The 70,921-nt window shown below is 41.3% G+C and overlaps 3 protein-coding genes across 7 annotated transcripts; 2 read left to right on the forward strand and 1 right to left on the reverse strand.

Moving 5' to 3' along the window:
* Positions 1–1,213: 1,213 nt before the first annotated feature.
* On the reverse strand, positions 1,214–28,884 carry LARP7 (La ribonucleoprotein 7, transcriptional regulator). Of its 5 annotated transcripts, none has more exons than XM_080630208.1 (13): positions 28,751–28,884; positions 22,790–23,023; positions 21,232–21,332; positions 21,052–21,135; positions 18,842–19,006; positions 18,054–18,162; positions 16,260–16,634; positions 15,358–15,487; positions 12,769–12,926; positions 11,830–11,948; positions 9,221–9,380; positions 6,838–6,929; positions 1,214–2,151 (listed from the first exon to the last, which is right to left on the reverse strand). In XM_080630208.1, exons 2-13 carry the CDS (start codon positions 22,995–22,997, stop codon positions 2,071–2,073), a joined length of 1,782 nt encoding a protein of 593 aa, XP_080486334.1. In that variant the 5' UTR covers positions 22,998–23,023; positions 28,751–28,884; the 3' UTR covers positions 1,214–2,070. The 5 variants fall into 5 exon arrangements, 4 of the variants coding, with proteins under 4 accessions (XP_080486334.1, XP_080486332.1, XP_080486333.1 ...); XM_080630206.1 differs by having other exon boundaries at positions 16,260–16,661; XM_080630207.1 differs by having other exon boundaries at positions 16,260–16,661; positions 22,790–23,005; positions 28,751–28,876.
* A 1,671-nt stretch (positions 28,885–30,555) lies between these two features.
* On the forward strand, positions 30,556–51,473 carry ZGRF1 (zinc finger GRF-type containing 1; the record flags this gene model as incomplete). Its single annotated transcript, XM_080619887.1, has 27 exons — positions 30,556–30,576; positions 30,702–30,782; positions 30,906–30,962; positions 31,413–31,598; positions 31,953–34,143; positions 34,434–34,510; positions 35,171–35,266; positions 36,589–36,691; positions 36,771–36,877; positions 37,089–37,239; positions 38,287–38,957; positions 39,840–39,978; positions 40,263–40,447; positions 40,909–41,096; positions 41,785–41,924; positions 42,603–42,749; positions 43,397–43,511; positions 44,307–44,566; positions 45,776–45,935; positions 46,575–46,652; positions 47,487–47,634; positions 48,354–48,481; positions 48,808–48,931; positions 49,352–49,528; positions 49,648–49,782; positions 50,075–50,336; positions 51,361–51,473. The coding sequence occupies 27 exons, from the start codon at positions 30,556–30,558 to the stop codon at positions 51,471–51,473; spliced, it is 6,240 nt and encodes a 2,079-aa protein (XP_080476013.1).
* A 5,044-nt stretch (positions 51,474–56,517) lies between these two features.
* Positions 56,518–57,183, forward strand: NEUROG2 (neurogenin 2; the record flags this gene model as incomplete). Its single annotated transcript, XM_080623770.1, has 1 exon — positions 56,518–57,183. One exon carries the CDS (start codon positions 56,518–56,520, stop codon positions 57,181–57,183), a length of 666 nt encoding a protein of 221 aa, XP_080479896.1.
* Between the last annotated feature and the right edge of the window lie 13,738 nt (positions 57,184–70,921).

Raw genomic sequence — 70,921 nt, forward strand, 5'->3', positions numbered from 1 at the left:
TTCAGGACACAGGAGCGCCTGGCAGAGGGGTCAGTACCCGGCCTTCCTTCCACAGCCCCCTGGGGGAAATTGTCCATATGCAATTTCCAAGAACCATTAGCAAGCTCTTCCCCTCCACCCTGAAACTTTGTCTCTTATCTTGCACTTTTCCCCTCCATATTTCTGCTATCTTTATCCTGATCACCACTATACCCTCCCCATTGACTTCTGCTAATCCTTTCCATTCCTCCATCAGCACCCCAGGAGAGGGATGCAGTCTGCTGTCTGCTGGTGGCTCGGATCCTGATCCCAGTCTTGTAGGAGACTTGATGCTACCTGAGCTAATGGACCATCCAAGTAAACAGTCCCCAGCACTTGCTAAATCACAAGTACCAGCACATAAATGGTGCTCCGTGAACACTCCTCCATTCTGCTCCGGGAACACTCCTCCATTCTCACTGTGCTGCTTCTCCACATTATTTATAGCTTGGATAGTTTCATTACAATTCATATGCTTTGGTATAATCTCTTGAAATATAGTTTTCCCCTTTTTTTTTCCTGCTTTGCCTCCTTTTCTCCCCAGCTTCAAAACCACCGTACCTATTATATCCACACTGCTTTCAAGAATTCAGGAGAAATAGTGCAGATTCTTAGCAAAAATACACCAGGGTCACCAAACTTTATTATAACACACATCATTAAAATACCTCCACTGCTGCAGTAATTTGATAGCAAAGAATTAAAAAAAACGTCAGCCTACCTTACCAGCAAAAGCTACAGCTGCAAAAACACCTACAGTGTCATGCGAGTTTCCTTCAAGAGCCTCTGATACTATTTTAGGAATGTACTTCTACATTTCCAAATAACTTGCTCATCTTTCTACTCATAAGGAAGTTTCACACTTTCATAAACCAATGTGTTAGCGTCTCATTTGCTCTGCAATAAAACACACTAAGACAATCTCACAAATAAACATGTGAATTTATCTTTACATTAATGCAGAGATCTCTAACAGCACACTTATACATGAAGTTTTAACCTTTGCTATTATTCTATCTTTAGGGTTTTTTTATTTGGCTGTTTTTTAAATACTTCCAGTCTACAATTAAATACTTCACGGCATGGGTGGTGAGGCACTGGAATGGGTTGCCCAGGGAGGTTGTGAATGCTCCATCCTTGGCAGTGTTCAAGGCCAGGTTGGATGAGGCCTTGGGTGATATGGTTTAGTGTGGGGTGTCCCTGCCCATGGCAGGGGAGTTGGAACTAGATGATCTCAAGGTCCTTTCCAACCCTAACTATTCTATGATTCTACATTGAGGTCACCAGCTTAACTTGTACACTACACAACTTCAACACTTATCTGTAAGTCAGAATTACTTCTGGAGCTACAGTTACCAGATGTAACAAACAAAAGGTTTCTTATTTCCTCCTCCAAACAGTCTTCTAAAAAGAAAAGTCTACAGTTTAGTGTGCACTTCACACAAGTAGACTTTCTTCCAGACCTCTCAATGACAGATTTTCTGATAGTCCTAGCCACTGAAAAATACATGGAAGGTTATATAATCATTCTACTGTAATTCTCAACAGTGTGATGGACTAAACAGAGACCCTAGGGGGAGGTTTATATTTGGCATTAACCAGGTTTATTACTTATAGTGTCATAAAGCAGAGTGCAGAATTAGAGATACACAACTGAAAATTTCTCAAGCATTTTATTTCATAACCTAGTGCATAAAACTTCAACATACAACAAAAAAAGCAAACAACAACAAAAAAAAGAGAACAAACTCTAAAAAACAAAAACCAAAACACCCCAAAAACAAAGCCAGAAGTGAACGAAAGCAACATCTCATAATACATTTTTTTTTCCCCAGAAAGCTCTACCTACAGGCTCAGAAGCAGTAAGCATTCAGCCTACTTCCAAATGGGATTCAGAATAATCTTCATACTTGCAGCCTGCAGAATTATGAATCAAACAGATCAGGTTTTTATGCCCCCTTAGAAAAGGTTTAGTTGCTGTAAGCAGTAGGGCTTGTGGAGTTTGGGGTTTTTAAATAAGTATGTCACTTTGAACAGCACAATCAGTCTTGGTCAGTTATTTTCAGTGAAGCGAATATGTTTACTTGTTTGTTGAGTCTTTTCAAGTCTCATTCTTTCAGCTTTAGCAATTAACTGCAAACAGAAAAAAACATTGTAGAAAAGGTTAGAGGAAAATTACATTGTTATAATTTTATCTTATAACCATGAATGCTATTCCTGAATTTACCCAACTTCATAAGAAAAAGCTATTCTGTGAAGAGCTGAGCTAACCCGTACATCTGACAAAAAAAAAAAAAGAAAAAAAAAGGTTAAAGCAGCCCTTTCAGTATTGCCTTCAGAACTACCACAAATAGTAAGGCATCTCTTCAGTCTCTGGACAGTGCATCATCTTTCATGCAATCCCTTCTTCCTCCTAATATCGTTGAAGATAAAAAAATTGATTTCAAGAGAATAAATGAATTTCAACTTCAAAAGTCCCAAAACACAGTTTCATGCAGTAAGTTAAAACTCTCCCCTTTTACTGCATTTATGTTGTTACTGATTTAAGAAAAACAAGGTCACACCATTAATAAGGAGCCTTAGGAATACTGTGTCATTTTCTACACTAAGCAAAGAAACAAATCCATGGAAATCCAGATGAAGACCATCCTTCAGGCCGTGATAACAGCACAGCACGTGTCACTACCCTGCTGAGAATTCATCTTGAGATAATGGTGCACTTCGGAAGAACACTGATGCTGGAATCCCTCACTCAAAACTGTCTGACCAGGGATGTATGTGGGTTTAGCTGTATTTAGGGAGACTGCCTGAATTACCAGGATACCTGGGCTAGCTGCTTTCAGTGCTGAGGTAAAAAAAGTGCTCTTGTGGGATGTAACATGCTGATTTCCAACCTCTGTGTACTGTGTTCTCAGGCACAAAACAGAAACTCTGAGAACGTTAAAAGCATTCTTGTTTTTAAAGCATCCATACTAGAACACTTACAGATTTAACCACAGTATTGCAACAAAGTCATCCTAATAATGCAAAGGTACAAGCTTTGTTACTGTGATGCCCCATCAAGATTCCTCAACCATAAGCAAGAGCTCATGAAGTAACTGTTACATGAATAAGATGAGAAAAAAACCCCAAAACACAACACAGGCTGCCTCACCTGAATAAACGTGAGAAAGCAGGAAACTCCTGTGAATCTAGGCACATGCATAAGGCACCAGCATAAATCCACGTTAACTTATCTGAGGGAGCCTACTAAAACATATTAGCCGGTGCTGAGGTAAAGGGGCACCTGCTCACCAGGCAGTCCAGTAAAGTTGGCTAGATCTGAAAAGTTTTCACCTATAAATCAGATTATTTACTATTTTTCCATGATAAATGCTAAGTCTTGCAAACACTGCATCTTGCACACAGCACAGGAGTGCAAGGTGGGTTGCTGCATTGAACCTGGTAGTCAGGAATGACACTACACACATGCTGCATGGATGTGGTTTGCTGTGCTGTAATAAATACAGTTACATTCCCACAATTTTACTGGTATGTCTCCCTGGGCCCCCAGCATTTAACTTGATTTGCAATCCTTAACACGCTCTCAGCAACATCAGACAGTAAGTTCTGGTAGAGGACCTTCTCAATCATTCTCCAGAGGCAAAGCTGATGTAAATATGTAACTAGGAGCTACTTTTACTCTCTGGTATCTGAGAAATGGATTAAGAGTTAAACTCTAAATAGAAGTGAGGAGTAAACTGGCTCACTCATTCAACATATGCGATGCAGAATCAGAAACACTGGAAGGCAGGCTCTGGGATGTAAACTGGCCAGTTTGTATCAGTGAGTGTTTCTATACCTACACCTCAAAATTTGAAGAGGCCTTAAGGATTCCCATTTTGAGATCATCAATTCAGTAACAGCACCTATTTCTAAGCACACCACTGTTCAGGTATCCAGACAGGTACCCAGCCCTTCCATAGATGCCAACTTCAGAGAACCAGTGAAAGGGGCTTATCTGTGCCTCTCTCCTCCCTCCCCCTAAACCGCCTTAGCACAGACTGAGAACTGGTCCATCTTGCAAGGACACAGTCCCAGAGCCCCAGGCATAATCAAAACAGAATAGGGTGGGCTGTGCCCAGGCATTCCCACTATTCTCCTTTCCCATATATTCTGCAAATTATTCCGCCCTTCACAAACACCCAATTCTCACTTGCCCACCAAAATGCCTTTCACTTCTACCACCACTCCCATCCTCTTAAACTTCCTCATTTCCTTCTGGTAAGAGGGTATCCAAGGTGTAAACTGGCTTTAGCAGCACCTCCCCCAGCGGACAAGCACCCAAGTAGAACGCTTACAGCCACTCAGGCCTTTGCTTTGTGCACAGGAGACTTCAGTCTGGAGAGTTTAAGGCTACAAACCGATAAACTGCCTGAGCTCTGCATAAAACTGGCACTGCCCTGAAGGAATCGTTCTGGCAAGAAGGTTTTTTATCTGTATCACTGAATCACTACAATTGTTTTATCCCACGGTTGAATAACTGACTAGAGAGAACATGCATTCCGAAGGGACAAGAGAAAGGAGCATAGAGACGATGATGGGCGAGGAAGGCCTGGGAGAAAAGCCCAACACTGAACACCTTTTTAACTGCAGAGAATAGCTAGGCACTAGTCACAAGTTCTGGCGAACCCTGGGATGTCTGATCTCTTTTGGACATTTAGTTTATCACAAGAACTATGCCAGAGAAAGTAAAATCTATACCACTTTTTATTATGGGGGTGGAATGTAACACCAGAAACCCTCTGTTGAAAAGACCAGTAACCCTTACTCTGTCATGATAGCTTATGATGTATCTTTTAGGCCCAAATTAAACCACACTAACTGAATTAAAGTATAAAGTGAAGCCTTTATTGTTAAGTATAAATCAGACAATAGGCATTCATCTTCAAAGAGAGATCTTGTAAGTGATTTTAAAACAGAATCTTCGCAAGAAAGATCCACTAACGGCATATAGAGACGTACATAATTATGAATCATTACTTTTTTCCTTCGTTTTATTGTGACCTTCAAAATATGTCAACTTCTGAGTACTTTGAGGAGAATTTTCAAATAAAAGATTAAAATCAAATAAACGATTAAAAGATAATAAAATTAGTGAACAGAAAGAAACACTTTTTCTTATTTTCAGTCTGTATTTCTGGCATACAGATTGCCAAAAAGTAAGTAAATAGTTAAGAGTCATTGACTATAGCAAGCCATTCTTTTCTGGATGTTTTACTTAACAGTGTTAGCATTTAAATAGTATTCAGTAAGCTTTGAAGTTAACACCTCCCAGCCTTGCAAGGTGATGGGTAAGGAGGAGGAGCAGGAGTTTGCACCCTCACTACTCTGGTTAAGCAGAGCTGAAACAGTTGATATTTACAAGCCTCGATGAGGTATGTTACTGGCAAATTTACACCAGTTTGGTCAACAAACACCAAATCTTCAGAAGATGAAGAACAGAAACTTGACAGCAGGGCACCTACAGTCCAAATTGCACTTTTGTTCAAAAAAGTAAAAGTACATTAAAAAAGAAAGTAATTATAAAAATAATTATAAAATAATTATATAAAAAAAGTCACCAAAAATCTGGCACAATCAGTAAAAGGCTCTGAAGCTGCACATTTCGCATCACTTCCTACTTATATTATAAGAATGGCTAGAGTAAATGCCATTTTTATGTCTTTAAGAAAATTAGATCAGTCACATGGGGAAAATCTTTATTCACACCTTGAGAAGAACGAGACTCATTTATCTATGAGATCTCTGAAAGAATATTTAAACCAAAAAGGTAATACACGCAAAATATGCCTTGTACAAGACAAGATTTTGACCTGTACAATTGCTGCTCTTTTATGTCAATGTAGTATTTCTTTTCAATTATACATAGAGCAACAAGGGATTTTTAATTGTTTGCATCAATGGAGTACTTAGAAAACAAAAAGCCTACAAAGTCACCAGCCAATAATAAGGTCAGATGATTCTGAAGTTTTGCAAGCTCCAGCATAAAGACTATGCTCAAATCCAACTTAGAAGCCTTATCTGCAAGTTGTGTGAAGTAAACCTAGCAATAAAGTGTCTGCAAAATACTCTTTGGCTCCTCTCTGTCAGCTAAGGGATCTGTCTGGCTTAATCAAGAGCCCTTCGTGCCTGAAAGGATTTTCACGGGCAGGAGTGGAGATAGCAGCCTGCAAGTTCATTGCAACACTCCCTCCACACTGCGGCCTTACAGGCACATCAAGGTCAAGGCTGGATGGAAATGTCACTAGTTATGGTCTGGAAGCTGCTCAGCTATGGATGCTCACAGCATTTGGATTTGCTGGACCAGAACAGATACAGACTCCTCAACTGCAGTAGGAAAACACTACTGTTCAGAATGGCACAGAACAGTACACTAAAATATTTGTGTAAATTGTAAGAGATTAATTCTTAAGAAAACAATTTTCTGCATCACACCTGAAAGTTAAGACTATACCACTAGACCTTATTACACTACAGCAAATCAGGACTAATTAACTTTGTTATAAGCACATCAGACACGATTTTAGAGGAGATGCATCTTACAAATTAACTTCATGCCTTTAGTCACAGACTGAACTTGCTCTGGTTGTCTTGCATTTGGCAACTGGACCAGGACAGCCACATATTCTCTACTCTATGCGTGTTAAAATCCTGCAGCAAAATCAGTAGGAAGTCATTTAACTGGATTAAAGACAGCACCAGAGCTTTAAGTACTACACAGAAACAGAGTCACATTTTCAACCATGTACAAGAAAAATAAACTGTCTTGCAGATTACCTTCTCAGTACCTCGCTTCTTTTCTCGAGGCTGGTTAAGTTTAGCTTGTCTGTCCACTAGAATCTTCTGCCAGTAACGTTGTTCGTGATCACCTTGAAAAACAAATTAACATTACATGACATGAACAAAAGTATTCAATATCAATGGATACAGTATTTTCAGCTGTGATGAGAATGAATGTTTCCTAAAGTAAATAAATACAAAAAGAAAATACCTGTTAGGGAAACTCAACAAATTTTTCTCCATCAGTTTTAAATTTCAGAATCAGAAGTCACACAGCATTGCAACATCTGACCACCACACACCAACGTGAACAGAATCAAAATTTTGTCCAAAAGAGCCAGGTTTTCCTAAACAAGCAGTTTTACAAACTGAAGAAAACCAACTCGGGGAATATGCTACCACCACTCTCTACATGTATTTAGCAGAAGGAGCTCAGTTTTGTTTGAAGTTTCACCACAGCACTAAGAGGCCCTTTGATTTACTGATGTACTCAATCTCTGATGAATTCTGAACATCTATCAAACAGAAAAAAAAAAATTACTGCAAGAATGCCTGAGATAATTTTGTTTCATCAAAACCACTGTTAGAAGCAAGCTCTGAGGACTTCATGGGCAATTAGAATTATTTGAACATGGGGGGGCAATAATTATGCAGCTTTTCTCAGCAGCTGTGTTGCAGTAAGAAGTGGTCTGCCACTGTTTCCTATGGTTTTCTGCTGTAGGAGAATTTTGTGATGTTGTATGATTTTGTGGGAAATCTTCAGTTGCAGGGAATTTCCCAAGTGATCTTGGAAAAGATTCACACAAAAGTGATAAAATTAACAATTCCAAGAACAAATTTAGCACACATTTTAACAGCATTATGTATATATTCAATCACAGTAACATCTACACATCACCATAGCTGCTTTACTACCTTGTCAAGTGAAAAACTGAAGATACTCAAGTCCTAAAAAGTGAAATATTACTAGGAAAGCTTTAGTCCCTGCAGCAGGGAGCACTAAAGATTCTTTCCTTACTCTCACCTCATGCCACCAAGAAAAGCTGAAATGCTTACTGTGAGTCCTTTCTGCATTCCTCAGAAGCCTTTCCATTCTCATTTCAATGAACCATTTAAAAAAAAAAAAAAAAGAAACAAAAAACCCTAAAACTATGAATGGAAGGTTCCTAAAACGTAGTACTTACTCCTAATCTACTGCAACACTCTTTCACATACGGTTACAAAACCGGAGGCAAATACACAGAGCACACAACTGTAAAATAATATATTTCAAGTTGTTCCTGGATCTCTGGAGCACAGAACAATGGACACAAAAGCTTCTCAAAATGACATTAGCAACATTCAGTGAGTCTCCAACTTTAAGTAACTTTGATATTCTCATGAAGGTTAATGCTTCCATTACAGCTCTTCCTTCTGCAGTCCTTAACTGACAATTACAGGGGTTTATATTACTGAATGGGTGGAATTTGAGCCCTATGTGAGGATCTGCTAGAGAGTGGGGTAAAATATTTAAATACACAGATGAGAAAATTTCATCAGGACTACTTTACCTGTTGGGGTTTTCTTGTGATTTTGTGGGGGTTTTTTTGGGGAATTTTTTTTTTTTTTTAAAGCATTTAGGCTTTTTAGTGCATATCTAAAATGCAAAAGTTATATGAATACAGTAACAAAGTTTGAAACGCCTCCCCCTCCTTCCCTCTTATTCTACTCCTCACTTCCAGAAAGAGATTTATCTACACTAGGAAGACTAGTCCTACAGCACTTTCAGGAAAAAATCCCAACATGCACTCAGTTGAAGTTCCAAAGTAAGTCGGTAACCTTTTTTTTTTCATAAATACAATTTAAAAAAGGCATTCCTCTGACCAAGGTTATTCAACTTCCTGAGGGGGGAAAAAAAAGAAAAAAAGAAGACAGATTAACTAAAAGGCAAGTGCTAAACCCACTCTAAGTGTATCCATACTCTTAAATCCTTGTCCTGTTATTTCACCTAGAAGTTCAGTATGTTCAAGAAAATCTTCATTTAAAGTTCTTCAGCAATGTCAGAATGTTATATTCATAAAGCTGAAATAGGAATTAAGTTTGATAGTATACTGCCACTAAAAGTGATGTAAATAAATCAATATCAAAAGAACAGAACTAAGCGCTAAAGGCAAGAAAAACATTCTTATTTTGCTCTGGATCGTGGCATAAAACCCCCATACCCTTTAACCAATTTCACTATAACTGCAAAATCGGAAGACTCTCAGAAAAAAAATGTCCTTTGCCCTGACCGTGTCATCTCAGTATATCCACAGAACTACCACAGAATACTTTTTACCATACTTAAGTTGTCTCCTATAGTACCACTGGGGAAAAAAAAAAAAAAAAGAAAAAGTCTTACCAGTGAGAACTTCAAATTTCCAGTTGTTTTTGATCTGTATTTCTTTGTATGACTTCATGATAACCTGGGCATCTGCAGGAGTTTTAAAACGGACGTGACATTCTGTGTCTCCCTCCAGCATGTCAACATAAGCAACATCAGCCAGTGCTGCCAAAGCATCCTATCCAAGCACAGGACAGAACAGGCTTCATAAAACTAATCTAAAAAGAGTGACTTTTTGGGTATTCAATTTGTAGGTCATTGACATTTTCAGAAAGATGATGAAGTAAAACGCAGTAACTGAACTTTTCCATTTAGTCAATGAACCACTTGTCAAATAGTTTTGATTTCATGTATTTTCCTAAGAAGGTTATTACTTGTGATTTATGAGCTTACAACATCCATTTATCTCTTATCCTACCCTCCAACAGCAACTTAAAGCAGGAATTTCTGAAGATGTTTTTTGGTAGTTTCTTTTCTTTTTTTGGCTTTTTTGTTTTGACCTTTTTTTTTTTTTTTTTTTTGCATGTGTAATCTTACTGAAGGAGCATCAGTAATTATCCATTTATTTCAATACTTTATCTGTATGGAGTTTTGTTTTTTTTTTAAGAGAAAAATTGTGTACCATAACATTGATATATGTTGGTCCAAGAGAAAAATATCTACCTTCATCGTATGCATGAACTATATGAAAGCAAGCTCATTCGTTACAGATGATTTGAGAACTGAATAGTAGTAAACCAGCCCTTGCTATCTTTATGAAGTGACCTCCGGCTGAAAGCTGAAGGAAGAAGAATCACACATGATTTTTCAGATGAAGTACTTCACTTGTAATACCTGCTGTTAGGGAAATTAAGCATCACTACACATACCAGGTCAATTTTGTTCACAGCAGGCAGCTCAGGTAAGATGCTTCAATTCATGAATTACACACTACTTTTAACCCTCCACTACCAAGGGCAGCCTTGAAACAAAACAAAATTCAGTGCCATTTGGAGAGGCAACCAAAGACACTTCCCACTTTAAATTCTGGTATCCCGAAGTCATGCTTTAATGGAAAACTACAAAGACCCAAACAGCTTGCTGGAGTTGGCAAATGCATGAGGTAGAGACAAACCTTAATTGCAAGATATGGCAATAGTTAAGTAAAAAATTAAAACTTCAGAATAACACTAGAACTATCCTGTGAAGACCATTCATGTGCATGGAAGCAATTAAACCTGTCTATCACAGTAAGAAACAGATCAATTTTGCAAGTTTAGTAAGGAAACCCCCCTGGATTCACTGCTTTGTGGCAGTGCTTGCTGGAGCTCAAAGAGTCCACAAAGACAGGCAAAGCAAGTTTTTGTCAAAGTTATGTCTTGCATAAAAGCAACAAGTATGGAAAGAGAAATGCAGTAAGCATCAAATACAGTCTGCAGCTTCCACTGCTGACCCCAAAAAACAGCTGGTGTACCCTAAATATTACTTCTTCCCCCTACAGTTGTATCCTGCAATTATGTCTCTCCAAAAACCCAGACTTATTTAGGTTGTGAAAATTGTGCGGAATATTCTGCCTATCTACTTAATATGAAAACCAAAGAAATGATTAATAACAGCAAGGGCCATCCCAATCTGATTTCCCCACCCCTCGCCTTTGCTTTCATACAGCATTACTTTTCCTTGAAACACTTGCCTAATACTAAACCAAAGGAGTAACTGGAAATACCAAACCAGGTTTATTTTCAGCTACTGTGGAGGAGTAAGCTTACCTCCTGACCACAATATGTTAAGTTGTGACACCAACTTCACCCAGTGAAGTCTATACCTTATGTCAAAGGGGCCCTCAAACCTTACAGTAACAACTTTTTCAGTGTCTCCAGCACTCAGACAATTGCCTACAAATATACTTGGGCGGACAAGACTGATGACATTGAACCCTTGTCATCAGTTTGCTTTCACTATAATTTCTCTCACGTTGCTTAGGTTTATGCACACACTAAACTTCACTTGCAAGCAGCCAGTGACTTCAGGTTGACTACTCAGTCATAAATACAGGTAGTTTGATAAGACACATCAGAGAGCACTTGCCATAGGGGGAAAAAAAAAAAAAATAGAAATGGGTGAATGAATTACAGCCTAGATCTACTGCTGTCACTCTCACTCAATTTGTTACTACGAAAGACAAAAGTTTTCTCACACAGAGACTGTCTTCTTGCCCCCAAATTCCTGTTAATAGTAAAACCGCTGATATATTGTTACAAATTTATTGACCTGAATTGTGCCAGAACGACTGGCACAAGGACCAATACAGAACACTGGGCCCACTTTGTCTTCAGCTCCAATTTTTAAACGTTAAAGAATTACTCATCCTCTAGAGCATTATGTCTTCCCAGTATTTTAATTTTAAACTTGACATTGCTTGAAGCAGGCTAACTTGCTTTGAAACATCCTCTCTACCCCATTTTACCTTCCTAAAATCTGCCATTAACAGGTACTAGAGAAGAATCTGTACACAGCTTCTGGCCAAACAAATAGGAAACAAAAACCAAAACAGTCAGACTTTTTTAAATGGCATTCCATATTCAAGCATTTGAGGGGCACTGTAAAAGGAAAGGCTAACAGCTACCCTGAGGTTACAAAGGCATTACCTTGATCTGCTTCCTGCCCGGCAGGGGCTCAGTGCTAATGATCTTCACAATTACTCCACTCAGGAACTGAGGTCCCATTGTGCTGGCCTTGGCAGAAGGGACAGAGTCTTCACTGGCAGCTGCTCCATTTAAAAATGGGGGAGAGGGGAAAAAAAAAAAAAAGGAAATTTTTTCATGTATTAGTTTGACAAGATGATATGAAAGCACACAAGCAATGTGATGGACACAAGTTTCATAACTGCAGATTAACTGCTGGTTGCTTTTTCTTCGTGTAGGCTCAAGACTGTTCACAAATTAAAGTCAATGCAAAAAGGGGGGATAGAGAGAGAAGAAAAAAATAGCTCCAAAAAAAGAGTTTTAGAGAAGTTTTTACAGCCTACAGGGTGGTCTTATAAGAATATTTTATATTCTATTGATTACAGTTACTAGTTGAACGCTCAGTTCTGGTTCTGGAATGATTAAAAATAAGTGCACTGGCATTGGAATGTTAAAGCACAGACGATCCAGAGCAAAAAAGAACAAGTCTCACTTGCTGAAAAATGCAGAAATCTAACTATAAGGACATAATTACAAAGCTACTTTAAAACATAATGTTGATAAAACCCGACTGCAAGCCATTTTTGAATACCTTACTTAAATTGTTTTCTAAATTGCTGTATAGTCAAGCCTAAGTTACATCACCATACATAAAAAGATCCATACACTTAAGAAGTGCTACTGGAATATGCTGAAATTACTTGTTTAGTCTTTCTTTACACTATTCCTTAGTTCCAAATCTATGTACATGAGGGGAGTTTGCTGTTAATTATATCTGACATTCAGAAAAAGCACCAGTATAATAGAAAATATTGCAGTGTTTCTATGGGACCTGTGTCTTAAATCCGTTCTGTTTGTGTACTAGAATGATAAGAAGACAAAAAACATCGCAAACAGGATTACATTTGCCATTTTCAGACTGGGGCTTTTTCCGGGCACAAGATTCTGTTTCCATCTCTCTCACAGGTTCAGGTTTGATTTGAGACATCGTCTTCTTTAATGAGGCCATGCTGGCTTTTTGAAGGGCCAAATATTCTTGCTTCAAATCCATCCATTCTGTCCTGTAAGTGGCAACAGAGGCATAGGATGTCAGTTGTAAAGAAGAAAATGTTTAAAGCTCGATGACAGCCTAAGACAACAGAGTTTGCATACAGCTTAAACTAAACTTGGTGAGCAGTGCAGGTCCTTCTTACCATCAGAGGCTTCCCTGTGCTTAGGTCAAATTAAACTTCATCACTATCTGCCTTATTATTTTGCTTTAGCTTTTACTATTCCAGGCAAGTTCTAACAAGATCAACCTGTCATTCAGACAGACTCCCAAATTTGGTTTACATATTCAGAAAGCATACACAACAGTTTGGTAAAGTGTTTTTTATTGGTGCTAGGCATTAAATTCAGAGTTAATTCAGAGACAGTGAACTCTGAATTCACTGAATTAGTTCAGTGAATCCATTACTGTGTTACTATATTAAGAATAAGTCCTTTATTTTCTAGAAAAATAATTGATGGAAAACCAACAACTGTTTAAACTAAAAAAAAAAAACCACCCAAAACCCCAAAAAGCCTACTGAGATAAGAACATTCCTTACCATTCAAATGCATTTTGGTTAAAAAATACCACCACATGGAAGCAATTTATACATTTACATACATTTAGCATGGAGATGTTTCTGCAAACAGCTAGAGCTTTGCTCCCTAGAAACACAATGCCTGCAGTGCCACTGTGAGAACGACTCATTGTTACCTTAATCTGTGCTATCAAACAAGCTGATAGAGGATTTTTAAAGAGGAGAATATCTTGTGGTAATGGTTTTAGCTGTTAACATTGACAACTGTATACTTCAAAAAAAGCATCCAGACTCACCCAGGATCATACATTCTCAATAGAGCAAAGACATTAAAATAACAAAAGACCCACGTAAGGATTCTTGGAGATAAAAAGGCAACACCATTCCATAGCAAGGTATGGTATAAATACAAGCTCAAGGAGGTACTTGCTGTAGACTTGAAGATAGAGAAGACCACGGGAATGGCAAGTATCAGCTATGCCTGTGCTCTTTTAAAACTTTTTTTTTCTTTTTAACCTCCTCTGCTATACAGTTAACTAACCTTAAAACTTTCTTTGACAGTAGCCTCAGGATCTCTGTGGAAGAGGACCAGCGTCGTTGATAGTTACACGTTTTTTTGGTTTTGGTGTGTTTTTTGTGGACCCCTTTTACTTTAACATGGAGGTGCTTTCTGTGACTTGAAAAAAGTAAGTGCTTCCATGTTTTAGTAGAGGTGAATCCTGATCGCAATCCTGAACCACCATCGAGGATATTGTCTTCACTTAAACCGCAAGATTTTAACCAAGAAAAAAGGAAGAATTTTGGCCCAATAACTAAAAGAAGTGTTCCAGGGGTCTGTTTGATTTTTTATTGTTTAATTTTAAAGGACTCCCTTCGCTTTAACATGGAGGTACCTGCTGCCTAAAAAAGTAAGTGCTTCCATGTTTCAGTGGCGGTGGATCCCAATGTTCTTGAAATTAGATACAGCTTAAAGTGTACTTGCCATAATAAACGTGTATGTTCTATTATTGCATCGTAACTTTCATTTCTAAGTTGCTATTTAGTCTTTCTCCTGAAGGACCCCCACTACTTAAATGTGGATGTACTTGCTTTGCTCCTGAGTAGTAAGTGCTTCCATGTTTTAGTGATGGTGAATCCTTTGTTTTCTCATCTGAAAACACTTCCCTCTTCCTAGAAAATGTATCTAAACAGATATTGAAACAGAAGCTGTATTTGCACTGCACATGTGGTTGCTCTGTTAAGCACTAAGGCATAAAAAGCATAAAGCATGATTTTGCATCGATATATAGCACAAGATTGCAAGGACCCCCTCGACTTTAACATGGAGGTACTTGCTGGATGCCTAAAAAGTAAGTGCTTCCATGTTTTAGTTGTGGTGACTCCAAAGAGCTCAAGAGTTACAAGCATGAGGAATGGCATGTAAACTACTGAGGAATTGGACATTGGACTTCTGGTATTTTTTTTTTCCATCTACAGTCTTAATACTGTTGCTAATATGCAACTCTGTTGTGTAAAAACTGGAATTGCACTTTAGCAATGGTGATGGGACTGTCAGACATGCAAAGGATTTAAGTGGTCAGAAATGTTGTGAAATCACTGTATATTTGCCTGTTAAATTAACAAATTCAATAAAGCATTCAACAGTTTTCTGTAGTTGACAGTTCATACATACAACAAACCTGCATGTTTCAGGTAAACACTTGCAATGAAAGCTCACTATTCCAAATGCCTGAGAAAGAGGGCAGTACAAAGTGACTTTCATTACATCATTTGTGAACAAACAAGATGTCCTCACAAAAGGTGGGTGGTGGTGTACTTTTGCCCAGTACCAGTTAAGTTCAGTAAAACCATGAAAACAGAACAATAAAGGTCTCCCGTCCACCAGGTATAGTAAGCTAGTCACTTTCTACTGTTTGGAACCTACTTGGAGAGCACTCTGAGTGGAATGACTTCTTCACCCATTTTGTGTCTTTCTTTGTGCTTTTTCTTGTGTTTCCTTTTAGATTTTGAAAGGGATGTGTCTTTTTTATCTTTGTCATCTTCTGCAGAAACATCTACATTTAAAAGCCCAAAAGAAAAATGTTTAGTACTAATATTGACTGACACTTGGATATATGCATTATATAATCCAGCCTAAATGAATATTTCATTAAATGGCACAGCATTTGCTTTTATCAAGAATAGTCCTGAGTTTAGCCTCTAATGGATTGCAGTTTTAAATCCCATTTACTGCCTTTTTTCTCTTGTTTAATCTTGATTCTTATACTGTCACAATTTGCCTATGATGACTTTAACTTAATTTCAGTGGACTTCTATTAACTTTGGAACTATTTTTACTTCTGATGAGATTTAGCTGCTTCAGTGTGTTCTTCCCTATTCTGTAAGCAGCTTATCTCCTTGGAATGACTCATTATCTGGTTTCAATTTAACTGCAGTGACCACCTAACCTGGCTTTGACTATGCCTCCACCACATCTGAGCCATCATTTTACCAGAACCACTTTTTGCCAGCTACACTTTTCCTCAGTCTTTGAAGACTCCAAAAGTCTAATGCATTTATATTATACAGGTAACACTTACGTTCCTTGTTGCTTTCCAGCTTTGTCCTTTCCATTCCCCCTCCCCTTTCCTCACTTGCTGGCTACCCTCTAGCATAGCAATAATCATGTTAACTTAAGGTCACTACAAATACAATTACAACTGCAAAGAATGTGGTTTAACTGGAGCTTTTCTCCTTATCTAGACTTCTCCCCTCATGCAACCTACCATTTTTAAAAGGATACATACAAATTATGAACATACTAAAAAGAGATGCTACAAACTTTACCATTGGAGTTTTTTGGAGCTTCTGTTGTTTCTTCCTTTACAGGAACAACTTCATCCTTTTGGACAGTTTTCTTCCCTTTTGGAGTTGAGGTCTCACAACCTCCAGAACTGGTTCTTTTTCTCTTCCCTGGCCTGCTTTCCCAAGGTGCCTCGGAGCTTTCTGTTCTGTCCCATTTTCTTTTCTCTCTCTTTGAGGGCTGCCTGTGAGTCTCAGTCACCTCCCCTTCTGAACACTCAGATGAAGTTCTGTGTCTTTTTGACTTTGGTACTTGCTCTGTTGCAGCATTTGTGTTCGATTCCTTTGTCTCTACAGCAGCCTGCACATTGCTCTCTTTCTTGATTTTGGATTTCTTTTTCTTCTTCTTTTTCTTCTCTTCTGTATTAAAAAATACAATATTTAAAACTGCCAATGATTAAAAACTAGATTAACTGACCTAAGCAAACAATCACAATATCACATGTCATTCTAATCTGGGATGTTAAATGAAATACCTGTCTCAATAACGCTGTCCCAAAGTTCTTCCTAGGCATTTTAAGCAGAAGAGAAAAAAACATACAGATAAGCGTCTCAGTCTCACAAAGCAAGAAAGGCCTTTGGGTCACAAGGATAACCTGACTGCAGGATTCCTGAAGTACTTACTCTCAAATTAAAAAGAAAGGAGCCAGGCTTCTTTGCTTCTCCTTAACAAATGCACATTTTGTTATGTCATTCATATGTCTTTAGGAAGAGATACCTTCCTCCTTCCAGGCCAAAAAAAAAGACTGCTGATTTGTACAACCAATCTAAAAAATAAATTTATTTTCAATACTGTATACTTGGTTCAAAGGGCAGGATACATGTGAAGCAGTAGAGGGCATCCTAACTGGGTTTAAAACATGTTTTAAACATTTCTTGACACCCCCCACCCCACCCCCAATAGTTACAGATGTAACAAAGGATGAGTGATGCTAGTGAGGAATGTAATGAATGATTCATCATTACGTGTATGAAAAAGATGGGAACATGCCTAAGGCTGGGAAATTGCATTACATTAGAAACAAGGAAAACCATTTTTTTCCAATCAAAACATTTTTCCCAATCAAAGTTGCAACATAAGCCTGCGATGCTGCTTTGTAAGTTTTAGTAGACAGTATCTGGAAACATGAGCAACTCTGCATTCAGGATTCTCAACAATATCCTCTTTTTTTTTCCCCAAGCAATTATGAATCCTGTAAAGTGGAACTGTAAATACGCTGTAACAAGTTCATTCTGCTATAGACTGCTGTGCTCAAAGAGCAAGAGTTCCAAAGAAAAGCAAGATTCTGGTTTTGTAGTTCTCTCAACAGAGAGAATACCACAAGCGCTGCACTGCAATATCAGATGATCACAAACTCATCTGAACAGCACTAATGTTTAATTTTACTCTTATGCCTGAATCTGTCCCTTCAACACTAAATATTTTTAGAACAATCTGAGACAAATTTATCTTTTGCTCAATGTGTACATAACGATTTGTTGTACAGCCTGAAAGCTGCTCTGCCAGACTGACAATGACTAACGATAGCTGGCACAGAGGAATAAAGAAATTTAAGTTTTTAATCAAGCAGGAAAATAAATGGCAGAAATTTACTTAATTTTAGTTTGACACTTTCACTCTTAAGTCTACATTGGCCAGCAAATGAACAGCAATATGCATTTTAAACTTGTAAAGTTTTAAGAAACATGAGACTAGACTGCAGTTAACACAGCAGTTCAAACCCTTCAGAAGATGAGGCACAAAACAGTTCTTGATCCCAGTAACTTAGTAACACTTACCTACTACGCTGCTGTTACTTGTATTCAATGCAGGAACAGGCTTATTCTTTACTGTTTTGGGGAAAATCCCAGGTTTCCGAGGTGCTTCTTCTGGTGGGTTATTCAAAAACTGTGTTAAAAAAAAATATATATATAAAAAAATACAAGCAATTTTTTTTTTTTTTTTTTTTTTTGGTGAGATTCTATCTTAGTCACAACCAGCAGCCCTATATTCACTCAAGATAGATGCAGTCCCTCGTGACGACAGCGGGAGTGATGTTCTCATGTTCTTTCAGTGGTGTGGTGCCTTTCGTGGGTTGTTTTTCTTGTTGCTGTGGTTTGCTTTTTAAGTGCACAGCTTCCTTATGTTCAATAGTGTGATACCTTTATATATGTTACTGTTGTGATATTAAAGCATAAATGTTTTTAAACTTTAAAGTCACGTAAGTACAGAAGATGAGGTATGACCATGCTTGCCTGATGAAATTTAATAGCCATTATACTGTTACACTGAGATCTTTATTTCCCTAAAAGTTGCCAAGAGTGGTCAAGCAAATTATTCCAAAAAACACTCACTATGCTTCACTGAGTCTTCAGGTTATGAAGATAGTTATGCTTTTAAGAAAGAGTGGAACTGATCTGAGGTCTGGGATTAGGAAACAGGAACTGAACTCTTGGTAAGTTTTTAAATTATGTCATTTTAGGAATTTCTCTAAAATCCAGTAGGTAGACTTGCAAAAACTACTCCATCCATAGCACAAAGTGACAACTGGGAAGAATGTGAGCAGACCAGAGGCACCACTACTCACCTCAATAGCTTTCTCCGCTTGCTCTTTAGTTTCAAATTCAACAAAAGCAAATCCCTTTGGATCGCCACTAGTTTTATACCGGGGTATACTGACATAAACTACATTACCACATTTCCCAAACACCCGCTCAATCCAACTGTGATTGACATTTTTGGGAAGCAGCTCCTAAAAAAACATAGGGAAAGAAACATCGTTTTCTCACTACCATATTACCATTGCATCAGATTGTTTACATCTTCTAATTAAGAAGTTGTCACAACAAAATATATTTAAATACGAGGTGACAATGTTGACAAACTTTTATTTCAGTAATTTTTTTTTTGAGAGGTCACAGTATTGAGGTAGTAAAACCAGTGATCTGAAAACGCATCTCTAATCATTCATATACCTGTAACAATTAAGATTATACGCTTAATTCAGCTGTTTCTCTTTCCTGTGACAGATACTAAGACTTCACCTGCAACTGTATCTCTGCACCATGCAAATATGTGACCTTTGAGCAAACATAATTCCATAATAGATAATTTTAGTAGGTCAGCAAAGAGCCACCTCTCAAGCTGATAAATTCCTGGTAGTAGCTGAAATTTTAAAGCTTAGTAGTTAGTACTAACATGATCAGATGCAGCCAGCTTCTTGGATGATAGAACTGTCTGATTTTATTTCTATCAACTCAATATAGCAACAATTTTAGCAGCTTGCAGACATCATGTCTCAATTCCTAAACTTTCCCTTCACCAATCAAAGAGAAATGCTGTCATACAAATTTCTAAGTAGATTCAACTGAAAGCTCTGTACCTCTAATCTCAACTCTATGCCTAAACAACGGAGACCCAGCAATTCTTCATTGCAATACTATTTTTTTCATGGCAAGTTACTGCCCTAAAAGGTTTTCCTTGTAGGAAAACATTATTTATCACACTCAGGTAGAAAACTATTTTTGCATGAAATTTGCCTGCCTGAGAAAAAATTTCATTATAATATAAAGTTGAAATCCCAGTTGCTTGAAGCTTTAACCATAAGATTATTTCAGAGAAATTTAATGGAAACTTCCCCCAATTAAATGGGACTGTAAAACGTGAAGTAAATGAAGCTACTATTCCTTAAACAAACACATGTTTAAGTCTCAGTTCTTAATTTAGAAATGAAGCTTTGGCTTCTGGCATAAATTCAGAAAACTAACTACTGTTGAAGACAGTCCTTCACAATGAAGGCTTTAACTGTAACTATTACAACACTCTCTGTGCTTCTGCTCCCCCCCCCACTACATACCAGCCATTTAACATAGCTTAACATTTCTGTTACTCCACTAGAATGAGCAGATTCCTCATCCGCTAGTCTTTAAAGAGGGGGGAGAAAAAAAAAAAAAAAAGAAAAAACTAAACAAAACTTACCCGTTTTGGTAGCAGTGAGAGAGATAATTAGTTGCTACATATTCTCTAAATAAGATCTCTAGAAATTCAGTAAGTTACAAAACACACCAGTTACCTATTTTGGTTTTACAGAAAAGCTTAAAATTAAAAAACTATTCAGCTATGTACTTATGCTATGCATAGACTACGTATCTCATTAAATTTAGAGCATCTTCTCCAACCATGACACAGACAAAGGATTTCAGAAGTAGCAATCATATTAATCATACTGCACTGTAATTGTATTAGTGCAATACTGTGAGTGGCACATAATGTTTACAGAACTAATAACCTTTTCTGGGCTTTTGTTAATGAACATAATGATCAGAGCAATCCAGTTTCTCGTTATCTGGACGGACTGGCATTTTGGCCATGATTATGTGTTTCCATCATGGAAAGCATGATGCCTGCTTCAAATTACTAGTTCAGCTGCTAACAGCTACAGGTACACCCATAAATTAACTTTAGTCATCAAAAAGTTTCTTTAGAGGCACAGGATTTAGAGGCACAGGGATGCTTTCTTTTTTCTAAAGTATGCTAGCTTCAACTCTATTAAAAAAAATATATTTTCTATTATATTTTCTATTATATTTATTTTCGGTAAAGGTTTCTTGTACTATATCCAACATGTTCCCAAAAAAACCCTACCTTCTAATTCTGGTAAAACTATGGCTGCTTTATGTTGGTTTTTTGGCTTTTGATACAGTAGACGCTACTATGCAATTAGATCGTCACAGACAACACACAGTGGGGTCTGCACTCTTCATGAATTAACAGCAAGACAGTTTAGCGCAGCCTTACCACATAGACTGTACGACTATCCACATCCTTCGGTTGCTCACCCAGTGGTTGGCGTCTTCTGATCCTTGTTCCTTCTAAATCCAACTAAAAGTAACAAGAAATGAACAATTTCCATCAGACTATTGCCTACTTTACATTACAGCAACATCAGCAAATGTTGAAGAGTGAAATATGAAATACCTCTACAACAGATGAACTTTTAACTGCTCGGGCTATCAATTTTCCATCAGTCGTCAACTTTTTCATTTTGTTGAAAGAAACAAGAAGTGATATGTCGACATCTAGGCATAAAATAAGGTACAATGATGAACTAGGGGTAATCTGACATTAAGATTCCACTACTAAAAACAATCTGCAAATCATTAGTGCAGTCTATAACCTTGCTGCTGAGAACTTGGAGAAAATTTTCACCATCAAAATTAAAGTTTCAAGTAAACCCATCATTTGATTTTCTTTTGTGCCAATCTTTATCAAAGGGATTTTGTTCTTTTACCTCCCTACTGATAACTATTGTCTTCAAAAAGAAAGGAAGAAAACCCTCTTCCTGATGTAGCTTTGCAATACTAAACCAATTTGCATTGAAAACATGCCTCTCCTTCAAGTACTCAATTAAGAGTTTAACCGGGGCTTCTAAAAGAAGCCCCAGCTTGCACTTCAATTGCAATGAGTCATGCTGCTAAAACCTTGACAAGAAAATTATGTAGTACTAGTCTTATTAATAATAAAAGAAAAAAAAAAAAAAAAAAAAAAAAAGGTAAAGACATCCAAGATCTAATATCTCTAGAAAATGTATGCTAAATTTTATTGCTCTGAGGGCCCCTTTTTTAAAGTTGGCTTGAAGTTCAATACAATGAATGCAGACTACAGCAAGCAGTTTGAAGGCTACACTTCACACACAATGCAACTGAACTCATGATTCAAGCTTCAAATAAACATGAAATCCTTAAGAAAACAAAACAAGTAAACACATTTGGAATTTTTTTTTTGTTTGTTTGTTTGTTCTGATGGAGAAGGACTATCTCTTTTTAGAGAGGTATCGTGCTCTAGTCCATCTGGCAGAACTCAGTTAATAGAACAATTAGACTTGATAGACTGTATTTACCACATGTACTGTTTTTAAAGCAAAAACATACTAGTCACTGCAGCAAAAGTGTAAATTACTTTCTTCAGAAACTGCCAGTTTCAGAACTGAGCTCATTTTCCTACTTTGAAGTCAAACTAGCCACATCAAAAATTGTCTAAAGGAAAGAAACCCACAGTAGCCCTACATGTAAACACACAATTGCTCATATCAAAAACTTGTGCAGAAAACATGACAAGAAGTATCTATATCTAACCAAAAATCCAAATTGCATTTTAGTTTCTAAATATATCTGCCCTACAAGTCAAGTACTGCACCTCCAAGGGTGTTTGCTTGTTTACTCTTAAAATTGCACAAACTCACACTGGAAAAAAAAAGAAAAAAGAAAAGATTGTGTATCCCCAACAGTCATTTTTACCTTCGCATATGCCTGTAACTTAGGGCTTGTAGTAAAGGAACAGGAAAGACAAATACTAAACACAATTTCTAAAAACTGGTACCAAGCTTTGCCTTCCAAGCCACTAATCCTGCTGCTGGTTTCCAGCATGGAACTCCTTCTTTCCCCGGGAGCAGATGTGAACCTCAAAATAACTTGTAACTGTCACCAGGAATACAGCCGAGAATCTGTTCACTGAAATATACTGAATATAAACTTACAGCCATCTCTGGACTTCTCTATTTGCTCTCGGAGAAACCTGTCTTTGTGGAGATTGACATCCCCAAACCAGAAATCCACTTGTTTCGCTATATCTGTGAGCACCTGTTTAACCCTTGATCTCTTCCTTTTCTCTCTCTCTTTCTTCTGTTCAGTGTTTTCTTCCTCCACGGCTTTGTCTCTTGCAGTTTCAGTCTCCATTCCTGTCATTCTGCCAACTGGAAGTTAAATGTAACCTTTAAGAAAAATCAAAATAGTCTTATTTCAAGCAGGAAACATTACTGGTTTAGCTGACATGAAAAACTTCATGCATTCCCTGTGAGACTATCTGCCATTCATTATTTGCACCATACAAAAATACAAACCATACAAGAAGATGAGGAAAATTAGGTTGCACAATAACTATGAGGTGAAGACTAAGCTAGAACTCATGTCTCATGGCAGCTAGTAGTGCCCTTTAGCACAGAGATCCACTGGAGGCAAGTTGGTACCAAACTTTTTTTTTTATTTTAATTTATTATTTTAATTTATAATTTGTTTCTGAACACCTTGGGAACAGCCTGCCCTCACCATCAAATTGCCAACAGCAGCTTTTGAATGCCAGCACCAGTCATGGGATCCACAGTTCCAAATGATGTTGCAAGTTACAGACAAGCAGCACTCTTAAATACTTTTTTTATATATATATATATAAGCATAGAATGATTAGGAAAGGGCTAATCATCTAATTCTAACCCCTTGCCATGGCCAGGGATGCCTCACACTAGACCATGTCACCCAAGGCTCTGTCCAACCTGGCCTTGAATACAGCCAGGGACAGAGCACTGTCATGCTCTGTCAGCCTGCAACTCAGAACCATGCAGCTGTTCATTCCCTCCTCCCTCTTCTTCCTCCCCCCACACTCTCAGAGGGATGGGGAGGAGAATAGAAAGAATGTAAAGAGGTTGAGATAAGAACAGTCCAGTAACCAAGGTATAATACAAAACTACTACTGCTACTACCAATAATAATAATGATAAGAGAAATAAAAGGGGAGAGAATACAATTGCTCATCACCCACTGACCAATACCCAGCCTGACCTGAGCAGTGGTCTGGGCCTTCCGGGTGACTCCTCCCAGTTTATATACTGGGCATGATGTGCTGTGGTATGGAATAAACCTTTGGGTAGTTTGGGTCAGGTGTCCTGTCTCTGCTTCCTCCCAGCTTCCCCTCCTCCCTGGCAGAGCATGAGACTCAGAAAGTCCTTGGTCAGACTAAACATTACTTAGGCAACAACTAAAATAATCTGTGTATCATCAGCATTTTTCCCAGACTAAAGTCGAAAACACAGCACTGCACCAGCTACTAAGGAGAAAAATGACTGCTACTGCTGAACCCAGGACAAGCATTCACCACTTCTTTGGGCAACCTGCACCAGTGTCTCACCACCCTCACAGGGAAGAACTTCCCCTGTTTCAGTTTGAACCCATCACCCCTTCTCCTATCGCTACAGTCCCTGATATAGAGTGCCTCTCCAGCATACTTGTAGGCCTCCTTCAGATACTGGAAGGCTGCTATGAGGTCTCCAAGCAGCTTCTCTTCTTCAGGCTGAACAGCTCAAATTTTCTCAGCCTGTCTCCATACGGGAGGTGCTCCAGCCCCTGATCATCCTTGTGGCCTCCTCTGGACTTACTCCAACATCTCCATGTCCTTCTTATGTTGAGGATACCAGAATTGCACACAGTGCTCCAAGTGGGGTCTCACGGGAGCAGAGGGGCAAGATCACCTCCTTCAACCTGCTGGTCACGGTCCTTTTGATGCAGCCCAGTATATGGTTAGCTTTCTGGCCTGCAAGCACATACAGCTGACTCATGTATATATTATGTATATATACATACATATATGAGTTACTTCTTTAAAGCACTCATGCAGGTCACAAGGTGTGTTTGTGTTTTAATAATACATAACTTCCCTGTTCCCAGAAAAGCAAGCTTCTTGCTAAATAGAGCTTACAAAAAGTAAATCCAAGCAGCACAAAATTTCCCTCGTAATAAACATGATTTTATTAGACTTGAAAAGAAAACAGAAATAATTTGTTCTCTGCTCCTTGTACAGACCACTAGAAAGAACACAAAAAGCCCCAGAGCACTACGCACTTCAGAAATTTCTGTAGAAGGCAAAGCAGGAAAGAAAAATAAAAGGTGGATTATATAGAAGACTCCTGAAAAGGCTGACTCAAGGACCATGCTCAGTGGGCATGTATCATAAATCCAGTGGTTACAAACAGGTTACACTGACACGCATACAGCAGCTGAAGAGCTTGCTACAAAAATTGATGGTACAACCTCCAAATGAGAAGCATCTATTAATCCTTATAAATAAATACAAGATAAATTGTATATAATTTACATAATGCAATATAGGAACACATGGCAGGGCTGGTAATAAAAAGGTTTGGGTTTAAAAACTGTCTTTGTTATGCCAACACAGTAAGACACTCACTGCCAGTTGCCAGGGCCTAACAAAGAGCAGGAATTAAAACATCATCCAGTCCTGCCTGTGAATATGTTCTAACACATTCCTACTTGCAAGTCCCCATGGCAATCGGTATGTGCTACACTGCGACATTTCCCCTTTCTTTGGTCAGGGTTTTTTCACCAGCTGTCACTGATTCTAATGGCAAAACAAGTTCTGACACAACCTCAGAATCAGGCCCCTAGAAATTAGGGATTAACTAGAGGGAAGTGACTTAAATGTAGAGATTTACCTTTGAAAAGTACCACATCTTTTTAACGCATCTAATGATCTTTTTTGTTCACATTTCAGTTCGCTTGTAGCTAGCCCTCCCTCCTTGAAAACTGCCAGTCACCACAACGCATCATTTTACACCAACAAAACAAAGTGGTACTGCCAAAAGCAGATAGCTTTTTGAAAATCAAATTAACACCAAAATTAAAGTAATTAATGTAGCAATCACCATACGAAAGCCTTCTCAGCTCTCTGCCAAAGCACTGTAGAAGGAAAGGGAGTAGAGAGGAAGCCTACCTCTATAATAGGATGACAAAAATGGAAATGGTCTTCAAATTATTGTGCAAATGAGGCTACCTTAGCCGGCTATCAGTTTCTCCCCCTGCAGTGACCACTCCAGATAGCCAAAGGTTAACAATCACCTTGGAAAGATAAGCCAGGTAAAAATCCCAACTGAAGCACAAGTTCGAGCTCTACTCAAGCCCTTGAGAAAGGTATTTCTATTACTAATCATCAGAACAATATACTACTTAGCTGAGGGCTACAGTGAGTTGCACCATTAACAGTAAAACATAATTATGGGATACTTTTAGCGTCTGAACAGTATTAAATTACTTCAGTGACACATAATGAATGTGGCTTATGTCCAGCAAAACTTGATTTTAAGAAGGCATCTGAGTGTTTTGAGTCCCTCAGCCTTGGGTCTTCATTCCCAGGAGAGAGGTTCTCATTCAAGCTTAAAAATAAAGAGCTGCAAGCTGTGTTCTTTGCTCCCTCCTCTCTCTTTCCCTCCCTCACTCTGTTTTGTTAATTTTTGCTAATCTCTTTAGGAATGTAGCTTAGAGAAAATCATTTTGGAGGAGTTTGGAAATAAGAGTCAGAGCAAATGTCACCCATGAACCTATAATTAGAATCTGTACACAACCTTACGTGTAGTAGTGCAAACTTCAACTCAGCAGTGAAAGCTGCAACGCCAAGGTACAAGATAGCCTGCCGTTTGGACTTGTCAGCTCTTACGCTGCTGGCCTCACAACTGCAAGCACTGTTCTGATAAACAATTATAATCAGCAGCAAGCAAAACCAGGGTCCAAACGTCTCCCTGCTAAAGCAAATCAACTACTATCCCTTATCTTCCCTCAAATGAAATAGAACCACACTGCCTCTACATGCAAAAGTGAAACCAGGAAAAGAAGGGACAATTAATCTGGGGGGACTCTAAGAAAGGAAAGATAATGTAAATCACAGTAATATATGGACACATAGATCCATAGTAACTTATCTATACTCTCTAAAGGGCAAATAGTATATATTGGTGCTAACCTGTATACAGCCAAGTTCCCAAGCAAACTGCTGTTGCTATAAAAATCTAGAAAAACATAATCAAATTGATTGCAATCCAGGGTTTGGAATAAACAGGGGTCCAGTTACAAAATATCCTTTATTCTTTTATATTAAGTACTGATGCAAATGCTTGCTTGCTTGCTTTGGGAATTTTAAATAGCAAAATAGGGGGAAGGGAAGGAAAAAGAACCATTCAAAATGTTTTCTATACTATGAAAATGTTCCCATACAGTCAGTATGCTTGCTCCTCTGACCATTCACTCCAAAATAAATTCAAGTATTCAGCAAACCTGAAATTACTTGCAAAGACACAATCTGTAATCCACGAGGGGTATTCTTACTCTAACACACACACTGCTAGAGCTGCAGCAGTTTGAAGTTGCTATCCTGCCTTGTAACCCTCACTCTACAGAAAGCAAGCTGAAAAACGACAATTCATGGAGACCAACACAATTTTCTCAACCTGAAACCAAAGAACCTCCTGCTCCTGTGCCAGTCCTGCTGTGCTTACTTCTTCCTCTGTCATCACAAACGGATTTTTAATAAGATGCAGGCCCGCAGCACGAAACTACGGTTACATGGATTCAGCTACATGAACCAACAGCTCACTGACACCCAAAAAGCAGCACAGCTCTCATTCGAGTTGCTACACAGTCCTCCCTCAGAGGGTCTCATCCTCTGGTACAGCCAGTTCAATTCAGACCTGAGAAGCGGCTACTTTCTGGTCCTTCCCTGCTGGGTGAGGGGGTAAACCAACTCATAAAGGAGCTGAATAAACTGCAGAGCTGATGAATGGAAGCAGCAGGAATAAGCACTTGGGAGCAGGACAGAGGTGGCTACCGAAGCAAGACATTGTGCTGCCCTGTTAGGAGCTGCACAGTCAGGGGAAAATATCTCATTTGTCATTCAAACAAAGGGGAAACACACAATGTGAAATAGATTTTTCTAGCCCCAAATTTCATCTTTGCCAGCATTAACAAATGCCTAAATCCCGGTTCTGAGAAGGCCAGCTGCACGGGTACTGACCTCTGCAGGTTTCAGCCCTGCTACTGCAACCGCTCATGGACCTAGCATGCATAAAAGAGTGAAGCAAGCATACACATCATAGAATCACAGGCTGGTTTGGGTTGGAAGGGACCTTAAAGATCATTCAGTTCCAATCCCCTGCCATGGGCAGGGTCACATTCCACTAGATCGGATTGCTCCAAGCCCCATTCAATCAGGCTTTGAACACTGTCAGGGATAGGGCAGCCACAGCTTCTTTGCACAACCTGTGCCAGGGCCTCACCACCCCCACAGAGAAAAACTTCCTTATATCTAACCTGAACTTTCGCCGTTTTAGTTTGAACCCATCACCCCTTGTCCTATCGCTACAGTCCCTGACAAAGAGTCCCACTCCAGCATCCTATCCCAAAGTCATCCATTCACCATGTAACCCCCCCCAACAGGGGACCCTCTCCCCAGCACAAGGTACCAGGTCTTGACCCCGTGTGAATGCACTCCAGCCACCACCTTCACCTGAAGGCAGTCACCACAGATCCTCAGGGCGACGCTGAAGGCCAGCAGCCCTTAAAACCCCGCCGGGAAGTGGCCACACACGTTGGCACCAGGAGGGAAAGAAGCTCAAAGAGCTGTGCACGCAGAGCGGGATGTGGAGAACCGCTGCAGGAGAGGCCAAAGCAGGGCAACAAGGGGCACGAATGGCAGTTACCCGTTTGGGATGCTGCCCTTACAGGACGAGCAGTCCCCTCAGCCCAACGGCCGCACGAAGCATGCGCGCAACGGTGAGGAGCGAGAGGGGCAAGGGAGTGCAGCAGCGCCCCCTGCCCGTGCCGCTATCACTCGCCGCCGCCGCCGCCGCGACCGGCTGCCCCCCCCGCCGCGCACAACCGACCTGCCGCCAAGCCGGGCCGACGTCACCGCAGAGGACACCGAGTTGCCGCTGAATCCTCCGGGCCCTGCCCTGTCACCGTCAGTCCCAATACGATACACCAATACCCCACAGCGAGGAAAAGCCCCACTGCAGCGTAGACCGCGAGTTCGGGGTCACGTGGTTTCCTTCTCCCTTCTGGTCGCGTGGTGACGTTGCGCGGCGGCGGCGGCGGCGGCGGGAAGTTTCGAACGCGGGAAGGAGAGATCGGTGGCTGTAGCGGGGTTCATGGGCCCCGTCCCGCCTGCTCGCCCGGCATAGGTGGGTAGGAGGGCGGCGACAGGCCTCCCGGGAATTAGTAACGGGGCGGGTGTCCTTGAGGGGCGATCTTTGGTGATTGGGCCCGCCCCGCTGTAGGACACCCCCCCTTGGATCCAAAACCGCCATACTGAGGGAAATGTTGATGGCTGGTGGTTTAAAAGGGGCTTACTGGGCTTGTCTGGTATGGTGAAAGTGGTCTCAGCAGGGCTTTATGAAGGAGTGCTGGCAGCGGTCCTGTTCATTCCTGTTCCCACAGTATTCCATATTGAATTACAATAAGCAATTAAAGGTCAGCCACCTCCCTTTAAAAGCTAAAAGAGTAATTATATATCCTTTAAGGGTGTTAATTTCAAGGTTTTGCACCCTAGTAAACACCTGGGCACTGCTAAGAAAGTGGCAGCTATAAGAAACAGCATGAATCTCTTCCCATCTTAATATAGAATCCCAGACTGGTTTGGGTTGGAAGGGACCTCAAAGCTCATCCAGTTCCAACCCCCCTGCCACAGGCAGGGACACCTTCCACTACAGCAGGTTGCTCCAAGCCCCATCCAACCTGGCCTTGAACACTGCCAGGGATGGGGCAGCCACAGCTTCTCTGGGCAACCTGTGCCAGGGCCTCACCACCCTCACAGGGAAGAACTTCCTAAGGTCTCATCTAAATCTCCCCTCTGTCAGCTTAAAGCCATGTCCCTTCAAATAATTATTAAAAGTCGTCCATACAGTATTTTTAATTATTTCCTCTACTATTCCACAGTATGAGCAGCTGCCAATCTCACCCTGTCTCTTGTGATTATTTCCATTGCAGTGATGCTAACAGATTGAACTAAGGTCCCAAGCACGGACACAAATCTCAGCACTGATCAAATGTTATAAGCCACCACATGCAACAGTAATTCACAGCCTGTGGAGATGAGTGGCTAAATAATGATTTGCTCCTGGTTTCATTATCAGTTTGAAAATTTACTGTTTAAATATGACTTCATTGGTAACTGGTTTTGAGAGTCAGTTACCTTTGCCGTGAATTAAGCATGCATGACCAAGTCCAGAGTCAATAAACTGGCAACAAAATTATTCTGCTAATAGCTTGTATGGTTTTGGTTTCTGCATGTAAGCATGTTTAGGATGATTTGTTAATTCTGAATACCAGAAAGATATCACTGGAGTTTTCAGAGCTGCCAGCCACTCATTTAAACAAATGAATTTCCCTGAAAGTTAGAAAATATGTTGGCATCTATGAAAAAAAAAAAAACAATTTTTTTACCAGTAGTCATTCTGTTAGATTATTTTCAAGGTTTCTCTTTAAAATGCCTACATTATACCCCATTGTTTTGATGTTGTCTTGCATATAGCTCTTGATTAAAAAAAAAAAAATGAACTGACATCTATTTTTCTGTTAACACATTTTCTTTACAACTCTGGCAGATTCTGAACATTTCCTTGTCTCTTAGGCCACGTGAAGATGTAAATGTTTGTGAAATAAGCTGTTGGATAACTGTTCTGCCAAAGACATGCCTTCTCAAGAATTTACTGTAAGTTATTTTTAACACTGTGTATGATTTAGGTAGAAATAAATTCAGAAGACCCTGTTGCTGCTGTATTATCTAAACATTTTTCTTACTTATCATTATGTCAACATTTTCCATGTTTCAAACAGGTATTATACACTCACCAAAAAATGAAAAAATCAAAAACGTGGCAAGATGGAATTCTGAAGATTAGAAATGGCAGTAATAAGGTGAGCAACTCAGATTTAATACCCCTGGGTTTAATATCGTCAGCTACTGCTGGACTGCCGGTGACAATCCAGTTCATGTGTGAAACAAAATTAGTTTTTTCAAATTCTATTTTTCCATTGCAGGCTGTCTTGTTTGACGATAAAGGACAATGTTTGGAGAGTATTTTCATAAAATCACAGGTATATTTTGTTTGGGGGTGGGTTTTTTAATGATTTTTATGCTTGACTGTGATTTGTGTTTCAGGAAGCATTTCAAATTCTTACTTGTTAACTGAGGTAGAACTTTTTCTTATAGTGGATATGAAAGTCTGACACAATGCAAGTAATGCAAAGCAAAACCAGCTTCCAATTATTGATAAGTCATACTGTTTTTCCAGAACCAGTGTAGAGGTTTTATGGAATTTTACTGCTTTTGGGTAAAAGCGGTGTATTATACGGATACACTAAATAAGCATAACTTGAAGCTAAGTGATATATATATAAAACTACGTATTTATCAGGCAGCTGTGCTATACTAGTTGTAAATTTATGAAATATTTACATGAAAGCATTTAGAAGTCTATAACTACTTATAATAATGTAATTGTTTGTTACATAGCACTCATATATACTGCTGTTTCTCTCTCCTAGGTGAATGCTGGAGACGATTTAGAAAGTGAACGCTATTTGATCACAGTTGAAGGAGTAAAAGTGAATGAAAAATCTTTTGAAGACCAGCCAAGGGAAGCAGAAACTCCAGCAGGGTATAGGAATGGTTTAAAACATGGTGTCCCACCTCCAAGGCATCTGTCTGTTGGCTTGAAAAGGATGTTTACGGTACGTCTTGGTTTCAAAAGTTATGTCTGATGCGAATGTGAATTTTAAAACACAAAGGGCACATCTTTTAATGAATGGTAAATACGTAAATGATGACTTCCTGTTTCGTTTTTGAGTTGTAAGCCACAATGTGTTACAGGTAGCTGTTTTTTCCAGAGTTTACTACATCTGGTTTAGCAGGATTGCTATTGCTAAAGCTACAGTGAATATCACAAGGGCTTGAGATTAATTCTATACACATGTGGAATTATCATGTGTTACTTGAGCAGAACACATTTTATGGAGCATTCAACAGTTGATTACAAAATGTGAAGTTAATTTCTGAGCAGAATTAATTTAACATTTCTCCCCTAGAGTTTCCGAGGGCCACGCCAAGTTGCAAAGATAACATCAACAATGGAAGAAGGAGAAAAAACAACAATGTTGCCTTTATCCAAGCAAAGTGAGGGGGCTTTTCCATCAAAGGTTTATAGTAGTACCTCTCTGTTATTTTCTATGATTTGCCAGAAGGATGGAGAAACAAGTGGGTCTGCAGACTTTCATGAAGATACATGTACAGAGAGTAACAGCAAACACATGTCTCTCCCCTCACTGCTTTCAGCTCCATTTCTTGAGAGATGTGAGGAGACAGAGAAGCAAAACCCTGGTCGATCCATTATGAGGCCAGAACCTCCTCTAATTACTGGGCACACCAAATCTAGTAGTCAGAGAGGTGCTCATGAGTCAGTGTCACACAGCATCAGGAGCACAGCACAGATTCTGGCTCTTTTGAATTCTAAACCAGCCCAAGGATGCAGACAGCAAACAACATCTCAAAGCACAGAATGTCTTTCTAGGTTTCAGGCATCAGAAAACACAGATAGCTTATATAAAAGAAAAAACACAATCCTATCTACTTTTTCAGGCAAGCCTGCCAAAAGACTCATGGAAAATATTCAGCATCTGCCTTGTACGAAGGGAACTGCATATGATAACAAGGAACATAATGCTGAAATGCTTCTAAATTTAGCTGGACAACCTTGTGATAAAGATGTCACAGGACAGAGACTTGACAAAAAGAGAAATAATTTAAGTCAAGATTTACAAGATTCCTGCAGTACCAATAGTTGTTTCCTACCTGAATCCACCATAAGTAGAGTGAGTGACAGTCAGTTTGTCTCATCCTCAGGTGACATTTTGTGTTCAGCAAGTCCAGTCACCTTGGAAAAAAATCTCTCCAGATACAAGGAGCATTTAGGAAGTAACAATCTTGAGGAGAATTCATCTATGAAGTTGCAAAGTGTGTTTCAGCCAAAACAAGCTTCAGAAAGAAGTCTGGAGCTCTCTGCAGACCTAATATTGACTGGAACTGTAAAGGAGGAATTAAGTATGCACAGCGAAGGCTGTCCAGATGAACAGGTGATGGAAGTTAACTTTAATCTACTGGAGGCTTTTGATTTTAATGACACAGACAATGAAGACCTGTGTGAAAGAGCTCAGAATAAGCTCACTGAAGGAGACAACCTTTCACAAAGTCCTGACTGCTTAAGGGGAGAAGATGTAGTGCAAAATGCTACACTGAGACTGCATTCTTGCTGTGAAGTAGTGACACACAGTAAAAATGAAGAACTCAAATGTTCAGCATTTAACAGACAGAATGATGGAAATCACTACACTGGGGGTATAACATCTCAGCTTTGTGACAACAATGTCATAGACACAGGTAGAATTGCAGAAGACTCTGAAAACCAAACCAGAATTGCAGTGGAACTTCTGAGGGATGGACATGACATAAAAGAGATTAATGAAAGGGAATTAAGTATTGAAGCCACAATTGACAAGAAGGATCCTGATAGCTGTGCAGTGCATACCATTAATGGCACATCATGGATGAAAAGCAAGCAGCCTGATCTTTCACTTGGTGACACAAATGTTAACAAATGTCACCCTAAAACCAGTATGTTTGAAAAAGCTGAAAGTATTTCATGTATTTCTACCAGCAGAATAATTTCTGCAATGGACAAAAATACCGAAAAAGATGTTATACAGCTTGGATGTGTGAAATGCCCAGATGTTGATCTAGAACACTTCTGTGGTACTGAGAGTGATGACATTAAAGCAGACAGTCCTTCGCTGGCTTTGCCACAAAAACCAGATCCTAGCTGTGCCTCATTCCAACACATTGCAGAAAACCGTCAAAAGGTATTTGCCATTCCACATAAGGAAGATAATATCATTTCCAGAAGTTCTACCTGTCCTTTAGAAAAAAGCCATTCATCTCCAGAGGAAACAGCAATATCTGAAACTGAGTTTGAAAATGTAGAGAGCATAAATGCCTTTCGTGAAGCTTGCAAAGGTGAACAGTTAGGAATGGATTGCGGGAAATGCCCAGCAATGGCTGACAATTCGTCGGTTCTTCATTTGGTGAACAACATCGCTCTTCTAGGAGCTTTGACTCAACACAGCACAGCATTAGAAAGCTTAGAAAAGATGGAGGAAAGTAATAGCATGTTATATGAAGCGGAGACTTCTAAAGAGATATTTGAACCGCTTGTGAAAGATGAAGGTCCGCTTTTATTTTAAAGTGAATTCTGTGTGACTGTAACTGACTTCTGTACTATTATCTTTCCTGCTGGACAGTCCATATTCAGAAATCATATTTTTGGAGTGATGTGTTATAAAGATTCCCTCATGCAATATGTGGCCTCCAAAGCTGTGTGTTTGCTTTAGTTTGGTTAAATCTTATCTGTGCAATTATTTGCATGGGTAAGGTTTGCAAGCCCAGTAAAATGCAGATGTTTTCATGTAAAAAGAATACCATAATTGTAACTTACTATGCTTTTCCATCTCTTGTAGCTATAAAACAGTTTACAGAAATGCTTTACTCAGAAAGCATAAAGGCATCTTCACACTTTGATTCTTCTGGCCTTATGGTAACCAATTTTTGACTACGCATATCTATCTCTACAAGATATATTCATTTTTCACTTCTAGAAAATAAAATTTTTGGTTTGTGAAACTGTAGAAGTTGATCTAGAAATTGCTTGGAAACATCAAGTAAGAAGCTGATAGTGGACACCAGATCTTCTGCAGATCCTATTGCCCATAAATATTCAGGAGGCCAAATGTATGACAAGAAACAATGCAAATTGTAATATTTACTTATGTTTAATGTCACGTTAGTTGTCTGGTACTTCTTCCCTACCCGATTTTCTTTTACCAGCTATTTTTAATTTTCTTTCATTATCTTTTTGGATGCATGGCCTTCCTTGAATTTTAGCTCTTGGACTGAAATATGCTTGTACATCTGTTTGTGCTTCATGCTTCATATTGATTTTTATCTAATGCTCTCAATAGTCTTTTTCTTTCAATCTGTCCAAAGTGAAAGAAAGATTTTAGATTAAATTACTGTATTTTCCTGTCTCATTTGAAAAAGAAACATACATTTCTTATCCTATTATGGATTGTTCTGGCTTCCGCATTAAAAGGCTGTAATTTAAAATGCTCTCTTGTATAAATGTAAGAGATTTCTTTTCACTTTAAATGGTTATTAAATTGTTAGACTTACGAGCTTCTGATACTTTTTTGTGCAGCCCACCCATGTGCTCAATTTATTACAGAAAAAAGCACCTATTCTACCAACATCTTTCTACCAAAGAGACCCTGAGACACCTGGCTGCCAGCCAAAGGTACGATTTGAGTGGAACTGAAGTATCATGAATAGTGCCTCTTAAATTTCAATTCAGTGGTTTACTATTTGTTATTTATCACAATTAGTCCTTATAAAAATGTATTCAGTCTCATAATGGGCTTTTCATTGTTTTTTAGTACATTTGTCTGTGGCAAGTTTTCCATTGGGAGTCTTAAACTTGAATTTTACAATACAAAAAGAAGACTTAAACATAGTACATAAGAATATCAGTTTTCTGTTGACAGAGATTTATTAAAAAACTTTATTGCTGCTTAGTCGCAGGAGTGCAAAGGAAAAAGAAATACATGGATTTTTTTTTTCCTCTTCATTATTTTCCAACATATTATTTTTGTGGTATGTCTGACAAGTACCTTTACTGACTGTAGATCCAGAACTTATTTTCATTTAATGATAACTCCAATATACCACATAGGCTGTTGTGTTTCAAGGGCACCAAGTAAGGGGATCAGCAGCTAGTGAGATAATGTCAAGAGCTCCCTGCTCACAGCTGGGAGGGCAGCACTACCCAGGTAATATGGAGTTTGCAGCTGAGAGATTTTTGTCACCCCTGTTTTCAAGCAATGATGTCCTTTCTGACTTCAGACAGGTAAAACAATTTTTTTCCAAAGTTATTCTTATTAACCTTAGGGCAAGAAAGTCTCCTGTAAATGTAGGATAAAAGACAGTTGAACTTTACAATACTACAGTTACATCAAGATCACCAAGAGCTGAACATAGTGCTTTATGGTTAAAATCTTGCAGTTAGACAATTATTTGTGCTCTTATTTTACTTACCTTTGTCATAGGACTATGCATTTGTACGATGTAATGTGTTTTTTTTTTTTCTCTGATGAGTTTCACTTTGAAAAACATAGATAAGTCATAATGTGTGACATTAAACAAAGAAGTTTCTTCTAGAGGAAAGTGGCAGAGGGCTTTTATAATTATCGTTTCCTCCTGGTGGTAGTAAAATATTCACCCCAGCTAGATTTGAAATTTGGTATTGAATTGTCAAGAAAGTTTCAAAGCAAGGGTTAAAACTTTCTTTCCTGGGTAATGATTCTGTTCCTCCTGGGTGCAAAGAAACATTGCATACAATGTTAAACAAGTATGTTTGTCTAATGCAGTATATATTTCAGTATTTAAAATAATTTAAGAGAAATTATATTTCATTTTTTATTTCCAGAATGGGCTGGAGATACTGAAGAATTCTGTCTAGAAAAAAGATTTAGAAATAAGCTTCATAGAAAGATAATATTTATATAAAGAAGATAAACAGTTTAATTTCTAACAAGTTTTTGCTTATACTTTTTGGTGAAGTCTCCAGGTTCAGGAAGTCTCCATGGGAATACCAACTTTATTGGAGAAGAGAATTTTCAGAAGAAGCCTAACATTACTGAAGAGTCAAAACCAGATCAGTCCTGTAAGTGAAAGTAGAAGTAGAATGGCAGTAATTGAACAATTCATCTGCATGACTTCTGGCCTTGGTGTGTTTTCCCTAGCACTGGCATTGAACATGTGTTCTCAATTTCCACCATGGACAGTGTCAGGCTCACCATCACTTTCTGACTTGAGACAAACACAGTGGACTTCATGGAAATCCAGTAAGGTGTGAATTGACTGTCTCTTCTAGATCTTTTGGGCTTTATTTCCTGCATGTTCATGGTAGCAGTTTCTAATTTTTGAAAACTGTTTTATGTCAACATTCAGAATAATTTCAATTTTGTATGAGAAAGAGACAGTAAGAAAGAGAATAGTGACAACAAAGCTAGAATGGTTTATTCCAGTCATTCACTTGACTATTAATTCTTCATCTGTAGATAATTTCATCAGTACAAATGACTTCCTCACTTGATCCAGACTCCACAGATTCTCCAGCTTCAGGAAGTGAGGAATCCATTGGAGGCACTCAGGAGCCCCTGAGACACAGGATCTTGCCAAGTGGACTGGAACTTTCAGATTTTATTTTCAGTAAGAAATTATAGTTTATAATTGCACTTTGCAATATTTTTGCTGGAAAATCTCTGAGGATTTTTGAAGCACAGTGAGTTGCACTATAATAGAAAGTTACCCTGGGTGCTGAAATAAGACTGAGATATGTATAGGCAACTACAGAATTTAGCTCTGTGTTTATCACACGTCTTTCATAGGGGTGTGTGTTACATTTTTAAGCACAATTTTAAACAGCATTTTCCAAATCAGCTGAATTAGCTTTGAATTTCATGCCTCCTCCCCCAGTTATATTCTGAATATAATTATCAAGGCCAGGTTGGACAGGGCTTGGAGCAACCTGGACTAGTGGAAGGTGTCCCTGCCCACGGCAGGGCATTGGAACTGGATGAAATTTAAGGTCCCTTCCAACCCAAACTATTCCATGATTCTATGGAAGAGACTTCAGTAGAGTGATTTATTTTTATAAAGAAAAATGAGCTTCTAGTTTTTTGCGGAAAAAGGCTGTAAGCTAAGCTTCTCATTCCTATTACTGTTTTCATTTATTGTTCTGATTTAAATTTTCTTTCATATTCAGCTGTCCTCTGACCCACTTCCAGTTGGGACCTATCAATGACTGCCATTTCTTACTGATAGTGAATTTACTTCAAAAGGGTGCTTGTGGAACTAGACAGAAGCCTCTTCATCTACATTGGGTACATTGTTAATGTACACAGTTGTGGGTATCCATTTGGAAAAAGGAGCAAATGTTAAGGTGGCTGTTTTCCAGTTGGCAGCTGCCACTTACTACCAAGATTATCAGATTAATGACCTCCAAATGACAATAATGTTTAAATAATTTCTACCAGATGTTTTCTTTTATACAAGTAGAGTGCCTGCAGAAATGTGTTCTGAATGTTGGGGTTTAAGTATTAAAAGAACCAGTGGAAATCACATTGTATGGAAATGTAGCGTGGTACTGCACAGGAAGAACTTAGAATTCTTTCCGTATCTTATTTTTGCACATCTGAAGTTACTGTCCCATCCGTAAGTGCTTCAAGTTGCTTGTAAGATGTATCTGCCCTACAGCACAGGAGAAATCCAGCCATCCAGAGGAATGCAACCTCTCAAGAGTCAAACCCCCAGTTAAAACACGAACTCCATTTGTCACTCTTCCTGCCACTGAGAAGATTCCTGACACAGTTTATTCAACAGTTTATTCAACTGACAGTGAGGAGGCCCAGCAACCTTTTGGCTCTTCAGTTGTCAATTTATCCAACAAGTCAGAGGTATTTCTTATCAGTGCTTTTGGCCCTGAGGACAGAAATTATGAAACCTCTGTGTTTGGAGAGTACAAGGAAAAGAGACAAAGGGAATCTGTTCAAACAGTGTTCCCTAACGTCACTTCACAATATAGAAAAAGCAAGTGGCTAAAATATCAAAACAGTGCTCAGTGTGACTTGATAACTCTAAACAGCGATGGTAGTGAAGTGACTGATGACATATGTGCTGAGAACCTCCTTGGAATGCTGCTGGGTGACACAGGAGAGTGCAGCACTGTGAATAAAAGTGCTTCCCACTCTGCAGCTCTACTGACAGCAAAGAGCACCTTTGGTAAATGCTCTGCAAATACCAGCCACCAAGATTTGATTTCAGAGAGGAAGTTACTTTCTCCACACTTCAGTCAGACACCTTTGGCTGAAGCAACACAAAAAGTGTTAAGTCATCTGAGCTGCCACACTGCAACAGGAGCCAGTCAGGTGTGTAACTGTTCAAGCAGATAGAGTTAGAAGAGACAGAAAAACATTTTTCTGGACAAAGAAACTGCATTGATCTGATTTCCTGCAAGATATTATCAGTATGATCAAATGAAAAGTTTTTACATATGTAATAACACAAAAGCCTCAGCTGCAGAACAGCAGCTTCTGATGTATTTTTATAAGTGCCATGACTAATCTTTTGTAAAGGTAATTCCTTAGCACACACGCTGCCAGGTTTAGATTCTTCATCTGAATGTTGATGGCAGCAAGATGAAATAAAAGCTGTTGGGCTATTTTGTCATCTGTAATTAGTAAGAACATGTTTTCAAGAAACGTTTCTTCTTAACTCCAAAATCAGCATTGTTTTAATGAGCACCCGTATCTTGCTTCAAAGCACAGTCTCTGATTTTTAACCAACCCCAAGCCAAGATTTAGAAGTTGCCAGATCACTGTGTTTGAGAGTTAATGAAAATGTTAGGTATTTTCTCCCCCCCTTTTTTTTCGGCACAAACTCAGTATGCTGTGTTTTCTAGTTCTTTACAATCAGAAATGTGAAGTAGACATGTGGAAATCACTACTATATTTCATACACACACTGGTATACACATTGTATGGGGTTTATACATACATATATATATATGAAATCCATGTATAATGGGTTTTAAAAAGCTTGCACAGTGTTCATAGTGAAACTTCCAGGGGCTTTTCTGAATGTTTTCTATTTAGTTGTATTTATTACTGTAAGCACAATACATAAAAGCAAAAAAAGAAAAAGAGGGGAAATATGGATAGGTTTTGGCACATCTGCAAAGTAGCCATTTATCAACGTTTGTCTCATTCAGGGTTTTGCAAGTTGTAATGGTTTATTTTTCTGGTTTTTAGGATATATCAATTTGTGAGTTGTCTTTTCCTCATGTGGATAAAGTAAAACATGCAAACCTTCCTAAAAGGAAGACTTTCATACCAGCCATGTTTCAGTCTCATGTTCAGTACAAACAGATTTTTAAAGCTGCTCTGACAGGTAGGTATAACACCATGCTATGGAAAATGCTGCTAGTTTTAAACAGTGTATTTCTGCTTCTTCACAAAGCAGGATGACAGGGAGAAAAATCGTCAATATCACCTACTGGAACAACTCTTGGGTTTGGATATATACTGAAATATATTTGGTTTCTTTTAGGATAAGATTAAATATTTTGATTTAGATTTGGAAGTGTCAAATGAAAACACATTTGTTTGAATGCTGTGTACTTGCGTAACCATTTTAAGGCTGTACTAATATTTTCTTCTCCGTTCTATGTCAAGAGCAATTGAACATACTGCTATTTGAGTTGTCCCAAAGATTCCACAATGCCCTTTCGAAAGTGGATATATCATTCTACTCCTCATTGAAAGATGAGCAAACTGAGAGCAAGGAAAGCTGTGTTCCACTGTGCCATCACATGCATCCTGCTAAGCTTGTTATGGCTAAAAAAGAAGGTCAAAACAAGGTTCTGCTCATTTCTTGTTTACAGTTTAGGGTGTTTGTTTGGTGAATAGACCTTATTGTGTGAAAAATTACAGGGCAATTGTGTATGATTTACAACTGCAGGTTAAAGTGGTGTGTTACAGTGATCACTTTTAAGATCAGCTGTACTATTCACTAGTGTCCAGAATTGTTGATGTAATAGTTTTCTCCATACAGAAACACTTTTACGTATGTAGAAAGACCTGAGTTTTTAATTTTCTTGGTTACGTGGGATTTCAGTAAGCTGTGATTACACACATACTGGCTTCAGAAGCTAAGAGTACTGAGAAGACACTTGTGGTTTTCAGACAAAGACAGCAAAACCACAGCTCTTTATCTGATTATTTCCATAGCAGCAAGTACTGGTCTATTGTTTCACTTTTTCTCCCCTTGTTTTGATGTGCTAATGGTCTTTCTTTTTCTTCCTTTCTTCTCTCTTCCCAGGGTCGTTTATTCTATACCTGTGATGCCCCCAAAGCTGAGCAGTGTTCATTTTTCAAGTGGATAGAAGACGTGAACCCCACACGGACAAAATTCAGACCTAGCGTAGTGCTTCATGATATAAAAAGTATTGGGACATACCTCAGAAGTGAAAAGATTTCTCTCTATGAGGAATGCCAGCTTTTGATGAGGTATTCTGAAATGCCATGCACTCTTCACTGCGTAGATGAGGTCCTCAGTGGCAGTCACTCAGAGGCCTTGGCAGTCCTGGTGTAACAGTTGGACTTGATCTTCAAGGTCTTTTCCAACCCAGCTGATTTTATGATTCTATGATCCACGTATGCTTATGTGAATTGCAAGATTTATAAACATTCCAGTATATTCACTAGTATTTAACAGAAACTTTTACTAACTATGCTAAAAGACGCTTACAGTTATGTGTAGAAATGTCAAAGCCAAATTAATGAGGGAACTCAGCATTCAGGTCAGCACTCTTTTCAGCAAGAATCAAAACTTCTTCTCAGCAATTGATCAATTGTTTAATGAAATCCCCAATGACTGCTGCATTTGAATTACCGTTTGTTTCATCTTTCATAACAGAATTTGGTTTATTCTCTTAGTGATTCTAATTTTAATGTTAGAAGTTGTATTAAAGGCTATTCTGTGCTGCTTAACTATAAGGGAAACAATTTAATTCTGGCTGTATAAGACAGAATTATTTCGCAGTCAAGACAAATGTCTTTAAAACTTGGTAATGTAAGATGATGGACAATTACCAAGGTCTGTGCTGAACAATTTGGTCCAATCTGTGGAGCTTATTTTTGGTGGTGAATCAAAATGTGCTGATTGTGAAAGTACTTTAAAACTACAATTTAACAGGAAAGGCTTTGAAATTCAAACACAGCCGTGTAAGAAGTTCAGGAAATTGATGAATACACCTGCCAGATTTGATGGTGATTCCACAACCAAATTATACCTCAAACTAAGCAGAAAGGAGCATTATTCTCTCTACAGCAAAGGTGAGCAGATCTTAAGCACCAGATGAATTGTCCCTGTCACATTGTGATTTTTAAAGTTTTAATTTGTCACCTAAAGAGAAAGACCAAATCCTATTTTTAAACTTCTGACAAACATGATAATTCAATTCTCATTCTAGAAGGGCAATTAACTATCTCATTAATTCATCATTTTTGTTCAACTGCCTCAGAAAAATATAAATTCCATGTCCTTGGCTTTGAAGTGTATTAAATCTAAATCATTAAGTTTCAGGAAAGCCAACATTCAAATAGATGAGATTTAAGGAAAAACTTGATGTAAAAACTGGTGTTTCAGCAGTTGTTGCATATTTCTTCTCAATTATTAAAATCTCACAAAGTTGGAGGACATTCAGTGATTTATTCCAAATACTTCCTAGACTGAGAATACTTCAGGCCTGTCAGAAGTCAAACGCTGCTAAGTGCACCAGGAGAGAACTTCACAGTCATCATCAATTTCAGACAGTAACTACTAAAGGAATTGCAAATTATCTATTCACTCTTTCAGAACTGAACGAACACTTAGTTAGGACTTTCTAATGACCCCTACGTTAGCAAGGGTTTAATTTGCAGTGTAGTAAATGCTGAGCTGCTTTGTCTAGCTATGTTTTCTTTATAAGACAGCAGTAGAAGTTCATGAGAATTCTGCGTTTTTCTTGACAGATGATATCTGGGTTGTTTCCAAGACTCTCAACTTTGATCCCCTTGATACTTTCATTGCAACTAGTACTTTCTTTGGACCATCCTCCACCAATGAAATAGAATTGCTACCACTGAAAGGCTACTGTCCTTCAAACTGGAGATCAAATAGTGAGTTCTACACCAAATAATTCAGAACTGTGGCAAACAACTACTGAGGGAAAAATCTGGCCAGTGGTGAAGGATGAGATTCGAACATCTCAAATTTAATCTATTAATTTATTTACAGTATTTTTTTTCCTTGTATATTTGAGTATGTAATTTGAACACAGTACTTACTAGAATTAAACCTGCAAAGTGGCTGGTTAGAAATTCTAAAGGGGGATGAAGAAATGGAGATAATATAAATAATGCAGTAAATAATATAATATAGAATGCAAATTGACTGTCAGGAATGCAGGTAACAGGAGCATATTATCACTGTCCTTGAAGAACAAACCAACTGAAACCCCAAACAACTCACTATGGAGAATTTATATAAAAGCCATGTATTAAACCTGTGATTTGGCTTTTCCATCCTTTCTTTCTGTGCCTTTGTTGCTACAATGTAGAATGGCTAAAAAACGGGGGTTTCAAAATTCAGGAAAACCAAATCTGTCTTGTTTTAGTTATTTTCACCATCGTGTTTTAAAGTAACTTGGTTTGTATTACAGGAAGCTAATTCCTCTCTTGGCATTTTGTAATTCACCTATCTAGCTAATACGAAATTTTGCTTAATTTCACTTTTTCCTAATCTTATCCTTCTGTGGCCTTTTCAGTGTTTGTTCATGCCCTGCTGGTTTGTAATGCTAGTGGTGAGCTTGCATCTTTAAGAAATATGGAGGAGTACTTCAATCCATCTACATTACCACTAATACCATATCTACTAAAAATGTAAGTTAGTCTTTCAGTGATACTGTAAGCAGTGTGCAAACAGGTACAGAACAAACACCAACAAAACCACCATTGAGTTTGCCCTATTAAAAAGTGAAGGAAGAAAACTGAAAACAGAAAAACAGTGCAAGGAACTGTTGACAATGCAATTTTCATTTATATGGAAAAGATAATGTATTGGTTGCTTAACTCAAAATTATAATTTTGTAGTTTTTTTTTTTTTTCTTAAAATTTACCTGCAGCCCCTGTTTTACAACCTAGACATACATATTAGGCATTATTATAACATTAGTCACTAACTGATCTGTATCAAGGTAATGAATATGCTTCACAGGGGTTCAGTGGAACTGTTTTTCCTTCCCATTGTTTAGCATCCCTTGACACAAAACCTAAATATGAAATATTTTCTTGGAGAATCAGAGCAATATAGGGATATTTCCAAAACTGCTTGTGATTCACTGTATAAAACAAATAATTAAATCAATCCCTGCTACCCCCGACTATGTTATTCTACCGCTCTTAATTCTGTCAGTCTTGTGCCTCTGAAGCAAGTCAGATGGAAAGTGTTAACATAGAGCAAGAATGGTAAAACCCGCCTTTTTCATGTGATCCAGCTTTTGCCCAGGGAAGTAATAAGGGGCAGTGGCTGTTAATCACAAAGCCTCAGCATTTCAATGCCAGGTGAGTAAGAATATCAGAACCATGAATATCAGAACACAGGAACACAAGAATATCAGAACTAATTATATATATGCAGTATTATAGCATAACTTTCGACCACTGTATTTTCCTTAGGAATTTTGATTTTGAAAATGCTACTAATAGAGTCGAGAAAAGCAAATTTACTCCACCTGCCCTCAGCCTGAAACGCACAACAGCGGACAGACTGGTCAGCACTGAAGCGGCAATGGGATTAGCTAAAAAGATTATCCAAACATTCTCATTGAACCCAGATCAAGCTACATCACTGCTTCACATAGCTCAGATGATGACCTCCTGTGAAAACACCAAACCAGTGCAAGAACGTCAGATCTTCCCTATCACAATCATATGCGGTACACAGCAAATAATTGTGAAATTTGTTGCTATTGCATCTTTGCAGAAATGCTAATTCATATATACTGCCAGTGTTTGAGAGAATTTAGGGATATTTCATTGTGATGAAACAGTAGTCTTGCTTCCTTAATCATATATGTACAATTCCAGGCAGACTTAAAGGGAGATTTTTATATCTAGGCAAATGTTCACTTACTTTAAATGTAGTGCAAAAGATGAGCTTGATTGAGCTGTCCCTGTGTATAGAATATCCTTTTAAACTCTTTTCTAACGCTGCTTTCCTCGCCTACTTCATGCATTTCCTGAAAATTCTTTTCCTGGATGAGGCTGCTCTGATAATGCTGTTGACATTATAACATCCATTCCACCAGCACAGAGCTTCTGATCCTTGAATTTTCATTCTGCCTTTTGCAGAATTTCACATAAGTAGAGTTCTGTCCTAGAACAGAATCTATTAAAAAAAAAAAAAGTTATTTAGTGTCTTCAGCTTATTTTTTTCATATTAACCCACTTTTTTGTCATGTATCACCTTTGCTAAATTGTAATATATTTTTTTCCTATTATACAATGTGCCTTGTTGTTTTATACTTCCTTAAATCTTTATTTTATCCCTTTTCAAAATGTACAAAAAGACAAGGCTAGGAACATCTTAGTTCAAAGATTATTTGTTTAAAATCAGTATTGAAAAGCAGTTACCATAAATGTAAGTTTTCAGATCCTTTCAAAGTAAATACATCGACAATAATGACACTCTTAGTGCAGGTACCACTGCACTTAAATTGCCTGAGCTTTTATTATGCTGTCAGGCACATTAATCTAGTTTAAATTATTAATCATTCCAGAATACTCATCTCTCAAACTCCTTATTTTGCACCTGATATAAGGGATGTGCATGCAGATACTTGTATTGTTTCAGTGTAATGATGAGACTCCTTACCAAGTAATGCATGTATTCAACCAGAAAACTCAGAAAAAATACCATAGCTTCCCCTCTTCTGTAGGTTTTTACAAACTTACTGCATGCAGTAAATGGGAAGTGTAAGGCAACTGGCTGCCCCTGGATATCCAGAGCTCCTGAAGCAAGCATGTGCAATGTCTTTGAGGAATCAGTATATTTCATATAAACTGAAGTTATAACAACTGATTAAAACTGTACTTTCTTGAAGAATTTCACTTGTAACTTTGGCTTTTTCCTCTTGAAATAACAGGTGGTTTTGGAGCTGGGAAGAGCTATCTGCTGTCTGTTGTGATCTTGTTCCTAGTACAGCTCTTTGAAAGCAGTGAAGCTACGGAGGGCTCAAGGCCAGCTCCGTGGAAAGTTCTGATTGCTTCTTCTACCAACACTGCTGTTGACAGGATACTCCTGTGGTAGGTTACTGAGATTGTTCCAAAAACAATAATGCACGTAACAAAGATAATTGCGCTGATAATTGTGGTATAATTCCAGTATAACACCTCAAAAAGATGGCATTCTTTCCCTAGGAAGTGTCACACATGGGCTTTAAGTTTACCCTTGCTCCTTTGCAGAGCATGCACATGCTAAAAGACAGTAAGGCTAGCTGCACAAAGACTAATACTGAGCTCTACTCTCAGTAAATTTACTAGTAAAATCCATCATGACAAAAAGTAGTGCTCACAAATCTTTAGGAAGCAGCAGCAGGGGAAAGGGGAGAGAGAGGAAGAGGCAGAGAGTCAGACTTGCAAAACACCAGCACAAAGCTAACATGAAATAAAACTCACGGTTTATAAGGGTAAAGGTAGGAAGGCAAGTACAAATGGAAGATTGTTTATGAGAGGAGAATCATTAAATCTTTAAGCATTTCTGATACAAATCATGATGAGGTAATTTACTTTGATTTACATGAATTGTGGCCTGAGTTACTTCATCTGGGTAGTCACAGAGGTTTGTGTTCTAAGGTGTCTGTTAGCCTTTTCAGAGCCACTTCTGTATTTTTCAAAATGTCTTTTTACATTTCTGTAACCTCTATCACCTCTTTTTCATTGAAGTCTACTTGATCTTGGATTTGAGGATTTTATCAGGGTGGGAAGCGTTAGAAAAATCACTAAAGCAATTCTTCCCCACAGGTAAGAATCTTCATGAATCTAAGATCATGGTAACATGCATGCTGTAAAATTACTATTTTGAAACAGAAACAATGGAAATGCCATTCAAAATGTGTTATAATGTGCCTATCCCAGGGTTCAGGCCTCACACAGTGGAGAAATTTTACCTTGATTTGGGAGTGCCACTTGTTGCTTAACAGAGCTGATGCTTTTGAAGGGGAATTAGTAGAGGAGAACAAAATATTGGCAGTTACAGATTTGGGAGTTTACACAAGGAGAAAATGCAAAACAGACAGACTTGAAACAGGTATCTAGTGCCGTAGTGCTAAGACCTAGGAGGAAGTCACCATAAATTTCATGTCCAGTGAATTAATGGTAACAACTCATGAATTCCATACTACTTATCCAAATTATGTTTGCTATAGTGTTCTGGTGTTTGCCCTTTAACTACTTAAAAATAAGCAATCTACATAGCACTTTCAACACAATTTGAGAGAACAAAGTAAAGTTCAAGACAAATAAAGATTAAATTTCTCTTCCTTGGTGTCAGCAGCATAGCAAGGGTAAAAAACGAATGAAAAACTTCTCAGTCTTACTCCACTCTGAATTCAGCTGTGTACTTGGAGGAGTCATTTACTACATGTCTGTTTCTGGTTGGGGTGGAAGGATCTGAGCTGGTGAGATAAAGGCCTGTTTTAAACCAGATATTATAGTAGTCTATCTCAGCTGGATTTGGGATAGTTTAGTTCATTGAGCTGTTATGTGTAAAGTATGATTATTTCCTTACATTAAGTGTTCTCCCAACACTGAAAGCACTGTAATCATTGTAATGCATGCTATAAAATCTTTTTGAAGTTTACATGCTGGCTCAATCAACGAAAATGATCAGCTAAAAGAACTGCTTGCTCTCATGAAAGAAGATTTAACTCCAGCTGAAAAAATATATGTAAGGAAGAGTATTGAGCAACACAAACTGGGGACCAATAAAACCATACTGCAACAGGTACAGTCAAAAGTGAGGGGATGGGAAAGGGAGGATTCACTCTGTCTTATGCACACAGTCCAGCAAATAGAAACTGAGAATCACCTCTCAAATCTGCTAAGCTCCTAGTTTTGAACGATAAAATGAATGTTAAGACTAAGACAGGTTGGATTCCAAAGGTAGAGCTTAGCGTCTTGCCAGTGTATAACTTCTCTGAGTCAATCTTGCAGTTTCTGTTTAGTGATATGAGACAGAAACCCCTTTCGAACTTGATTGCAATCTGATTTAGTATTGCCAATCTAGTTTGCAACGTGGAGACAGAAAAATCTCTCAGCACAGCTAGTCTGCGCTGCCGTCTTGAAACTAAAATGTATATAGTCATAAAGATGAAAGATAAGCACTGAGTTAAATCTATCCTGGTACATCAACTTCCAAAAAGACTTCAAATATATTTGAAGTAACTTTTCATGACAGTATTACCTCTTAAGATTACTGCTACTTCTTGTAGAAACATCTCAGTTTCTGAATACCCCAAGCATAAGAAATGGTCCTTGGATCCATCTCCATGTACACACAGTGCCTTTTACTGGAAGTTAGTTAGAACATAATTTTTTGAGACACATGAGTGCAACACAGCATGCAACAAAACTGCCAAAGCTATAGCTATGTGCTGTGCAGACCTTGACTATTAAATTATCTTAACTTCTGGTCTAACTGTTTTCCCCTCACTACTAACCAAGGTGAAAGTGGTTGGAGTGACTTGTGCTGCCTGCCCATTCCCTTGTCTGAATTCTCTTCAGTTTCCTGTTGTGATTCTAGATGAGTGCAGTCAGATGACTGAACCTGCTTCTCTCCTTCCTATTGCAAGGTACAGCCTTCCTTTTGTGTTTCAGTAGAGAAATAACTTCAGTCAGCAGTGACACAACCTCAAATAATTGCCCAACTTAGCAGATTTACACATCTTTTGAAGAATGTGAACTCTGAGGTCTCACCTTGGAAAGCAAGAGGAGTGATTTTAAATTAAGACCTGCTCTTCAGTGCCTTGAGTTATTTTTGTGTGGAAAGAGGGCAATGGAGAAGGGAGCTTGATGGAAAGCAATCTGTGATATATAAACACAGCACATGCTTTCATCATGACTAGTTTGGCATCCTTTTCTAGAATTTTTTTTCTAATTTTTTAACATTCTTATTTAGGTTTCAGTGTGAAAAGCTAGTCATTGTTGGAGACCCTAAGCAGTTACCACCAACTATTCAGGGATCTGAGAGTGTTCATGAGAAGGGACTGGAGCAGACTCTCTTTGACCGGCTTTGTCTAATGGTATGTACCAATAACCAGAGATGCAGGGTGAACTGCAGGTCCACTAAAGCCACTGAAAGAGTTTGGTTGTGAGAGGATCAGTGTTTCAGCCTGGTTTTTAATGAAGCAGATTCCACTCTAGCGCACTGCTCCATAAAGGTTACTTTTACAGTGCTTGGAAATTTCTAAGCATAACAAATGTAAAACAAGAAGAATTGAAAAACAACAGATTATCCCTCCTTTTTGTGTGGTTTTCCATCCAGGTAGAAGAACTGGGGGCCACAGTATTTGTTCTGACTTTAGTTGAAGTGAATATACAAAGGTTAAGCCAGCTTACTGCAGGAATTGCTTCCTCTTAACATCTTATTTGCCCGAGCTGGCATTGCAAAACATTTAGTAATTGTTTTTCCTTGTCACACTTCCTGTATCATAATTCTTTAGGGACATAAAGCAATAGTTCTTCGGACACAGTACCGATGCCACCCTGCCATCAGTGCCATAGCCAATGACCTGTTCTATGATGGAAATCTGATCGATGGCATTTCTGAGGAAGACAGGAGTCCTTTACTGGATTGGCTTCCAACACTGTGCTTTTATAATGTTAATGGGGTAGAGCAAGTAAGTTTTTAAACTTTGCTTTTATAAAATCTCAATACTGTAGGTTTTCCTCCTTTTTTTTTTTTTTGCATTCTGCTGTCTGTGACAGCTGAATTTGAAGTCTTCTTCCCCATTTCCAGATTGAAAGAGACAACAGCTTTTATAACATGCCAGAAGCTCATTTCACAGTCAAGCTCACCCAGGCTCTGATTGCCAGTGGACTGGAAGGATCTGCAGTCGGTGTGATTACTCTTTATAAGTCACAGATGTGTAAGGTTTGTGGAACATATCATCAATAAACCAGTTTTCTTCAATATATTTGTTTAGAATACACTTAAGCTCTAGTTTAACTATGAAGAGTCAGCTGGAAGTGAGAAACACTGGATAGGTAAATGAATCCAGGGCTGTTACAAAATGGTACACATGATAAGGATGGGTAACAGTCATCTGCTTAGCAAAGTTGGAGTTGTTCCTTACCCAGTCAGCTACAGCATAACAAGGGCTGCTGTGATTAGTAAGTAACTCATTAGAAACTCATTCATCACCTCCATATTTATTTGTCTACAGATTCAGAACTTGCTCTGTGGAGTACATACCGAGCTTTCCAAAATTAAAGCTGTCCAGGTGTCCACTGTAGATGCATTCCAAGGATCTGAGAAGGAGATCATTGTTTTGTCCTGTGTAAGAACAAGGCAAACTGGGTTCATAGGCTCGGAAAAGCGAATGAACGTTGCACTGACAAGAGCAAGGAGACATCTGTTGATCATTGGGAATCTGCCCTGCTTAAGTAGGAACAGACTGTGGGGAAGAGTAATTCATCACTGCAAAGGTAATAGCTTCTTTTCCTCTATTTCTGAAACCATGCAGCTCATCCTCTGTAATTATATGTAAGAGACTTTATAGTTTCTGTACATACTATGTAATATAGAAAGTATAAAGTATGCATACTATATAAACCAGTATATTTACTACATATAAAATATATGTCAGGAAAATGCAACTATTTGCAAGTTGCATGTTTGCAGTTTTACCTGCAAACTGGTTTTAGACTTGAAGGGCATTTGTTATCTGGTAATGGGACTTCTTTTTCTTCCTTTGATGCCGTCAGACAGTGACACAAAGAACACACTCGTAAGGGACAGCTGAAACCCAATGCTGCATTTCTAGTCCTTTCCCTGTTTGTTTTACATAGCAGACCCAGGCAGAAACAAGTTATAAACAAATTCTTCTACACAGCACTATTTCTGCATAGATGATATTAAATAAAGGAAAGAAAAATGTGTAGCATCTTTCTGTAAGTAGAGACTCATTGGTTTTGGAAGATAAATTTTGAGTTGCTAATAAAAAACCCCAATGCTATTGGTGATGAGCTAATTCTACCAGGTAATTTCCAATTGCTTTGCTTACAGGTCACTGTCTTCTGAATCATGTGGCTGTTTTATCAGACCACAGAGGGAAAAAACAGCTTTTGAAAATCAGGGTTTTCTACAGTTGCCACAGAATTTGCTGTGAATTTTAACTGTAATTATTTATGCATTTGAAGGCTAATCCTGCTGTAAAAAAAAAACAAACCCACAACAGATGTGCCTGTCACCATCTAAATTCTTCTGTGGTAACTTTCTTTGAACTAGAAAAGCAAGAGTACCAGAAGTACCAAAATAATAATTTACTTACTTGGTTGGTATCAAGTGAAGCATCTCTTTAATGGCTGAACTCTGAACAGTTTTCAAAGTAGAAATGTTACAGCAATGTGATAGGTGTGGGGAAAGTAGATGTTCGCATCACCACAGGCTGACTTAGATGACGGATGCTGAAAAGTAAGATGTAATTATCCTGTTTATCCCTGCTTTTAGAACGGGAAAATGGATTGCAGCATGTAAACCAGTGTGAGCAGTGGCTAAATGACATTCTTGAGTCTTACTGGGAGAATCAGAGGGAAGAGAAGCAGAGTAAGAAGGAAAAATAAAAGCTGCACCTGTTTGATGAAGAAAAGATGAACTGCGTGTCTACAAAAATGATCAGAACGATTGCACACCTAATATTTATATTTAATGTGGGAAACTTTCTTTTGGTTCTCAGTGGTCTGATACTTCTGGTTTGACCCCCTTTCTATGTCTAAAAATTAATAAAGTGACTCATTTACTTGATAACTGAAATCCTTGTACGTTTACAACGTACCTAATGTGTTGTTAGTGTTTCATTATGCTTCAGAGTAGTTATATACGCATAACATTGTATCTTAGAACAATTCTGTCGCCTTGCACATTTAGAAATTGGTGAAGACCCCATCCAGAGCCTTCACCCTAACGAGGCTGGGTCCGGACGGCTCTTCCCGCCGCCACGAGATGGCGCTGTCCGCTAGTGAGGCCGGTGGATAGACCCGGCAGAGCACCGGGACCCCGTCAGGGATCCCAGGATAGACCCCGTCCTTCCTCACTAGCACCGCTCCTGGCTCCAGGGAATGCCGGGCTCTCGGGTGTGGAGAAGAGCAAAAGAAGGCGCAGCGGCGGGTTGAATAGCACCTTTAAATTCCAGCTGACACCTCTGTCCCAGCTCCCTAAAATCTCAATCAACAAGCCATTAGAACTCAACAGGAGTAAAACTAAATCCTCATTTAAGTGTATTTATCCACTCCCTTTCCTCTCTTTCAAATGCTAAATCCATTTCAGCATATGCCCCTTCTTTCTCTCGCCTTTCTCTAAAGACCAGCAGCCCGGACCACTCTTGTAAATATGAAAGATGCTAATCATGTGACATATCACGTCTCAGTCGGAGCCTGGAATAAAGCCGTGAGATTTGGGATCATTGCCTCCAGACAACAGCTTCATCAGCCGGAAAGTTGGGTTTTTTTCTCCTTTCCTTCAACTCTCAATTCCCTCTTTGTCTGGGGGAAAATGCAGCCAACTTGAGCCACCCCAGCCATATGGTTCACTCTGTGTTTTCTTAGTTGAAGCCTGAATTGTTTGTGACTTGCGAAGGGGTTCTTTTTTTTTCTTTCCTCCTTTATTTTGGGGGGTGGGGGAGAAGTGTGTGTGTATAAAGACATAGAAGAGGTTGCTCTGTACTGGGGCAGCTTTGCAGGGCTACGAGATGTTCCTCATGTGTTGGTTTCAAACACTCCTTCTGCAGCCACTTCACTGCTCTGCCTAAGAGCCATGAGATTGAACCCTCACCCACAGTAACAACCCCAGTCCCAGGGATCTTACTCTCCCTTTGGTTATTTTTCCCTTTGATGGATGGAAACACCTTCTTAAAATGTGATTCATTTCGTTCAGACTCATCTGCAGCCCCAGTTTGCATTTGTCTGCGAAACAAGAGTATTCACCTCCCAGCAAATCCCTCCTAGAAATGCCTTGACTAAGAGAATCCCTCAAGTATTTTGAGTAAGGAAGAACAGCTTTTAAGATCCATATAAGGAGGAGCTGAATGAGTTTGGTGCACTCCAGTTTAGATAGACCCTGCTCACTAGCAGCCTGCCAAATTTTCTTTCTCTCCTTCCTCACACAACCCCCTTCCTCCCCAGCCCCCAAAAAATAATAATAAAAAAAAAGCCCTTTCACCAAATCATTAAATACTACAGAGGTGGTCAAGCTAGTCCTGCTTTTCAGGCATCTGAGAAAGAAAAGGGTCCTTGAAGTTTAGAAGATGCCCAAGGAAAACTCAATGAATGACATCAAAAGAATGAGTTTCCATAGCTGTTGAAGCACGAGAGCCGTGTAGCTGCACAAAGGCGGGTTGGGGCAGTGGGACTGTCCCACTGCTCTATCCGAGCACAATTGGGTCACTGAAATAGGGAATTAATTACCATTGGAGAGTGGGCAGCCCATTCACTGCTGGCTGAGTTTTATTAAACGCCAATATAAATAACAAAACAACTCTTGTGGCTGCACTATTCCTACACGCCAAAGGAAGGATTATGTTGGGGATTAACATCTTAAAGTCTATGAGACTTTCTGACTCAAGGCTCGGAGCTGGTAATCGTATTTGTCTCCTGGTTCAGCGATTAGTGCTCTCCCTCGCGCACCTTCGCCTGGACAGCCAATGTCCCTTTTTGCAGGCACTGGGGTTTTCACACAATCGGCTGTTCTTTTCCCCACATCTATAGAAAAGAATAAGAAAACTGAAGCGTGTTCACGCCATCCTCAAGCTTCTTCTCTTCTTCATGGGAAAGGAAGAACCAGTGGCCTTTTTTCACAAGGGAGGGGAGGCAAGCCCTCGTTGGGGGGGCCCAGGGTGGCAAAATCACTCTGCAGTCCTGCACCTGCCATGCAAATCCATTGGGAACAATCAGCCCCCGATCAGCTTGGCTGGGTGGGGGCGGGGGGCGGGGGTGTTAGAGACGGATTCTCCTTGCTTCGATCCCAAAACGAATGCTGAACTTGCTACTGCAGGTTGGGAAGGGTGGGCTGCTCCCTATCCCTCCGGAAAGCGCTTTTGGCTGCAACATTCGCTGGGTGGTGTCAGGATGGACCTGGCTGTGGGGACCATGGCGCCGCAGCAGCCTCCAATTTCTCCCTCTGCACCCCAATATCCTGCTGGTGGGACACACACATTTTTTCCCCCAGTTCAAAAGCAGAACCATCACACTCACCAGGTTGTGGGTGCTATCCACAAGAATTGGAGGTGCCCTGGTCCCCCAAACCTCAGGAGACTCCCGGGGGGCCTCGGAACACAGAGTTGGGAGGGGTGAGGCCAGGCAAGCCATTAATGCTGGCTCACAACTTGTGAGGTCGGAGTGTGGACAGACTGTATCCAAAGGTCTCTCAGCAACACAGACCCTAAACTTTCAGGGCTATTGGGTCACCTCAGAGTTCAATCTTCTTACAGCAAACAAAGCCTCTCTGAAGGTTTCCTCCACTGCCTCCCGCACACAAGCTCAGAGTCCTTTATTTCTGGGCTGTGTGATAAGCTTAAATCATTGTGCTCCCATTTCTTGATCGTTGCCTATTTTGTGTCTTTGTTCCCGTAAAGTAGGATTGAGTCTGGCAAAGGGGCTGAAGATGAACAGTTTGACCCTTGGAAGACAGTTCAGGCAGTGGGCAGCGCTCCCTCTCCCCCCACTGCTCCCAGCAGAGCACCTCTTGGCCGAGCAGCTCAGCCAGGGCTGGCCACAGACCACACAAGCATCCCTTGGACCCCGACTCATCCTCAGTCAACTTCTGCTCAACCCTGTGGAGAAAATCTCTTCATCAAGGAATTGGGGTGAACCCCAAAGGTGCCTTGATGCTCTCAGCATCGACAGAAGGACATAAATCCCATCAACGGGGTGTGGGCAGCAGGATGGACTGGCCTGGTCACAGGCGACACTGCAACACACTTTAAGGTGCTGAAAAAGGAAGAAGGTCCCTTTGTGTCAGTCCTTTGTGATACCAACGGGACCTACAGGTTTCCATTTTTCAGTAGGAGGGGAGGGGAGGGTTAAAATCTCTTGGTAGAGCCTTTAGATTCTATGCAACTAAGAGATTTTCTAACCGATCAGGTAAATCCCAGTGAGCGGGTGGTCCCTAATCCCAGAGCAGGATGTCTCCACACAGCCCTCAGCAACATGCTCGCTGATACTCTACCTCTGACATCTATTTTCTGCTTTTTTACCACTGGCAGCAATAAAAATCCATTTCAGAGTCCAACCCCCCAGAGTGCATCAGTGATGGAGCTTCCATGTGGCGAGGATGCCATGCTACCCTTGTCCTTTCCCTTGCCCTGACCCATGTGGGTCCATTCAGTGCCAGGCCTGGCTTTCTGCCCCAGTGGGTGCTCTGAGGGAAAACGGATGGCAGCAGGAAGCTCTCCTGTAGGATTCTTCCAGAAGCAAACTACTCCAAGTCCTTTGTTTAAGCCATTATTTTTCATTAGATGAGGCACTGGTGTTACCCAAATGTTAACACGATCACTGTGTCTGTCTGACAAAATAAACACAGCTTGAACCCTACAGTGGTTAATACCAGAAGCGTTCACTGCACAGTGTGTGCCTGACACACATATCACAAAATGGTGTAGAAGTGTGTTACCGTGCTCTTCTTTTAATACAAAAAAACCCCTCTATTATCTGACACTGTCTCTGTATCTCCAGGTTAGATTTTAGGAAATAAATGGAAGCTTCAAAAAAGCTACTAACCTACACACACACACCCCCACCAGGAACAAAAAGCCAAACCTTGACACAACAGTCTGTAAAGTGGTTGGGGGGGGGGGGGGTGTGGGGTGTTAAGAAGTATTTTACAGCCCGTTTTGTACCCAAGGGTTGCGTCTGACAGCACCGAGCCCATACAGGACCCTGCTGCTCTCCAGAGGCAATACATCCCACCCCGCTCTCCTCAGGCTTTGTTCTGCTCCGTGCCAAAACCAGCTGAAAGCGGAGGGGACAAGACACAAGACCCTCACCAACAGTCCCCCTATCCCCCAAAATGGGGGGGTGCGTCCCTCAAACGTGTGCGTGCCCGTCCCCTCCAGCCCGCACCCCTACGCTCCGAATCCCGTTCCTTGCTCCTCTAAAATGGCACCGCCCCTTGGCCAATGAAGCGGCCGTGAGGGAGCCGGCACGCGCAGGCCGCGCCGATTGGACGACGGCGGAGCCTCGCGACCACCCTTCCCTCCCCCCACCTTTCCCGCAGTTGCCATTCATTAATAAATTAGCGGCACGCTCCAGCCGAGCGCGAGGTCTCCGTTCGTTGGGGGGCGGGGGGGAGGAGGAGGGGATGGTGATGATGATGATGAGGGGATGAGGGACGAAGTGGGGGGAGGACGGGACACACGGACGGGAGCCCCCGCGGGCAGGTCTGATTGTTCCCCGCGGGATATATAAGGGGTGTTAAGGAGCGGTCGTGTGCCAGACACGCAGCCGAAGGGCCCTGGGGCGCGTGCCACCGTTGCCCCCCTTCTTTCTCCCCTCTCCACATCCACCCGACACACCCCCCCCCTTCACCTCACCGTTATACCGTCGCGCTTTCCACCGTGAGGTGAAGGGGAGTGTGCCCGGTGCGGTTCCGGTGCCGCCTGTGCTGCCGCCCAAGATGCCAGTGAAAGCGGAGGGGCTGTCGGGGCCCGCCGAGGACGAACTGCTGCTTCTGGGCCTGCCCTCGCCCGCCCCTTCGCCTTCGCTGCCGTCCAGCGCCGACGAGGAGGAGGAAGAGGAGGAGGAAGAGGAGGAGGAGCCGCGGCCGCTGGTGAAGGAGGAAGTGGTGGGTGGCCGCGGTGTTCGGCGGCGGGCGGAGGGCAAGCGGCGGCCGGGCCGGAGCCGCGGTACCCCTCGCACGGCGGAGACGGCGCAAAGGCTGAAGCGGAGCCGTCGGCTGAAAGCCAACAACCGGGAGCGCAACCGGATGCACAACCTGAACGCGGCGCTGGACGCCCTCCGCGACGTGCTGCCCACCTTTCCGGAGGACGCCAAGCTCACCAAGATCGAGACCCTCCGCTTCGCACACAACTACATCTGGGCGCTCACCGAGACCCTGCGGCTGGCGGGGGCCCCGCCGGTGCTCCCGGGGTTGGCGGTGGAGGGAGCCGGCAGCCCCGCTTGGAGTGCCGGCACCGCCAGCCCTGCGCCCTCCGCCTCTCCCCGCGCTTGCACTTTATCGCCCGCCAGCCCCGGAGGATCCGCGTCGGATGCCGAGCACTGGCCGTCGCCACCGGGACGCTTCCCCCTCCCCCCGGTGCCGCTCCCCCGCCGCTGCCTTTAGCCCGGTGCTCCCGGTCCCCGTTCCCACCATCGGGATGGCGGCATCTGCGCCGCTTCCCACGGCTCTGGACCCGTCACCTGCCAAAACCAAACTTTGTGTTTTCCCCCTCCGATGTGCACTTTGTCCAGCTCTCAAGTCTGTGACCGCGGCTTTCCACACACCCCCCCTTCATTCCTCTCTTCCCCTTCCACCATCTGTCCCTTAGGATTTCTCAAGGGGGGGGGGGAAGGGGGGGAGGGAAGAGAGAAAGAGGGTTAAAACCCACCACCACCCCTAAAGTGTTTTTTGTTAGAGCTCCGGGTTAGAAGTCATTGTATAATTTGTAGGCTTTGTGAGGGCTGAATGCAAGCATGGAAATTTAGGCTGAACTCTTATCAAAAATTAAATAGAGACACCCCCCCCCCCCGGGTGGGGGGAATAGGAATAGGGATGGAGAACCTCCTCATGCATTATTTATTTTGACCTTTAAGGGGACAAGGAACTCCCCCCTTCTTTCAGGAGATGAAAAATAAATCAACAGACTGAAAACCTCAACAGACACGGGACATTACAGTGATCAGCTGCACGTGTGTTCACCGTTTATTTATTATAAAGGAAGATTTCATGGAAAAGATGTATTTTTTTGTATAATTTATAGAGTTTATTCCACTATGTATTTACAGCTGAAGAGCAAAGGGATTGTTTTCGTGATAAAATATAAATAAAAAGCTCTAATTTTCATATATTTTGGGCTTGCTGCTTGTTTTGGGGTTCCATACTGGGAATTATGGGCCTGGGGGACTGATTCCTTTCCTGGTTCTGGGTGTAAAAGCCCTAAAATTTCTGCCTTCTTAGAAGAAACCCCTTTTTTCTGCAGAATACGAAGCTCTTGTGGGAGTCAGTTCAGCCCCGGTGTGGGGCCAAGAGGCCATTCTTTAGGGCTAAAGCTCCTTAGGGAGACATGGAGCCAAACCAAGGAAAAATTCCCTATTTTTTTGCAGCCAAGCAAATCCTCAAATGGGTTCTAGATGCTAAAACGCATGTGCGACTTAGCCTCCACCTCTCATCATGGCATTTTGGTTCTTGGGTTCCTTGTGTGGCTCATAATGTGAAGGAAACCAGCACTAAGCACAGTCAATAAATATATAAATTTAGTGGAAGTTTACTTATGGTTTAGTTTTGCCTCTTGATACAGAAGATTTTGTGCAGTGAATGTGTGTTGCATGGATGGATGGATCCAATGGAGCCTGCCCAAGGACGTCACCATGGAGGAGGATGAGGGGATGCTGGAGGCCACCGATGCCCCTCAATCATTCCCCCCATGTGCCCGGGAGCACTCTGTGACTTCTGGGTCCAAACACCTGGAAATCATTAAATCCCAGCAGAGGCGCCTGAATGTATTAATTAAATAAAAGATGCAGCCTGGTCCCTTCCCCCATTCCTGGGAGCGTGAAACCCAGTGCTGGGAGTGACAACCTCAAAAGGGCAAGAAGAGATAAAAAACAACCCCAAAATGTGTGAAAAGAGAATTAGTGAAATTAGGTTAGGCCAATAAAACATGTGGGGGTTCCCCCCACCCCGGCCCCGCAGCCTTGGGCAAACAGCACGATGGAGCCTGAGCTATTGTTCCCCCCCCTGGCAGGGGGGTTATTGTGTGATAAATAATTCCTTCCAAAAAAGAAGAAGAAGAAAAAAAATTAAGTGGGAGCATTTGCATAATCACTGCTTTGATGTGGGCAGCACGATGAAGCTGTGTCCCCCCCAAATGTGCCATGGGCCAGGAGGAACAAAACAAGAGGGAGCCTTTCAATCCATTAGCAGTGTGGGGGGTGGCCTGTCATGAGAGGAGGCTTCACCCTCGATCACTTTTCACAACCTCCTTTTAATGATTAAACTCCAGGAATGCCCCCCGAAAAAGAAAGCGGGCAGCTCCCTCAGCCTCTCTGTCTTTTCTGGCTGAGTCTCATTGTCCTTCCCAGTTTCTCTCTTGATTTTAAGAGGTGCTGGAGTAGGTGCCTTTGGCTCTTCAAAAGGTTGGGATGAATGGGATGTGCTTCAGGTATGTCTCAGGTGGCTCAGCACTCTTATGCTCCCTCCAGCACTCTTTGGGGAGGGATGCTGCTGCTTCCCAAGTTTGTTATCCTGGAGGTATTTCTTTCCATCCCAGGTACAGACTGTTACATCCACTGTCCGGCTGGGCCATGGCAGTGGGAGCCACTATGTGAAAATGCACACATAGCAGTGGAGAATGGGTTGCGTGTGGGAGAGGAGTTTTCTGGAGTTTGAGGTGGGTGCCACCACACAAACCCAGTCCCCAGTACGGGCTTGGCTGGAGATGCCCTTGAAGAAGACTGGGAAGGGGCAGCAGTGCAGTGCTGGCAAAGGGAGATACAGAGACAGGGCTTGTTACCTTCCCCTTTAATCCACATCCTGATTTCTTTTCCAAATGTAGCCAAAAGAGCTTATTTCTCTCTTTCTTCCTTCTGAACTTGAAAGAGTTAATTTCTCTCTTCCCCTTGTTTTCCTTCAGTTTTCCTCTTTTCTCTCAGAGGACTGATTTTTGGAGGTGAGCATCAAGAGGCTGGATGGGGCTTGAAGCAGCCTGGTCTGTGGAAGGTATCCCTGCTCATGGCAGGAGATTGGAACTGGATGAGCTTTAAGGTCCCTTCCAACCCAAACCAAAATGTGATTCTAGGATTCTATGAAATTGCAGAGAACCTGGATGCAGGATGGCATATCACCTCTTAGGAGGAAGTGGAAAACCTGGGAGCAGTTTCCAAGGCAGCACCTTGCCCAAATAATGCATGTTTATGATCCTTTTGCACACTGTATTTTGGAAGAGCATTCTTGACTCACCCCTCATCTGGCTGGTGGATTTTAAGCTGTGGCAGAGAGCTTGGATGCCTCACTGCTGAGCGCCCAGACTAGAAGCGAAAGTAGAAGATGTGGCAGGATGGTAAATTCAACTTAGGTCGCTTCCTATGTAAATCTGAAGACCCCAGCATGAGGGGTCTAGCTCAAAGAAAAACCCAGTTTCCTAAAGCCCTAATCAGGTGCCTCAGGTTGAAGGGTACACTGCTCCACAGGTTTGACTATTTTGTTGTCACAGCAGTTCCTTGGTTTCCTGATGGTGAAAATGTTGGGAAACAACTGGATGAGGGCTCACCTGCTACAGGCCATCCTGTGGTGCTCTCTGATGAGTTTGCTATTGAAATGTGTATGACACTAAATAATTAAGCACACACACTAGCTGTCTTTTTGACACTGCATCCATTAGTTATTGCATAACACTGTTTCAATTGAAAAGACTGATCATCTGGGACATTAAAGTTATGTATTTTCTTATTTCCATAATAAACTATGCATGGAACTTCTGGAAATACAATGAGAGGCCACCCCACAATACTTGCAAAATGTATTTTTTGTGTATAAAATATGTTTCTCTGCAGATGATCCCACACAGTCCTAGTGTTGCTCTCTCCCGGGACAGGTGCTTGGCTGGAGGGCTTCAGCCTCTGCCTCTGTCCCCTCTCTGTCCTTCACCTCCCTCCTGACTCCCTCATTTCCATTGCAGAGAAGGCAAGTTTTTCCTTTCATCATTTCAAGCAGGAGAAGGGTCTGCGGCACATACCTCCCCACAGCCTCAGGCTTCACTTTCCCCACTGGTTTTCTGCATTTCACTGCTTTCTTCTTGGGAAATCCACCTTTCAGTCATTTCATCTGCTGGTCCTCAAATTTCACACTCATACTCCTCAGATGGGAGTTTTGCAGCCTTTTCTCATTGAATTGATTTAATGCCGTTAAATACACCAAGAGCTTTCAAGCTAATCTCTCCAAAGCCCCCAGTTTTTCATTTTTATGGTGTTTTAGACGTACTTCAGAGCAGCTGCTAGGGAAAAGGCCATCACCACCCCAGTTCTCATCATCACTGAGATCCTTTGGCCTTGAGGAGCCTGTTGCCCACACTCTGGTTTGTTCTCACATCCACAACCACCTTGCAGTGTTCCAAGGAAGAACAATCCTAGCGAAAGGACCAAAAGCTTTGCACTGCTCTCTGCCTGGGGAGGACATTTGGAGCATTCACTGGGGATGTTAAGAAGCCCAAGTAATCAGATAAACAGCACAGGGTTTGCTCTTGCAGGCCAGGGTTTGGTATAAGGCAGGTGTCCAAGTGAATATCAAATGGTTAATTTGTGATCTTGGGAATCTTCAAGTTGCATGTAAGGTGAAGAGGGGTTCTGCAGGGATGGGGGGGTTGCAATTTATCACTTGGGGTCATGAATAGTACACACAGTCCTGTAATTTCAATTTCTATACTGTACAGGCAAAAAAATCTCAGGCACCCATCTTTTAATCACAGCACTGCAGTCCACTTGCATGAACAGAAATCCGTTGGAATTTATTCTTTTAAACTTGGTGCAGGTTGTTGTTTTACTACAGGGCCAGATCTTGAATCTTAAGGTCTAAGACAGACTCTTTTGCTCTGACAAGCTGTCTCCTTCAACTGTGCAGGTCCAGCAAACTTCTGGCCACCTCCTCATTCCCTTTGACTTCCTGTACTAAATTCAGGCTTCTGATTAAAGAGAAGTAATACTGTCTTTAAAATAAAGCCAGCAGCATGCAGGGAGGGCATAGGGATGGTGCTAGGGTGACTGCGACATGCAGCCATCCGCTTTCCCTCACTTCCCTTCCCCCTCCTTTGATTAAAAAGAAGAGAGACTGGACCAAAGCCGATGGCATATTTACCTTCATGAGTTTTAAAAAAAGTTAATTACTGCTCAGAGCAAGTTGGGATGGCAGTCCTGAGCTGTCTTTTATTAGTAGTCGCCTTCATTAATTTCCCTTGCTGGATTTGCTGCTAATAGCTGCTTGGTCCTGGGCAGCACAAAGCAGCATCTGTGCCATTGAGCAGAAAAACGGGAGTCAGGCAAAGGGGGGCACTAGAGAGGGGGGGACATGACGCTGTTTGCAAATCAACCTCTATTAATGTGATGGCCTACTCGAAGGTGACAGCAGCCCCAGTAACTGGCACAGTGGTTTGGGCTTTGCTCGAGGGAGAAACTGCTTTGAGCAAAGATGATGAAAAGATCCACTCCATCTTAAAAATAGCCTGGCAGAGAAGTTTTCTGACTAAAGAATGGGATTAAGTTCTGTCTGGGGGGGTCACCATGGGCAGGCTGGGGAGGCTGCAGGCACTACGGATGGGCTCATGGAGCTGGGGCAGCAGCAGCAGCCCCATCTGCTCCTGCTCTGCAGAAGGATGTGGGAGATTATTTCATCCAAGTGGAAAAAAGGAGGGATGGTGTGTGTCATCCCCAGGAGAGGGTGAGAGCAGCACACTCCTGCTGCAGGCTGCTGGCTTCCCTGCAGCAGGGCTGGGGAAGGCACCTCAGTGCTGGTGCAGGGAGCTCCCTCCCTTCCAACTCCCAGTGGCAGATATCGGTCGATATCTCACTGCATATATCCCCATTCTGGTTATTTCGAGGTTACAACAGCACATCACACCACCTGTAAATGCCTAGAGATACAGCTGTGTGTGCTTGGTTTACTTCCCCTGGGAGCCTCCCATGGCTCTGCTGGCCAGGGGGAAAAGGATGCGCTGAGAAAACTCGTATGCTGTGTAATGTTAGGTATTGCCAAAAGAGTAAGAAAATTGTTCTGCCTGTGGTTAACAGGCTTTGGTTACATCAAGTTTTTCCCTCTTGATATCAAATGTGCTAAATTTTATGCACAAGTACATGGCACATAGTAAACAAGATCTCTGCCTTTCACCTGGATATCTGCAGAAAGGTAGGTGGGAAAACCCTCTTTAATAAAATATCTGCCCTGAAGTACAGGGAAATGTCATCACCTTGCCAAGAGCGAGATGTTTTGTTGCCAGCACTTACACTTATACTCAAGTCCTTGTGTTGGCTGCTTTAGCCAAGAAAAGGAAATGTTTCTTCAGGCTTTACATCCCCCCACCCAAAAAAAAAAGAAAAAAAGAATTAAGTATTCCTTAAGTCTTGGTTGGTTCAAATTACTTTCTTCTGAAAGCAGAGGAAACAGCAGAACAGAAATTGTAGCTCCAAGATGAAACTTCCAGCCAAAATATCAAATGTTTCATCATCAGAGTCAACCACTTATTCTCTCCAATAATCACCTATTTATACCACAAATATGAAGCAATAACACAAGTTGTGTGTGTTTCAGGCCATTTATGCCTAAATTCTCCAGGCAATGCGGTATAGAGCACATTGATCCAGGATTTCCAGTATCCAAGCCCTGGATGAAGACAGAGATCCTGCATTTGTGAAGGATTGATACCTCTGAATTTGTGACCAAACCTGTAAAGAGTAAGACCAGTACAAGCTATGTGGTTAAGTATGATATGTCTGGTTTTAACATGGAACTGGACCAGCTGATACTTAATCCTAACTTTTAACTGTGAGTAGCCATCGCTTTATCTGAGATGGTAAAATACATGCTAGAAACCAACAGAAGAAATCAGCTGCTGACTGCAAATATTAGGAAGAAGTGAAAACACTAACACTTCCCACAGATGGATTAATTCAGGAACATAACTAAATCTGTATTTTTTCCTTTCCTTGACCAAGAGGCATAGCTAGAACAGGCATTACTTTCCAGGGGTCTTGAAGCAGCATGTGCTACCGCAGCAGCCATTGCAGGGCTGGCTGCTGGCAGCATATTAGGACACTTCGTTCTGCAGAGATTGTCTGAGAGGTTTTGTTTTGCCTTTAATTGTCTCTATAGAGAAGGGAAAGCCTCTGCAGAGAGGCTTTAACACAGCATCTCTGCTGCCTATTAATTTCCCAGATCTTGCTAACAAGCTTTGTTTCCTCTTTAGAGCTCGTCGCTCTTTTGCCGGAGCACGGAGCTATGTATGTGCAGCATTTGTCACTTGGTTAAAGCCAGCATTTCCCTACTGCTGCAGACAAGGCTGTTCTTTATTGGCTGTGGAACAAGGTAACGGGCTTAATCTTCCCAGTAACACGTGAGTTTTCATGTATCACTTTAATCTGTGAAACACTGGGGCCAAGTGTACCGTCACATGCCGATTTTACTTTTCTATGAGCGAGTGACTCCCTGGCTCAATGATGGATTGTTTGCTCGCTTTTAACAACAGTCAAGATGGTGAATGCCCCGGGGTGATAGACAGTGTGCAGTGGAAACGGCAGCAAATCTCATGGCCCAGTTCAAGTTCACCTGACAAAGCTGAAGCAGTCTGCAAGCAGCATTAGAGAAAGGATTATTCACACTAGCATTATATTTTTGAATGCATTTTTCTTCCTGTGCAGCTGCCCAGCTCCCCAACACTGAAGGTTTATACACCATAATAAAGAGATTTAATTTTTTTTCTTCTCTTGCTGCTCCCTCTTTACACCTAGCTCTAATCGGGCAGTGCAGTGATAGGACGTCTTTCCAAACAACTCGGCACAAGCATCACCTAGAAAACAATAGCATTGCTAAAAAGGTGGAACAAAAGCCTAAAAAAATCTTTGCTGGCTGCAGAAACAAAAGAGAATGGTTTTGTTCAAGCCAACTCTCTGCTGGGGATCCATCTTTTTGTGGAACTTTAATGCCCTGTTTCCTTTCTCATCAAAAAAATCTCCCCAAAGAAACCATCACAGCCTTTATGCTTGGGGGCAGTGGGACATCAGGGCTTTGGAGGAGGAGAATTTGAAATGAAGGCAGCCTTTCACAGCTGATGGAGGGGGGAAGCCACCTACCATTTCTCACACACATATTCTGGAGGTGCTGGTATGGTCTTGGAAGAGTAAAATCAAGGTCTCATCTCAGTTTCCTTCAGCTGGAGAAGCAGCAACAAATGTTAGCTCCAGTTCCATGTGTTGCTCCAGTACTGTTGCTCCCATTTTATGTGTCACTGTTAAGAGGAATACATAAAACTGCTGCTTGAACTTTCCCAGAACTAGCTTTTCCACCTGCCAGTTAAGCTAGTAACACCGGGAAAGGTGTGCTGGAAGAATATAAGATCAGATTCTGTCATTGTTTAAGCCCAGCCTGTCACTCAGAAACCATGCAGCTGTTCGCTCACTCCCCCCTCTTTCCTCCCCCCACTCCCAGAGGGATGGGGAGGAGAATCAGAAGAATGTAACTCCCATGGGCTGAGATAAGAACAGTCCAGTAACTAAAGTATAACACAAACAACTACCGCTGCCGCCAATAATAATAATGATAAGGAAAATAAGAAGGGAAGAGAATACAACCACTCACCACCCGCTGACCGATACCCAGCCCGACCGAGCAGTGATCTAGCCCTTCCGGGTAACTGCCCCCAGTTTATATAGTGGGCATGACGTGCTGTGGTATGGAATACCTCTTTGGCTAGTTTGGGTCAGGTGTCCTGTCTCTGCTTCCTCCCAGCTTCTCCTCCTCCCTGGCAGAGCATGAGACTCAGAAAGTCGTTGGTCAGACTAAACATTACTAAGCAGCAACTAAAAACATCAGTGTTATCAGCGCTGTTCCCAGGCTGAAAGTCAAAAAAACAGTACTGCACCAGCTACTAAGAAGGAGAAAAGTGACTGCTACTGCTGAACCCAGGCCAGTATCCACCTCTTATTCCATACCACTCACGTCATGCTCAGATCCCACATTTTCAATATACCATCACTCTTATCTCATATATAAACATCCACACAGAGAGAGAGAGACAGAGATCATTCCCTAGTGCATGGACCAATCCCTATAAAGCTGCTGAGTCCATTCGGTCTACGATGTTGGGCTCCATCTCTTGTAACAGTCTTTCAGAGCAGGAGAGGCTGTGAGCAGTGTTGGATTGTTGCCTACTGATGCTGATCATTCCTTCAGCGCAGAACTCATCTGATTTCATCAAAGTTCATTCTTTGTTGGGATGATGGTCAGAGGGAAGTCAGGACCAGTTGCTGGTGACCTGAAGACATCTAGTTGGTGGGCAATAAAAGTGCTACATAGCAGGCAACAGCATACAATTGAGTTCATTGTCTGTTTTCCCCTAAAATCAAATCCCCTTGAGGTATACATCGGACTTCCCCATCTTCCTGCATTACCCATAAAGTATATCCGGGTCCCTGAGCAAAAGCAATCCCACGAGTGGGTTTGCCTTTACCTGAAGCAGGAATAACCCAGACTGTCTTCCCCAGCAAATTCTTCATGTGCACCACAGGAACTTTATCAGCTTCTACAGTATGTAAAAGTTCTGACTGGGCTGGGCCAGCCCTGTTGGCAGATCCTCTGGTGTTGACCAACCAGGTGGCCTTTGGTAAGTGCGTATCCCAATGTTTGAAAGTCCCACCACTCGTTGCTCTCAGTGTAGTTTTTAACAGCCCATTGTACCGTTCGATTTTCCCAGAGGCTGGTGCATGGTAGGGGATGTGATGTACCCACTCAATGACATGCTCTTTGGCCCAAATGTCTATAAGGCTGTTCTGGAAATGAGTCCCACTGTCTTCAATTCTCTCTAGGGTGCTGTGTCACCACAAAATCTGTTTTTCAAGGCCCAGGACAGTGTTCTGGGCAGTGGTGTGGGGCACAGCGAATGTTTCCAGCCATCCGGTGGTTGCTTCCACCATGGTAAGCACATGGCGCTTGCCTTGGCGGGTTGGTGGGAGTGTGATATAATCAATCTGCCAGGCCTCCCTATATTTATACTTCAGCCATCATCCTCCATACCAAAGAGGCTTTAACCGTTTGGCTTGTTTAATTGCAGCACATGTTTCACACTCATGAATAACCTGGGCAATAGTGTCCATTGTTAAGTCCACCCCTTGATCACGGGCCCATCTATATGTTGCATCTCTGCCCTGATGGCCTGACGTGTCATGGGCCCACCAGCCAAAAATAATTCACCTTTATGTTGCCAGTCTAAGTCCATCTGAGCCACTTCAATCTTAGCAGCTTTATCCACTTGTTGGTTGTTCTGGTGTTTCTCAGTGGCCCGACTCTTGGGTACATGGGCGTCTACATGGCGTACCTTCACCACCAGGTTCTGCACCTGGGCAGCGATATCCTGCCACAGTGCAGCAGCCCAGATGGGTTTACCTCTGCGTTGCCAGTTGCTCCGCTTCCATTGCTGCAACCACCCCCACAGGGCATTTGCCACCATCCATGAGTCAGTATAGAGATAAAGTACTGGCCACTTTTCTCATTCAGCAATGTCCAAGGCCAGCTGGATGGCTTTCACCTCGGCAAACTGGCTCGATTCACCCTCTCCTGCAGCAGTTTCTGCAACTTGTTGTTGAGGACTCCATACGGCTGCTTTCCATCTCTGATGCTTTCCCACAATACGGCACGACCCATCAGTAAACAAGGCACATTGTTTTTCACTTTCTGACAGTTTATTATATGGTGGAGCCTCTTCAGCACACATCACCTCCTCCTCTGGTGACAGTCCAAAATCTTTGCCCTCTGGCCAGTCCATGATGACTTCTAGAATTCCTGGATGACTGGGATTTCCTGTTCGAGCTTGTTGTGTAATTAGCGCAGCCCATTTACTCCATGTAGCATCGGCTGCATGATGTGTAGAGGAGACCCTGCCTTTGAACATCCAGCCCAGCACAGGCAACTGGGGTGCCAGGAGGAGCTGTGCTTCAGTGCCAATCACCTCCGAAGCAGCTCGAACCCCTTCATAGGCTGCCAGTATCTCTTTCTCAGTTGGGGTATAGCTGGCCTCAGATCCTCTGTATCTCCGAATAAAAAAGCCGAGGAGTCAACCTCGAGTCTCCCCTAGAGCTCTCTGCCAGAGGCTCCAGGTAGGACCATTCTCCCCGGCTGCGGTGTACAGTACATTTTTTACATCTGGCCCGGTCCAGACTGGTCCAAGGGGCACTGCATGAACTATCTCACGTTTAATTTGCTCAAAGGCTTGTTGTTGCTCAGGGCCCCATTTAAAATAATTCTTCTTCCGGGTCACATGATAGAGAGGGCTTACAATCAAACTGTAATTTGGGATGTGCATTCTCCAGAACCCCACAGCACCCAAGAAAGCTTGTGTTTCTTTCTTATTAGTTGGTGGAGACATTGCTGTTATCTTGTTGATCGCATCTGTGGGGATCTGGCGACGTCAATCTTGCCATTTTATTCCCAAAAACTGAATCTCCTGTGCAGGTCCCTTGACTTCACTCTGTTTTATGGCAAAAACAGCTTTCAGCAGGATTTGGATTATTTTCCTCCCTTTCTCAAAGACTTCTTCCACTGTATCGCCCCACACAATAATGTCATCAATGTATTGCAGGTGTTCTGGAGCTTGCCCCTGTTCCATTGCAGTCCGGATCAGTCCATGGCAGATGGTAGGGCTGTGTTTCCACCCCTGGGGCAGTTGGTTCCAAGTGTACTGGATGCCCCTCCAAGTAAAAGCAAACTGTGGCCTGCACTTTGCTGCCACAGGAATTGAGAAAAATGCATTGGCAATATCAGTTGTGGCATACCACTTGGCTGCCTTTGACTCCAGTTCATACTGGAGTTCTAGCATGTCCGGTACGGCAGCACTCAATGGTGGTGTTAATTCGTTCAGGCCACGATAGTCTCTGTTAGACTTTTGCATTGGCCATATGGGGCTACTGAAGGGTGAGTGGGTCCTGCTGATAACTCCCTGACTCTCCAGTCTATGGATCAGCTTATGGATGGGAATCAGGAAGTCTCGATTGGTGTGATATTGATGCTGGTGCACTGTTGTGGTCACAATTGGCACTTGCTGTTCTTCGACCTTCAGCAACCTCACAACAGAAGGATCCTCTGAGTGGCATCCTAGGGTGCATTAGAAAGGGTGTGGTTAGTAGGTCAAGAGAGGTTCTCCTCCCCCTCCACTCTGCCTTGGTGAGGCCGCATCTGGAATATTGTGTCCAGTTCTGAGCCCCTCAGTTCAAGAAGGACAGGGAATTACTTGAAAGAGTCCAGCACAGAGCCACAAAGATGATTAAGGGAGTGGAACATCTCCCTTATGAGGAGAGGCTGAGGGAGCTGGGTCTCTTTAGCTTGGAGGAGACTGAGGGGTGACCTCATCAATGTTTACAAATATGTAAAGGGTGAGTGTCAGAATGATGGAGCTAGGTTTTTCTCAGTGATGTCCAGTGATAGGACAAGGGACAGTGGGTGTAAACTGGAGCATAGGAAGTTCCATGTGAACATCAGGAAAAACTTCTTTACTGTGAGAGTGACAGAGCACTGGAACAGGTTGCCCAGGGGGGTTGTGGAGTCTCCTACGTTGGAGATATTCAAGGTCCGCCTGGACAAGTTCCTGTGTGATGTACTCTAGGTTACCCTGCTCTTGCAGAGGGGTTGGACTAGATGATCTTTTGAGGTCCCTTCCAACCCTTGGGATTCTGTGATTCTGTGAGAGACCAGGCAAGGTAGACAGCTGCTCAGTTTCCTCAGTCTCCAAAGCAGCAATACCAAAAGCCCATCGGTACCCTTTTGGGTCTTTGAAGTACCCTCTCCTGAGGTAATCTATGCCGAGGATGCATGGAGCCTCTGGACCACTCACAATGGGGTGCTTTTGCCATTTCCTCCCAGTCAGGCTGATTTCAGCCTCCAGTACAGTCAACACTTGGGATCCTCCTGTCACTCCAGAGAGTTCCACCCCTTGACAGCTTGATGGCATCAGGGTACACTGTGCACTGGTATCTACTAGAGCCTTATACTTCCGTGGAACTGATGTGCCAGGCCATCTGATCCACACAGTTCAGTAAATCCGATTGTCCCCTACCTCCACCTGGCTGGAGGCAGGCCCCCTCTAATAGTCATCACACTGGTCACTTACATCTTGTTGACAGGAATTAGTCTTTATCACAGGAGCTGAAGTAAAATCAGTTCTTCCACTCCATCTGGGAACCTGCTCACCAGAGACCGAAGCTGCAGCTTTCATGGGATGATCAGCTTTGACCTTTGTTTTCCTCTTCAATTCACACACCTGTTCCTCCAGAGCTGAGGTAGGTTTTCCATCCCACTTCGTCATGTCTTTTCTGTGATCCTGCAGGTAAAACCATAGGGTGGCTGTGGTGTATACCTTCTATATCTTCTCTCTTGAACAGTAGGATGCCTTTTGTTAATAGCTGAGACGTGTTGGTACACAGGAGGAGCTGGATAGATCAGATAGATCATCTCTCAATTGTTTGAGGTCCTGGGACAGTTTTTCCACAGCTGAAATGGTGGAAGGGGTGAGATTGTCTTCGAACTCTCAGAGTTTATGAACCATTTCATCCACTGTTAGTGGTACTATGTCATTCCAGGTTACTGTTGCCAATGAATGGGCATATGATGACGGTGCATTCCGTGCAAATTTCTGCCACATGGGTCATGTACATTCAACTTCATCTGGATCTATGGGTACATCCCCGTTATTTGGCTTGATGTGATAGATCATCTCTACAATGGCTGATTCCCTCAGAGGCTGGACGCCTTTCTCTAGAGTAGTCCACTTGGCCGAATGACTCATAACATTGTCCTTGTATGGAAACCTTTCTTTCACAGCTGCCATAGCCAATTCCAAAGGCTGAGGGACTTTTTCCCTCTAGCAATTGCTTTGTCAATTCCCTCTTCCCTAGCAAGTGATCCCAGCTGCTTGGCTTCCCTACCTTCTAGTTCATGACCATTGGCCCCATTGCCCCAGCATCGGAACAACCAAGTGGTGATATGCTCCCCTGGTTGCTAGGTAAAATCTTTTTGCATGTTCCACAGCTCGGTTGAGGTCCAGGGTCGAGACGTCACCTCTTCTTCCTCTGATTCACATGCTAATAACTCCTGGTCAGATGCTGTCCCGTGTGGT

The sequence above is a fragment of the Psittacula echo genome (assembly GCF_963264785.1).
Source record: "Psittacula echo genome assembly, chromosome: 1".
Classification (NCBI taxonomy): domain Eukaryota; kingdom Metazoa; phylum Chordata; class Aves; order Psittaciformes; family Psittacidae; genus Psittacula; species Psittacula echo.

Coding starts and splice junctions, on each gene's coding strand:
- LARP7 (XM_080630206.1), bottom strand. CDS start 22,997: ATGACAGGAATGGAGACTGAAACTGCAAGAGACAAAGCCGTGGAGGAA. Junction 21,136..21,231: donor AAAGTTCATCTGTTGTAGAG/GTATTTCATATT, acceptor TGTTACTTTTAG/TTGGATTTAGAAGGAACAAG. Junction 11,949..12,768: donor CCAGTCTGAAAATGGCAAAT/GTAATCCTGTTT, acceptor TAAATGGAGCAG/CTGCCAGTGAAGACTCTGTC.